Below are 67,752 nucleotides of genomic sequence, written 5' to 3'. Positions count from 1 at the left end.
TGGTCGACTTGATTGTTTCAGCATCATTCATTGCAAGGGCTCTAGGAGATGTTGCTCCTCTCTGCTGTGTAGCACTGAAATCTAGGGGGCTTGGAAGAAGGGATTTTCTGAGCCTGTCTGCTTGCTGCTTGTGCCCTGTTGGACATAACTGGGGTCACATGGGTACAGCAGGCCTATAGCACCTATGACTCTCTTCCTCAAGCATCTGTGGAGGATCCTAGTCTTGCCCATTGCATCCACTTAATCCTAGCAATGCTTCTGCCTGGGGCACTGCTGGCAAGCAGAGGGCTCTGAACCTCATGTCCCATGTTCACAAGACAGAGCTGCCTACCCGAGCCCTTCGAAAAGCACACGAGTGTGGACTCATCTGCTGCTTTGCACTGCCCAGGGGGCGGGACCATTGCATTTTCCATTCCCTGGCCTGCGGGCTAGATGGCAGGCCTGTTTCCTCAGGAGTGGTTCAGGGACCCATCCTCTCGCTCTCTCCCTCCTACATGCCCCAACTCCCGACGCCAAGGCACCCGATCTCTGTCTCTCAGCCCAAGAGCTGAACCGTCTTCAAGTTTCCCCATCTGCCCCTCCAACTCTGTGCTTCCCATTTCTGCCCTCCGCCACCCATTCTTGGCCCCGCCATTTCTACTTCCCCCGACCTTTCTATCTGCCCCCACCTTCTTACTCCCATTTTTTGCCCCACCTCAGTTTCCCTCCATTTTTCTGCCCTTCTTTTCACCTGCCTCCCAGCCCCAACAAGGGGGTAACCATTTCACTACAAGGCGGGAGAAGGGGCTCAGGGCTGCTGATCTTCCCCGTGGCAAATTGCTCTCTGCGGGGAAGTGCAAGAAGTCCTACTGCTACCCCCCTCCCTCACATCACCTTCATCCTCACTGCCTTCTCCCTGTCCTTTATCTCTCTGTGAGCTCATCCCCTTCCAGCACAACCCACCCAAACCTTTAAAGTTATTGGTGGCCCTACCTTGCCATTTGCCACTGGTCGCACTGCTTGGCATCTAGCCTTCTCCCCAGCTCGTGCCATGTGCCTGTTCCGATGGCTAGCTCTTTCTGTGCTGTGTGTGTGTGCAGAGCCCAGTGCAGTGGGGCCCTATCAGGGCTGATTCCCCACTCTGGCACTTCGAGTGCAGAAGGTGGGGGCTCGCAAGGATTCTAAAAATCAATACTGGCCATTCCAGGCTTGTATTAAACTTCCAAGGTTACAGCTTCTCTCTGACCTTAGATGGGTGGATGCTGCCACCACCCAAGTGCAAAAAAACCCACACCCTTTGGAACCCAGGAAGGCGCACCTGGGAATTCCTCCCTGTGGGGTACCCTCAAGCCCTTTCATATACCCTCCCCCCCCACCAAGGAATTGCTGAGAAAGAAAACAAAGGAAATCAGCTGTTGCCACCAGCATGTGATCAATGGCTCCATGTCTAGTTGGCAGCCAGTATCAAGCGGAGTGCCCCAAGGGTCGGTCCTGGGGCCGGTTTTGTTCAATATCTTCATTACTGATCTGGAGGATGGCGTGGACTGCACCCTCAGCAAGTTTGCAGATGACACTAAACTGGGAGGAGTGGTAGATAAGCTGGAGGGTAGGGATAGGATACAGAGGGACCTAGACAAATTAGAGGATTGGGACAAAAGAAATCTGATGAGGTTAAACAAGGACAAGTGCAGAGTCCTGCACTTAGGACGGAAGAATCCCATGCACTGCTACAGATTAGGGACCGAATGGCTAGGCAGCAGTTCTGCAGAAAAAGACCTAGGGGTTACAAAAAGAACAGGAGTACTTGTGGCACCTTAGAGACTAACACATTTATTTGAGCAAAAGCTTTCATGGGCTACAGCCCACTTCATCGGATGCATAGAATGGAACACACAGAAAGAAGATATTTATACATACAGAGAACATGAAAAGGTGGAAGTAGCCATACCAACTTCAAAGTTTTTTTTTCTCCTGCTGATGATAGCTCGTCTCAATTGACTGGCCTCTTACAGTTTGCAGGACAATTACTGATAACAAACGAGGCAGCTACACACTGCCATGGGAACAGACACTCTGGGTCACATCCAAAGCTGATGGCCTGGGAGCCCCAGTTGGCAGGTCACTGCGCAAGGGCCTTCTCGCACCAGCTGGGCCTTGCTTCTCTGCTGCATTACCCCAGTGTAATGCCAGTGACATCAGTCCCACTTACACAGGGGGGAAAGCATTGCCTGACAAGGCTGTATCTCCTCCTGCACTATGGTAGCCCATGCCACCTTGCTCCCCTGCGTGGGCACATGAGGCGGGTTGCTGTTGTGCCCTGTCTTTGTGTTGTGCTTTGGCTGTTTGTCTTTTAGATTCAGGATGAAACGTTACCAGTAAGAGTGGATGTTTTCGTATTGGCAGGAAAGGGCCACCTGAGGCTGTCTGTAGCTGCACCATGGTGAACCTTGTTTGTAAAAGCACTAAAAAGGGAATTATTCAGGGACAAAAATGTTCGGTGGCTTTCCATCTCCCTTGCAGCCCCTTTATTTCCAATCCATTAAGTCCAAAAGTGTCTCAACAGTTTAAGCGACAATTGGCTGGCTTCCAAACCCACTGCTCACTGTGCTGTGTCAGCTGGAGCAGGGTAGTACAGCGCATGGGGAGCGAGATTTCGGAGGAGTCACTAACTTGCTTTACTTGCTTTTCTTTTTTACAAAGGTCCTTTCAGAAACTCTCCCAAGAGAGAAATAGCAAAATCTCTTCTGAAGCGATTCATCAGGTAAGCACAGACAGAAGCGTCAATGCGCCCAGATAACTGTGCTTACCAATTGTGCCAGTAGTTGACACTACAGCACAGTGTAAATGTCTCTGTGCTGTCTTCCAGGTCCCTGGTGTATCAGAGTCTTCAAGTATGGAGAAACCGCTTTGGCTTAGAGACATGTATCTCCCACTGGATTCTATACGTAAAAAATCCATGGCCCAGAAATTATATGACAGAGAGTCTTCGGATGAGGAAGAAATTTTCAACAGGGCTGATGTAAGGTAAATCAGGGAATATTAGCAATGCCTAGCGTTATCACTGTGTTTCCTCTTGAGCTCCTGCTTTGGGGCCACATCATCCCCCACCCATGCAGGGACTAGGAGGCTCTGGGGCTTCCCCTTTGCTCACTTGCCATCAGATCATCCCTGGAGATGTCCCATGATGCACTGGGAGAGTGCCCATCTTGGGACAGCTCCATAGGGCAAGGGCAGTTGCCTTTGCCCATCCTCAAAGCCATATTGCAGTGCCCCTCTCCACATGTGATCCAGAGCCCCCATGGGCTTGAAGAGAGAACATGACACAGAACTGCCATCTCCTCAGGCCAACCCTTCATGCTCCTCATCAACCCCATGTGGTGGGACCAGAAGCGTCCCTGAGATCAGAGAAAAGGGAAGAGCATAATGCCGAGCTGCTGCTCCTCCCCTCTGCTCATGTGAGTGGGGACAGAGCACAGGGGCTTTAGTCCTTTTCAGAGGATAACCCATTTTCATCTAAAGGTTGTCATTACAACTGGCTCGTTGCCATGGCGCTCAGCTTCCATCTCCACTTCTCAGTAAACAGATAAGGGTTTTCATGGGACTTTCTCTTCTACAAAGATGAGAACAAGCCACTGAGCTGCTAGATGTATATGAGCAGTTGTTCAGTTACACCTGCTTTCGGCTGGCTAGGGCAGAGGCCTGCGAGATCTCTTGTTTACTCTCAATGGTGTACACAACTTGAGCTGTAGCTCTGATCCAGCAAAGCCCTTACGCAGCACTGCTGAGGGGAGCTGAACAGTTTCTAGTCTCCCGTAGTGGCAGCACCATGTCATACTCTGATATTTAGGTAATAGAAGGAAGAAAATATTGCTGTGCATTAAATGAAAATCCAGCTTTTCTTGTAGCTAGACAGAAACTTTTTTAATCTTTCCATGTTTGTCTTTTTCTATTTAGAAGACAATATGAGTGGTCGTCCAGCAAAGAAAGCTACTAACTTGTACTTTTGTGAATACTGCTGTATATCAAGAGTACTGTATAAAGTTATAATGTTGCTCTATGTTACATAGATAAAACGGGAAGCCATCCCTTCTGTCGCCTTCGGAACTGATGATTAAAATGCATACTTTTTCACAGAACAAGTGTGGGCTTAGTGCTAACCTTGCGAGCTGGGAGGGTCCCAGAGCTTGGGCTCCAGCCTGAACAAAGTCGACACAGCAATGAAACAGCTCTGTGAGCCCGAGTTGGCTGATGTGGGTCAGCCGCGGATTTTTCTTCCCTCTGTAGACATACCCTATGTGTCCCCCATCCCCCCCTTTTCCCCATACCAGGGTCCTGCATTCTCTTCCTCCATGCCAGAGCTCTGTGTACTGCCCCATTCCCCCTATGCCAGGGGCTCTGTGTGCCCCCCTACCAGGGTCACCCCTTCTCTCCCCCCATGCCAAAGACTCTCTGTGCTCCCCCATTCTCCCTTCCTCCCTACCAGGGTCTCCCTTTCTTCCCCCCCATGCCAGAGGCTCTCTGTATCCCCCTTCCCTGCCAGGCCTTTCCATTCCCCACTTCTCCCTCACCATTATTATTTCTTTTCTTCCTGCCTGGGAGATAAATTATTTAAGGTGTCACCACTTTTAACCCTACTGTGACAACTGAGATGGGGGGGCTCGGTTATGCTGGAAGGTGTTAATGGCTGCCATCAACCAGTTCTTTGATCTGTAGTGAATTACAGCCCTGGCTAAAGGCAATGGATCTGCTAATCCACTGCCAGGGGCCCCAAGTGTCCCCCCTTTCCCTCTGCTGTTTTCTAATTGTCACCAAAATGAATAGGATTCTGCCCATAGATACCCTGAAATATTGGAGTTGATCCTATGCTGCGTTCAAATGTGATTGTATTACATCCAAACAGTCAGAGAAATGCCATCAAATTGAGCACAGGCCTTGCTTCTGTCAGCCAGCTAGACAGAGAGCAGGTTCATTAATCCATGAGTGATGACTGAAATGTCTGGGAGGCTGCACTGGCTTGAAATTGGTCATTCACAAGAAGAAAGGTCTGGCCAAGAAGAAGAGAGGTCTGGCTAAGCTGAGATTGTTGGAGGCCCAGTCAAAACAGGTGTTTTGAGGAAACACTTACAAAGGGCAATTTAGAAACTAAGATCCTATAAAACTCCCTTAGCCTGGCTGTTGGTTCTCTACTGCTGCATAGTAGCATTGTAGTGCCAGAGGCCTCACAAGCATTAATGGATTGCTCGTCCCAAGGGCAGGAAGGTAACATTCTCGTCCTCGGTGCAGAGGGGGAGCTAGGGCTCGAGACAGGAAATGATTTCCCCAACGTAACACAAGGAGCCTGTGATGAAGCTGGGAACTGGACCCAGATCTCCTGTGTCCGTCACCACAAGGCGACACTTTCCTCCATGGAGCCCCTGCTGTTAAGGGGGGAATTAGCTAATGAACCTTACCGACCCAATCCTGATTGCTTTGGAAAAGCCATGGAGAATTCAATCCCTAGGAATGAGACCGAGGAACTGTACGGGGCCCGGCCCTGCCCCAGTGCACGGGGAAGGGAGCACAGTGCACTTGTGGTTGGGGGCCCAGGCGCTCTATTAAACTATCCTGCCAGTAGCTCCAGCCTCTTCTGATGGGGGCAGGGAAATACCTCTGCACTCCCCACCTCTGTCCTAGGCCGCTAACATGAGCACATGCTGTGCTCTGTGAAAGGGAAGCAGAGCTCCTATCCCAGCATGCGATCCCCCCAGCCCATGGCATTCCTCTGGAGGACCTGCCGCTGCGCTGCCCCTTCTTACATGCCCATCCCCTATACACAGGGGCTTACTAGCCATGAGAGAACAGGGCTTGATTCTCTCTTAGCACAGGGCTTGCAAATAGTGCCTCCATGTGACAGTGGAGGGAGTGAACGCGCTCAGCCCCTGGGACAAGCAGGCAGTTTGCAGGGGCTCAGCCTTGGAAGGGCAGCTTTAAAGTAGGAGCCCTCGCAGGGGATATGCTCCCTGGCCAGGCTCATGCCCTTTGAGCACTGCGTTGGCTAACTCCGAGGCCTGCCCATGAAGCAGGGGTTATGGCACCATGTGTCACTGCATGGAGATGTTCCAGGCAGATGTTCTGGGATGCACCGTGACCAGGGCTGAATGGAGTCCCAACCCTATAACATTCAAGGCTAATGGAGCAAGCAGCTGGGGGGGTTAAACAAGGTGAGTGACTGATAGGTGCCATCTCTAGGTTTTACTGCAACCATATGGTGACACTTTTGGGGATTACCCTAGGTGTCATGGGTGTATCACCACCACCTGCTCACAGCAGGAATGAGCCTGGTCTCTACCCCCTGGGGAGACCCTCCCCAACTACCACCTGCTGGAAACACAAGCCCCACCCTCTCCCAATGCCGGCTACACGTACCACTTTGCTACAGTCGAGTGCCCAGTCCCTTAGCTACTGGACACCTGCAATGTACACCGATCTGCTGGCTCCATGGAAGCAGTGCACCCCAGCTCACTGGTTTCACTTCACTTTAACACTCTTTAGCACAAGGCCCGTAGACACGTCTACAGAAAAAAACAAACTGAACTTTATTTTACAGTGTGGGGTTGAGATTCAAATAAAAGCAAATGTAAGGGTTTGGAAGGTGTAGTTACAGGTGAAAGCAAAACATACCATGCAATCTATAGCCTATACTTATTAAAAAGTTACTTTCCTGTCTAATAAGGTCTCTCTCTCTCACCCAATGGTCAGTCCTGGTTCAGTCTAGAATGCTGGCATCTACCTTTCATGAGACACTGCCGCTGGCAGAGTTTCTCCTCAGTAATGGATAATAATCTGTGTTCTTTCTTCATCTCTTATACAATTACAGACCACTGTCTCTTACCCAGCCAGAGGTCCCTGTTTCAGAGACGTTTCTTGGGGTTCTTTTGTCTTTGTAAATCCTCAAGCCTACACCTGGTTCAGATAGCAAACATGGCTGGCTCCATGGATGTCCATTCTTCTCAGCGTTGATTGAGTTAGCCCTGAGACTGCACCTTGCCTCTGGTGACAAGTCTCACTTTAATAGTTTTGAAACCTAATATTCTATATTTTACATATTTCTTAAATTATTTCCCATCAAAACCTCTCCCAATAACCACAACAATCAGCTCGTTCTTTGCTTTTGACAGAGCTACCATGGCCCCCTTTGGTGAAATACTGAGCAGATGGTTGGTCGCACACAGGACCATACCTGCCTGGGCACGTCTGCGTCACACATACCAATAGCTTCAGGGACAAGCAGTGACATTGGGTTTGACAACTGGCTGAACAACCACAACAAAGGGGAATGCGAAATGGCAATTTACTAAATAAAAATGTGGATGGAAAAGCCCCAGTTGATCACCACACCATTGTTAGTGCCGCTAGTTCTGAGTGCCTCCAAGACTGGATTTCCAACTTAAGTCACCTCCTCTGATTTTTCAAAGTAATTTAATATTTTGTGTAGTCCTTTCTATGGCAAAGCACAATGTTCGGGGCTGGGTCTCTCCCTCAGCCCTACCTTCTGCCCCCACGCGCCTCCCCCGGAGCGTCCCCCATCCCACCTCACCTCACCCCACCACCACTGGCAGCGCAGAGGGGCTAAAGCGGCTTCCTGCCCGCCCTCGCTGTATGCGGCATGTCACTCCCGGAAGCAGCTGGCACGCCCTAAGGTGTCTCTGCGTGCTGCCCCTGCCCCGAGCGCCAACTCTGCCACTGGAACTGTGGCCAATGGGAGCAGCAGGGGCAATGCCTGCAGGCAGTGGCACGCGGAGACTCTCTGCAACTCCCGCCTAGGAGACACTGCCAGAGGGGTGTGCGGGTCGCTTTCGGGACCTGCCCTAGGTAAGTGCCGCACCCCTCACCCCCTCCTGCACCCCAGCCCGAGCCCAGAGCCTGCACCCCACACCCAAACCCTCCCAGAGCCCGTACCTCCTCCTATACCCCCTGCCCCAGCCCAGAGTCCACCCCAAACTCCCTCCCAGAGCCCACCCCTGCACCCCTCCTACACCCCACCCCTCTGCCCCAGCCAATCCTCCTCCTGCACCCAAACCCTCCCAGAGCCCGCAGGCGGGGGGGGGGGGGGGGAAGGGAGGGATGCAGGACTTGGACCCGTTCTGGGCAGCACCAAAAATTATACAAACCTGCTGCCCCTGCACCCCTCAGCCCTGCCCCCAGCCAGCTCCCCCGCCATGTCTCTCGACACTCGCACCCCCGCACAGCTGCAGGCTCCCTCCGCCCATTTCCGGGTTGCAAAACTGAGATTTCGACGTAACAGCCCGGTGGGAAGAGTTTCCATTGCCGCCCAGACCGAGCCCTGCGCAACCCAGCGCAGCCCCAGCCGGAGCCACCGCCCCGCCCCGCCCCGCCCCGCCCCTCGGCCGACTCGGGTCACGCAGGCGGGGCGGGCGCGCGCTCCGCAGCGCTGCGCTTCCGGGTTCCCAGCCGGAGCCTTGGGGCCGCGGAGCAGGTGAGCGCGCGCCCCGCCCCTCGCAGTCCCCTGCCCCATAGACCCACTTCGCCCCCTTCTCGCTCAGCCCCCCGCCTCCTGCCTGGTCCCCGCCCCCCGCCTGCCCCCTTCGGCCCAGAGCCCCCCCCCGCTGCTCAGGATGTGGCCCGGGGTCTGTGTGAGGAGCTGGGGGCAGGTCCCCTGGCAGCGGGCGCTGGGGCAGCCCTACTGGGTCTGCTGGGGCCCACCCATGGGAGGCAGGGCAAGGCCGGACCCCCCGTGGAGCGGGGAGCTGGGCTCGGGGCTGCCCCGGACCCCCCCCCCCCGTGCTGCGGGGAGCTGGGCTCGGGGCTGCCCCGGACTCTCCCCCCACCCCCCTGCAGGGAGCTGGGCTCGGGGCTGCCCCGGACCCACCCCCCCCCCGTGCTGCGGGGAGCTGGGCTCGGGGCTGCCCCGGACCCACCCCCCCCCCGTGCTGCGGGGAGCTGGGCTCGGGGCTGCCCCGGACCCACCCCCCCCCGTGCTGCGGGGAGCTGGGCTCGGGGCTGCCCCGGACCCACCCCCCCCCGTGCTGCGGGGAGCTGGGCTCGGGGCTGCCCCGGACCCACCCCCCCCCGTGCTGCGGGGAGCTGGGCTCGGGGCTGCCCCGGACCCACCCCCCCCGTGCTGCGGGGAGCTGGGCTCGGGGCTGCCCCGGACCCACCCCCCCCGTGCTGCGGGGAGCTGGGCTCGGGGCTGCCCCGGACCCACCCCCCCCGTGCTGCGGGGAGCTGGGCTCGGGGCTGCCCCGGACCCCCCCACCCGTGCTGCGGGGAGCTGGGCTCGGGGCTGCCCCGGACCCCCCCACCCGTGCTGCGGGGAGCTGGGCTCGGGGCTGCCCCGGACCCCCCCACCCGTGCTGCGGGGAGCTGGGCTCGGGGCTGCCCCGGACTCTCCCCCCACCCGTGCTGCGGGGAGCTGGGCTCGGGGCTGCCCCGGACTCTCCCCCCACCCGTGCTGCGGGGAGCTGGGCTCGGGGCTGCCCCGGACTCTCCCCCCACCCCCCTGCCGGGAGCTGGGCTCGGGGCTGCCCCGGACTCTCCCCCCACCCCCCTGCAGGGAGCTGGGCTCGGGGCTGCCCCGGACTCTCCCCCCACCCCCCTGCAGGGAGCTGGACTCGGGGCTGCCCCGGACCCCCCCCACCCGTGCTGCGGGGAGCTGGGCTCGGGGCTGCCCCGGACCCCCCCACCCGTGCTGCGGGGAGCTGGGCTCGGGGCTGCCCCGGACCCCCCCACCCGTGCTGCGGGGAGCTGGGCTCGGGGCTGCCCCGGACCCCCCCACCCGTGCTGCGGGGAGCTGGGCTCGGGGCTGCCCCGGACCCCCCCACCCGTGCTGCGGGGAGCTGGGCTCGGGGCTGCCCCGGACTCTCCCCCCACCCCCCTGCGGGGAGCTGGGCTCGGGGCTGCCCCGGACTCTCCCCCCACCCCCCTGCAGGGAGCTGGGCTCGGGGCTGCCCCGGACTCTCCCCCCACCCGTGCTGCGGGGAGCTGGGCTCGGGGCTGCCCCGGACTCTCCCCCCACCCGTGCTGCGGGGAGCTGGGCTCGGGGCTGCCCCGGACTCTCCCCCCACCCGTGCTGCGGGGAGCTGGGCTCGGGGCTGCCCCGGACCCCCCCACCCGTGCTGCGGGGAGCTGGGCTCGGGGCTGCCCCGGACTCTCCCCCCACCCCCCTGCGGGGAGCTGGGCTCGGGGCTGCCCCGGACTCTCCCCCCACCCCCCTGCAGGGAGCTGGGCTCGGGGCTGCCCCGGACTCTCCCCCCACCCCCCTGCGGGGAGCTGGGCTCGGGGCTGCCCCGGACTCTCCCCCCACCCCCCTGCAGGGAGCTGGGCTCGGGGCTGCCCCGGACTCTCCCCCCACCCGTGCTGCGGGGAGCTGGGCTCGGGGCTGCCCCGGACTCTCCCCCCACCCGTGCTGCGGGGAGCTGGGCTCGGGGCTGCCCCGGACTCTCCCCCCACCCGTGCTGCGGGGAGCTGGGCTCGGGGCTGCCCCGGACCCCCCCACCCGTGCTGCGGGGAGCTGGGCTCGGGGCTGCCCCGGACTCTCCCCCCACCCCCCTGCGGGGAGCTGGGCTCGGGGCTGCCCCGGACTCTCCCCCCACCCCCCTGCAGGGAGCTGGGCTCGGGGCTGCCCCGGACTCTCCCCCCACCCGTGCTGCGGGGAGCTGGGCTCGGGGCTGCCCCGGACTCTCCCCCCACCCGTGCTGCGGGGAGCTGGGCTCGGGGCTGCCCCGGACCCCCCCACCCGTGCTGCGGGGAGCTGGGCTCGGGGCTGCCCCGGACTCTCCCCCCACCCGTGCTGCGGGGAGCTGGGCTCGGGGCTGCCCCGGACCCCCCCACCCGTGCTGCGGGGAGCTGGGCTCGGGGCTGCCTGGGCACCCCAGGGCCATCTGCTTCCTCATTAGCTAAGTCTCAGCTGTTTAGTTTTGGAACCACACTTTGAGTTGCCCCGGTAGCGTTTCTGCAGATCATTGGCCCTGTCAACAGACCTTAAGAACTCATGGCCCTCCCGCCCTTCCCAGCTTGTCCAAGGAGAGGTGGTGCTGCCTGGCTGTCAGTTAGATGTTGGCTGGTGTGGGGATCCAGCTGTGGAAAAGGAGAATCACTGCTTAAGAGTGCACCTGCTAATCACTCTGAATCCAATCCACCCTTACTTACCCCACCAACCACCTTGCAGACTTGCATCCAGTCTCAGGGCTTTGCTGGTACAGCTGGCCAAGAGCCCCAGGCAGATTCTTCTGCTGTGTTTGGTTTGCGTGGAGCTGGTATCTCCCTTGTGTAAACTTTTAGTCTGTTGGGTCCATCTGTTGTTGTTCATTACTTATATTGCAGTAATGCCCCATGGTCCAGCTCAGGATCAAGGTCCCATTGAGATAGGTGCTGTACGAACACAGAGACAGATATGGTCCCTGCTCTGAAGAGCTTAAAATTAGCAACTTAAGCTTGTTGACCGTCTTGATTAGACTAACTGTCCTGAATGCCACTGATACCCAGGTTTGTCCTCTGGGTGCCACTGACATCCGCTTTGAAACCTCCCCTAGCTCCTCTCCTCCAACTACTGTTGGATCTCCGGTCTCTCCTAGCTATTGTCACTGAATTCAGCTCCATGTCTCGTCTCGTCTCTCCCTGTATGGTTTGCAGATGCATAATTCAGAAATTTAGAAATTCATTCACTGCATCAAACCTGATAACTAGAGCATATCTTTTAGAAAAGCATCCAGCCTTGATTTAATGACTCCAAGTGATGGAGACTCTACCACATATCTCAGTAGTCTGTTCAAATGGTTAGTTACCCTCACTGTTAAAAATTATTTTTCTAACTCTTAGCCCACTAGAGCTTGTGACTTTGTTAAAGAACCTACAGGTCTGTCTCATCTTACGCGGGGGTTCCGTTCCGCGGTTAGCGCGTAAACCGAAAACCGCATATAGCCAAAACTCTATTGAGTTCAATGGCGGGCGAAATCGCCCGTACTACAGGTATAGTATTAAAACTGTTGTTTTTCTCTTTTTTTGTTTTGTTTTTGCCAACCGCGTAAAGTTGAAATCGCGCATGTTAAATGCGCGTAAGATGCGACAGACCTGTACTAGCATCAGAAAGCTCCCCATGTGGTACTTATAGACTGTGATCAAGTCCCCTCTTCATCTTCTCTTCAATAAGCTAAATAGACTTAGCCCTTGTCTACACTACAAACTTATGTCGGTATAGCTGAACTCAGGAGTGACATAGTTATACCAATCTAACCCTGGCATAGACAGCGCTCTGTCGACATAACTACCACCTTGGGGGGAGTACCTACACTGACAGGAGAAGCTCTCCTGTCAATGCAGGCAGCATCTTCACTAAGGTTTTGTCTGCACTGCACTTTTGTCGGTCAGGGGTATGAAAAAACACACACCAACCATCAAAAGTTTTGCTGATGAAAAGCACCAGTGTGGACAGCGCTTTGTCGGCAGGAAGACGCTCTCCCGTCTACAAAGCTACCGCCCCTTGTTGGGGGGGCTGCTGTAAGGTGCGCAGTGTAGACATAGCCTAAGTGCTGTAGTGGTGCAGCTGCAGCACTGTAAGACAAGGCTACACTACAAAATTTAGTTGACCTAAGTTACGTTGATGTACAGCCACTGCAGTAATTAAACTGCTTTTGCATGTTCACGCTATGCTCCTTGTGGCGGCAGTACATGTCCTCACCAGGAGCGCTTGTACCGCTTTAACTGTCGGTGTGGGGCATTGTGGGAGGGCTTCTGAAAGGCTGTCAATGTAAGCCATGCAGTTTCTACACTGTGGTGACCTAATTACATCGACTTGAGCACTACGCCTCTCGCGGAGGTGGAGTTAAATTGGTGTCGTGGGCAAGTTACATCGGTGGGAGCTGCATTTTAGTGTAAATGCTTACAGTGTTAGATCAATGTAAGCTGCCTTAGAATCATAGAAGATTAGGGTTGGAAGAGACCTCAGGAGGTCATCTAGTCCACCCCCCTGCTCAAAGCAGGACCAATCCCCAACTAAATCATCAGCCAGGGCTTTGTCAAGCCAGACCTTAAAAACCTCTAAGGAAGAAGATTCCACCACCTTCCTAGGTAACCCATTCCAGTGCTTCACCACCCTCCTAGTGAAAAAGTTTTTCCTAATATCCAACCTAAACACTGCAACTTGAGACCATTACTCCTTGTTCTGTCATCTGGTACCACTGAGAACAGTCTAGATCCATCCTCTTTGGAACCTCCTTTCAGGTAGTTGAAAGTAGCTATCAAATCTCCCCTCATTCTTCTCTTCTGCAGACTAAATAATCCCAGTTCCCTCAGCCTCTCCTCATAAAACATGTGCTCCAGCCCCCTAATCATTTTTGTTGTCCTCCGCTGGACTCTTTCCAATTTTTCCACATCCTTCTTGTAGTGTGGGGCCCAAAACTGGACACAGTACTCCAGATGAGGCCTCACCAATGCCAAATAGAGGGGAATGATCACGTCCCTCGATCTGCTGGCAATGCTCCTACTTATACAGCCCAAAATGCCATTAACCTTCTTGGCAACAAGGGCACACTGTCGACTCATATCCAGCTTCTTGTCCACTGTAACCCCTAGGTCCCTACGTGGACCTAACTGTGTAGCGTAGACCAGGTTAAGTGTAGACAAGCTCTGAGCATCCTGAGTCTCTCATTTAAAAAAAAAAAAAAGTTTTTCCAAACCTCAAATCATTCTCGTGGTTCTTAGAATCCTAGAACCATAGGGTTAGAAGGGACCACAAGGGCCATCAAGCCCCCTGCTAAGATACAGGATTTGTTGTGTCGAAAAGCTTCTTTGAAGTGTCTTCATTTTTTCAGCATCCTTTTAAAAATCAGAATAGGATTCAATATTTCTGTAGTGGTCTTACTAGTGCTGTATACAGATGTAAAATCGTCACCCTCCTCATGCTCAGTTATCCTCTGTTTATACACTTTTAGCCCTTTTTGGCACAGTATCACATTTGGACCTCGTGTTCTTGGTTAAATACAATGATCTCTAATTCCTTTACAGAGTCACTGCCTTCTTAGGTCCAGTCCCCATCCTGTAAGTTACACTGTTCCTAAGTGTATGACCTTGCATTTGGTCATATTAAAACATGTTGTTTGATTGCATCTGGCTTGCCCAGCGATGCAGATTGCTCTGTCTGTAACTTGTCTGTGTTGTTATTCACCACCTGACCAATCCTTTTGTTGTGCGCAAATGTCATCATCAAGGGATTTTATATTTTCTTCCAGATCATAGACCAGGGGTGGGCAAACTACGGCCCGCGGGCCGGATCCGGCCCGTCACAGCTTTGGATCTGGCCCACGGGATTGCCACCCTCGTGGCACTGCGGGGCTAAGGCGGGCTCCCTGCCTGCTCTGGCCCTGGCCCCGTGCCGCTTCCAGAAGCGGCCAGCACCACATCCCTGCGGCCCCTTGACGAGCGGGGGGGCAAGAGGGCTGCAGGCACCGCCTCCTGCAGCTCCCATTGGCCGGGAACAGGGAACCATGGCCAATGGGAGCTTCGGGGGAGGTACCCGCAGGCGAGGGCAGCACGCAGAGCCCTCTGCCCTCCCTCCCCCCCAGGGCCGCAGGGACATGGTGCCAGCTGCTTCTGGGAGTGGTGCGGGGCCAGGGCAGGTGGGCGCCCTCCTTAGCCCTGCTGTGCGCCGCTGTCACCCTGGAGCCACTCAAGGTAAGTGGCGCAGGGCCAGAGCCTGAACCCCTCCTGCACCCCAACCCCCTGCCCTGAGCCCCCTCCTGCACCCTAGCCCCTGTCCTGAGCCCCTTCCTGCACCACTCCTGCACCCCAACCCCCTGCCCTGAGCCCCTTCCTGCACTCTGCACCCCCTCCTGCACCCCATCCCCCTGCCCAAGCTCTACATTCATGGCCCTGCATGCAATTTCCCCATCCAGATGTGGCCCTCGGGCCAAAAAGTTTGCCCACCCCGTCATAGACTCTGGTATTGGAATCACATCTCCACCTCTTTTATGGAGTACTTTGCAGCATCTCCCAATGGCTGAATGAGAATGCAGTGTTTTCTTTTTACAAGTAGCATCTTATTAACAAACTGGAGTTATCAAGTTACAAACCCTGTGCTAACTGTGAATTTTTCCCTCAGGACAAAGTCATGAGATGAAAGTCTGAGTGACAGGATCAGTTTGTCTTGGTGTTGACTTCTCCTTTAGGTTGCTGATTCCTCTCCCCTTCCCCTGCTCCCTCCGCTTCCTCCGCACAGCCCCAAGCCAGAGTAAGTCCTCTCTTGTAGCTATAACAGGGCTTTGAAATGGTGTTTGATTGAAGATCATAGAATCATAGAATATCAGGGTTGGAAAGGACTTCAGGAGGTCATCTAGTCCAACCCCCTGCTCAAAGCAGGACCAATTCCCAACTAAATCATCCCAGCCAGGGCTTTGTCAAGCCTGACCTTAAAAACCTCAAGGGAAGGAGATTCCACCACCTCCCTAGATAACCCATTCCAGTGCTTCACCACCCTCCTAGTGAAATAGTGTTTCCTAATATCCAACCTAAACCTCCCCCACTGCAACTTGAGACCGTTATTCCTTGTTCTGTCCTCTGCTACCACTGAGAACAATCTAGGTCCACCCTCTTTGGAACCCCCTTTCAGGTAGTTGAAAGCAGCTATCAAATCCCACCTCATTCTTCTCTTCTGCAGACTAAATAATCCCAGTTCCCTCAGCCTCTCCTCATAAGTCATGTGCTCCAGCCCCCTAAACATTTTTGTTGCCCTCCGCTGGACTCTTTCCAATTTTTCCACATCCTTCTTGTAGTGTGGGACCCAAAACTGGACACAGTACTCCAGATGAGGCCTCACCAGTGTCAAATAGAGGGGAATGATCATGTCCCTTGATCTGCTGTCAATGCCCCTACTTATACAGCCCAAAATGCCGTTAGCCTTCTTGGCAACAAGGGCACACTGTCGACTCATATCCAGCTTCTCGTCCACTGTAACCCCTAGGTCCTTTTCTGCAGAACTGCTGCCTAGCCACTCGGTCCCTAGTCTGTAGCAGTGCATGGGATTCTTCCATCCTAAGTGCAGGACTCTGCACTTGTCCTTGTTGAACCTCATCAGATTTCTTTTGGTCCAATCCTCTAATTTGTTTAGTAGTAATGGGGGGTCTTCCATCCCCAGCTGCAGCTGTCCCTTTGGGTTTGAAAGGTGATGCTAAGAGAAGTGCTGAGCAGGTCAGGCAGTATCTCAGGAGAGGAGTAAATTTCCTTTGCAGGGAGGTGGTAGATTTCCCTAGGGCGTCAGTGGTGCAGCACCATTCTGCAAATGTACACAGTAATGTTTTGGGTGGGGTGCTGTTGCCAGTTGGAGCTGAGCTGGCTAGGGGATGTCAGTAGGCCATGCAGCACCCTGCAGTGCTGAGTGGGTGGAGCAGGGGAAGAGTCAGGTTCTCTGCCAGGAGTTGCTTCCTACCCCACTTGGCAGCTGCATTAGGTTTGACTCTGTGCTCTCCCAGCAGCTCCCCTCCCCACCCCTCCCAAGAGCAGGAGTCTGGCACAGCTAATTGGACTTTTTCTTCGCTATTGGCGCATTCAGTGGAGTGTGGCCTGCCACCTTCATATGGTGTTTCCTGCTGCTCCTTTGGCATGAGATCACAGATTGTTTCAAAAGTGACCACGCCTTGTGCTCTGTTTTCTGCTTCACCCATCTTGCAGCTGGAGCTTCAGCGTCACAGTTTAAGGTGCAGGATGCGTACTCCCCAAAGCACATAGCACATGATTGAGTAGCCTGTTGTTCTCTGTGGCCCCTACACAGCTCTGTTCTGACTGCAAATCATGGAGCCCACTAGCTCAGAGATGCTGCCACTTGCAGGGGACAGTCTTGGAGGGGAACCTTTCTAGGGCAGACCTGAATGGGCACAGAGGTGGGGTTCATGAAATTCTCTTCCTGCAGAAGAATTGGATTATAGTGAATTGTGGGCCTCACTGAGACTCCTGCTCACCTGGATAAGTGCTTCAGTGGGGATAGTTGCCTGCATAAGTGCTCGTGAATGTGAGGGCCCTTTAAGTGGAGTGTGCCAGTAACTGGACCTTTTTGGTGGTCCTGGTCTTTAATCCTGCCCCCTCCCAACCCACCTAGTGCTGCAGGGAGACTCTGAGGCTGCCTCTTCATTCTCCGGGGAACTTGGGTCAGCAGGAGAATCACGATGGGCTTGCTGCTGTTCCGGGAGTCCCCAGGGAGTGAAGATGAGTGCCCCTGGTCTGGTGGAGCAGACTGCACTCTTCACTCTCTGGCTAAGAAGAGTTCAGTCACTGCCCTTGCTGCCATTCTTTTGTTGTGGCTGGACAGAGGAAGAGGAGGAGGAGATCATCCCCTTGGAATGCAGGAATGCTCACCTGCCAGGCAGGTGACGCTGCTGCATTCCAGGGGGATTAGTACCTGGAAGTGACGGGGAGGAGGATGCAGCGCCACTGAAATGGATCCCAGCAGATTGGACAAGTCATTCCATTTCTGCAGAGGTGGAGTTTCACCTCGTCTGAGTTCACTCTAAGGCCTGGTCCACACTAACCCCCCACTTCAAACTAAGGTACACAACTTCAGCTACGTTAATAACGTAGCTGAAGTCGGCTACGTTAATAACGTAGCTGAAGTCGAAGTACCTTAGTTCGAACTTACCGCGGGTCCAGACGCGGCAGGCAGGCTCCCCCGTCGATGCCGCGTACTCCTCTCGCCGAGCTGGAGTACCGGCGTCGACGGCGAGCACTTCCGGGATCGATCCGGGATCGATTTATCGCGTCTAGACAAGACGCGATAAATCGATCCCAGAAGATCGATTGCTTACCGCCGGACCCGGAGGTAAGTATAGACCTACCCTAAGGCTGAGTCTGTACTTGGAGCTAGGGGTGTGATTCCCAGCTCTCATGTTAGCTCTTATCGAGCTAGTGCGCTAAAAATAGTGGGGTAGCAGCGTGCTGAGTCCAGACCTGCCTGGGCCTCCTGGGCGCTGTCTGTGGGACCCCAGCTACGCTGCTGTTCTAGCATGCTAGCTCGACGAGAGCTAGCACACGTATGTCGACGGTGCTTGCTGGCAGGCTTCCTGTTTCACTCAGGCACGTTGGCATGGTGTTTTATTTGGAGAGGGTGAAGCCAGCTCAATGATTTAGGTTCTGTGAAATTCTTGTGAAGGCTTAGCTCAGGGGTAGGCAACCTATGGCACGCGTGCCGAAGGCGGCACGCGAGCTGATTTTCAGTGGCACTCTCACTGCCTGGATCCTGGCCACCGGTCCGGGGGGCTCTGCATTTTAATTTAATTTTAAATGAAGCTTCTTAAACATTTAAAAATCCTTATTTACTTTACATAGAACAATAGTTTAGTTATATATTATAGACTTATAGAAAGAGACCTTCTAAAAACGTTAAAATGTATAACTGGCACGTGAAACCTTAAATTAGAGTGAATAAATGAAGACTCGGCACACCACTTCTGAAAGGTTGCCGACCCCTGGCTTAGCTCATACTGTAATGATGTGCAGACACAGAGAGGCAGAGGTGGGATTGAATGTACCTAATGTGGGGTCCATGTCTGAGTTACGCTTTGTCTGTCCGTCTCTCGTAGGTAGTTGCGTAATGCTTGTCACTGCAGTATGCAGGCTCAGAGAGATTGGGTAATGTGCAAGAGGCAGAGGGCAAAGACTATACACACAGGCAAACCTCCACGTGATACTCCACGTGATATCTCAGCTAGACACTCCCTCTGAGGCACATTACACCAACTTCAGAGGCCAAATCCTAGATAAGGACCAGACGCAGATGCATACATGCACTACAGAACCTCTCAATCAGACATACTCCATAAACACCACCGTGCCCCAGGCATGGACCCAACATACACACACACTCAGTGTTTTTGTAACTTCCTTTGTTTATTTGTACTGCTCATTTTTTTAAACGAGGAAATTCTATGGTTAAAATTGTGTTTGCCATGGCAAAGCTGAGTAATTTCATAGGCAAGCCAGGAAATGCAGAGATAGGATTAAACCATCAACCCTAACTGTCTCCTTGTGCCATGTGCATTACAGCGCACTCTCAAATTATGTGATCATTTAATAGTCTCAGATAATCCAATTGAACTTCTCTAGGATATTAGATAACATGTAACATCATAGAAGAAAATCCACATCCCAATAGCTGTGAGTTGCACAACGTATTTTTGTCTACAACTCCACCTCACTCTCCAGATAGAGGAAAACTTAATTGAAACGCTATGGAATTTCCCAATTTTATCTGATTTCTCCATATTAGATTCTTTTATTGGCTCCACAATATCATAGTAAGGGTATGTCTACACTGCAAAGTTTTTGCACAACAAGTTATATCATTTTTATTAAAGCGCTGGAATTAAACCGCTGTTGCGTGTGCACACTGTGCTCCTTGTGACGGTGGAGCGCATCCACATTAGCAACTCTTGCAACGGCAAAGAGAGCAGTGCACTGTGGTAGCTATCCTACTGTGCAACTGGCCACAGGGTGCTTTGGGAAGGGTTTGCAATGCCTCAAGGGGCAGGCACAGCATCACATGATGCAGGTTTCTCAGTCCCATTGTTCCATGGGCATCCTACTACATTGCTAGCTGCTTTTCAACTGAAGTGGATGGGCGAGAGTGTTTGACAAGGAGTGTGTGTGTGTGTATGGGGGGAGAGACAGTGTGTTTTGGGGGACAGAGAGTGTGTCAGCATGCTGTCTTGTAACACACACACACACACACACGCCTGCCTCTGTGTTCAACAGCAGGAGCATTCCACAGTAATGGTTTGCTTTGTGTCCCAGAGCAGATCAGCACAGCACCCAAGGGCTGTCAGAAAGGGAGCTTTGAAAGGAGAGAGCGCATGTCTCCAGGACAGCTGAGTTCAAAACAATAAGCAGAGCGGCCACTTGAGGGATTATGGGACGCTTCCGGGGGCCAATTACAGCGCTGAAAGCAATTGATATGTTTACACTGGCAATGCAGCGCAGGTGGTTTTTTTGCAACGCTGCAACTGAGGAGTTTCTGCACACTAAGTTGCTTGGCAGTGTGTACACCTCGGGAGTTACACCGCAGAAAGCTGCTTTACTGGGCAGAAACTTGCCAGTGTAGACAAAGCCTAAGAACACAGGAACTCTGAGTTCATAGATTCATAGGTTCCAAGGTAAGAAGGAACCATCGTCATTGTCTAGTCTGAGCTCCTGTATAACACAGGCCACAGAACTTCCCCTTATCTCCAGCACTTGCGAATTACATGTTACGTGTGTATGCAGGTGAAAACTCTCCTTTTGCTGCATTTGAGAGATACTGTTATGTGATCACATAATTAAGGCACAGTTGAGCATTCATCCTCAACTCTGCATGTCCTGTCTTTTGTGTGCTTCACTGTGCTGTCCTGAATGAGGAGCGTATGGAGTGCATTGAGCATTTGTGCAAGTAGGTGGGCTCCCTGACTTGGGGTGTAGCTGTGGCGTCAGCATTTTAAGCTGAAAATGCTGGTTTCGTTAGCAGCTGGAAGTGATTCTTTGTTCACCACCACGCTTGTTGGTCAAGTGCAGTCTGTGTTTTCTGGCCTGTGGTGGCCAAATTGACCTCAGAGGTATGGTGCAAGCATCGGTCACTCAGCTCATGTTCAGTCACTAGCTAGTTCCAGGGTGGGCTTTCTCATGCTATGGCTTTCCCCCCTCTTCCATTTTTGGTGGGACAGCCTGTGAATCGAAAGGACTGTCCTGTAGCCCTCAGTGTTGTACCTCAGGATTGCTCAGGGAGATGGGGTGGGGGGGAAAGAGAGACTTCCCTCACAATACCTTTTAGCCAAGGCTGTGCTGGGAGCCAGGAGGCCACAAGTTAGAGTTTTGCTTCTTCCGCTGACGAGTGTTGATATTTCTGTGCACTTCACAACCTTTGCTGTTGAGGAAAGTCTTGTACTCCCAGCTGTAGGAGGCAGGCAAGTGTCACTTACAAATTCTAGAAATAAGTTAGAAGTGGGTTTGCACTTCTGGCAAAGCTTGGAATAGAAGTTTCAGCGGCTTAGCCACGGGTGCTGATAAGAACAGATTTAAACATTTTATTAAAGCTAATGTTAAAAAAATTATATAATACATAGGTTGGGAAAAGAGTGTCTGCACATCTGGGTATAGTTTGTTTTTAAAAGTTATATGATACATAGAGTACATAATCAGCAATAACCCAAATTTAGGTAAATAGATTTAACAATACAGTTTAGATATTAGAATCCGAGTACTCGGTTACATCCCTTATGAAAAGTTGTACAGAGATTTGGTTGTGGAAAGCAAAATGTATCAATGAGTGGAGATTGTCCCTCAGTAATTGTGTATTAGGTAGGTCATCCATTTAGAAAATACAATCCATGAGGAAAGTATTTCAGTTACTTTCCTGACTGCGCCTCTCATCAGCCTCCAACTCATTCCTCCTGGTATTGCCCATGTCCGGTGATGTGTTCTATGTAGATGTCCCTTGACCACCTGATTGTGTCTGACACCATGAGTTGCCGCATCACCTGAGCGTAGTGCTGACCGATTCCACATTCTCTCAGCACTCATTCGTTACTGGGGTCCCATGCGCCTAAGGCTCCGACGATCAGTGCGTGTGTCTGGACCTGGAACCCTTAGCTCTCAAGGTTTCGGCCAGAGGGGCGTATTTCTCTACCTTTCAAGCTCGGGCATTGTGGAAGGCCGGGGTCCTGTTCTCTAATGGCACTGTGACGTCCACCATGACGATCTTCTTCCAGACTTTGTTGGTGATGACGATGTCCGGTCGCAGTTGGCTGTCGGTTCCAGGAATGGCGGAGTTCATGGAAACCTTCCCCACAGGTGGTGGAATGGCTCTGGCCAGGAGATCTTGGATGGCGTTGTGTCACAGCTGCCAAGCTCTCGAATGGGTCTTGCAGCTACACAGGATGTGGGGTAGTGTCTCGTTGGCGTAGCCGCACTTCCTACATTGCTTGTCCCGATTCCAGTGGCAGACGGCTCTGTTCAGTGGGATGCAGTTGAGCCGGGCCCTGTGGATGAACCTTCAGTCGGCAAATCGGGTGAAGCTGCCCCCAGGGAGGAAGTGATTGCTGGCGTTCCACTTGCACGTCACCTCGAACGCCTTGCCCTGGTCCGGCTTCCATTTCAGGTTTTCCACATATTGGCAGTGGATGGCATCCTTCAGGGTCCTCTCCAGCATGGTTCTAGCTCTCGGAGTGATGATAGTGTGATCTGTATTCTTCACCTGTGGCACCAGGACTCCCAGCTCCTGGCATTCCTCGCACCACATCAGTGGCAGCTGATACGCTTCTCCAGTCGTCATGTAGCATTGGTGGCACGAGTCCAGAGAGAAGCAAAGTCTCCCCTGTCTCTTCCAAATTCACTTTCCAGCGAGCCGCTCAGGTAGGTGGCGACATCTTGGTTGGAGGGGGTCCTGATTAGCTTCTTGACGGCATCCTGCAGAGCGCTCTCCACGATGTTCCTCACCATGGTGTCCGGGCACGGCGGAAGGCGTGAGTGATCATGGCAACATCGCACTGATCACCCATTCAAGGGATGTTGGTGCCGCCCTGCCTGTGCAAGATGCACACCAGTTCATTGCTGGCCCTTTAGGGAAGAAACATCCACTGCTTCACCAGCTGCCGGTGGTGTTGTCTGCCTTGTTCAGAGGTACCTTCGCCATGGCAGATCCCCTCAGGACAAATGAGATATGGGGGATCAGAAAGGTGTTCAAGGCATTGATCTTCTGCCACGGTGCCAGTAGGGAAGAGTCGATCCTGGCCACATCTCGTAGGATCTCAGTGATGGTATCCTCAGGTGTCTGCTGGATGTGGAAACACGTCGGCATGCTGAGATGTTGGTACACTTGTCCGTCCTCGAGGAAGATCATGGGTTCACCCTGGATCTGAAAAGACGTAGCCCGGACCGAATCCCTTCTTCTGCCATCGATATGCAGGAATGCACATTTCCTAGCATTGAAGCGGAGTCCCATCCAGTTGACAGTCTGGCTGGTGATGTCAAGCATTTGTTGGAGACTCTCGGGGCTGTCTGCAATCAGGACCAGATCATCTGCGTAGGCCAGGATATTCCCTCTCTTGTATCTACATGCTTGTCTGTCCTCTCTGTAATCACTGCTGTAACCATTAGTCAGTGCTCCCTCTCCCAGAATGTTGATTCCCAACACTGTGCTGCTGTTTAGCAGATTGTTGTGTGCTGCCACCCATCCTTGTAATACAGTACCTGAGCACTAAAATAGGTTGGCAATAGCCAGTACCTAGTGGGCTTCATGAATCCCTGACCTTTTCGGGATACAGAAATCTCTGCTGGAGGTAGGATTTGGAGGTGGATGTCATTCTGGTTTTGATGGAAAAGCTTCCTGGTGATGGTGCTGACAACTGCTTATTCCTTGTCATACTGTGGGCGGAGAAGAGGGCTGCATTGACAGCAGGAAAGAGCTGTTTGGTCTGGCTGGTGTGCAAGCGCCTTAATCTTCTCTGGGTGGAGGATAACTTCCAAGGTCCTCATACTTGGAAAATGACTGGCTCTGTTTCCAGGCTTTGAGTCACTGGGTAATGCTGTCATCGTCGGTTATTGTTTTCCATCCAAACCGTGTGAGCAGCTACTTGTCATCAATGAGGTTTAAAACAGGGAAGCCAGTCTGTGAGAGTTCATCCAGGATCCCGTCTCCAAGAAGGAAATCTGTTGGGAAGAGTCTGGCCTCTTTTTTGATACTATTGTTATTAACAAGTAATTAATTTCTGAAGGATATACGTGGTCAGATATGCCCATACTTTAGAATTTGGAAACCCATTTGGCTTGGTTAATCAATATATACGTGGCTTGTCTGTCTCTCTGAATAGCAATCTCCACATCCTAAGGTAAGAGGACTCCATAGGGTTGATCTTAATTCTACTTTCCTTATGTGTTCCTAGTTGTGCTCTGCCTGAGCAGTGTTTGAGTGTTGATTGTTAACAAGGAAACCATGTGCCAATTTCCTGTACAGATTTGTTAAGTTGGGGTGCACCTGTAGTTCGTCCATTCTGAATCTTATTCTTTTAAATCAGTTCCAAAGTCAAAGTTGTGGATTTCCAGGGAATGAACTGAATCACTTCTGTATGGTTTTAATTGTTTTCCAAACTGCCTTGCAAAGTGCTGTTGCCTGTGTTGGCAACAGGTTTTTTAAAATGTTTTCTCTGTGTTTGTTTGAAGAGTTCTACAAAATGAATCTGTGCATCTGTGTTGCTGATCTGCCACATGTCCTGTCGTTTGTGTAGGGAGGAAAAAGCTGCAGCAGCAGCGTAGTTTGGTTTGGAGTATTGAGGTGATCCGATTTGTCTACAGAGCCCATCATTATTCATAGATGATAAGGCCAAAAGGGACCACAGTGATCATCCTCTCCACCTGTCTGAGTAACACAGACCCTTATACAGTGTGTCGCCATGTGAGAAGATGGTGAGGGGAGGGTTTGTATTTTTGAAGAATGGCTCAGTTTTGTAACCAGATGCCCTCTGAATGGGCAGGGGGGCCCTGCTGTTTCTTACCCAGAGCTGACATACAGCATTAGCCTGGCGCTCGTGAGACTGACGGAGCTGCTCTCTGTCAAATATTTCAGCCCTTTGCAAATCTGAGTGTTTCGAAAAGTCCATTCAAATGACAGTTATTAAAACAGAAGAAGGTGGGAGACCCCGGGTGACTCTCATCTGAATGGGATGGAGAAGCTCCTCCGTTGGGAGGAGGGGAGAGATAAGCCCTGAGGCTCAGATCCATAAAAGACTTTTACTGTAGGTACCGAACTCTCAATTGATTTCAATGGGCATTAGGTGCCTGAATACTTCTGAGGATGTGGGTATCAGTGTCCCATAGTGGGGAATGGAGCAGGGGCTGCTCTGGGAGGCTGCAAGGCCTTTGTGACCAGATTTTCCCAGTACTCAGCATCCAGCAGCTCCCACTGAGAGCAATGGGAGCTGCTCAGTGCTGAGCTTGGTTGAGAATCTGGCCTCTGGTGTTCCACACGGGGTAGAGTTGCTCTTTGCCAGCAGATCGAGGGACGTGATCGTTCCCCTCTATTTGACACTGGTGAGGCCTCACCTGGAGTACTGTGTCCAGGTTTGGGCCCCACACAATAAGAAGGATGTGGAAAAATTGGAAAGAGTCCAGCGGAGGGCAACAAAAATGATTAGGGGGCTGGAGCACATGACTTATGAGGAGAGGCTGAGGGAACTGGGATTGTTTAGTCTGCAGAAGAGAAGAGTGAGGGGGGATTTGATAGCTGCTTTCAACTACCTGAAAGGAGGTTCCAAAGAGGATGGATCTAGACTGTTCTCTGTGGTAGCAGGTGACAGAACAAGGAGTAATGGTCTCAAGTTGCAGTGGGGGAGGTTTAGGTTGGATATTAGGAAAAACGTTTTCACTAGGAGGGTGGTGAAGCCCTGGAATGGGTTACCTAGGGAGGTGGTGGAATCTCCATCCTTAGAGGTTTTTAAGACCCGGCGTGACAAAGCCCTGTCTGGGATGATTTAGTTGGGAATTGGTCCTGCTTTGAGCAGGGGTTTGGACTAGATGACCTCCTGAGGTCCCTTCCAACCCTGATATTCTGTGATTCTATGATGATTCTAAAGCTTTTTTAAAGCCTCAAAAATGGGACTATTTGAATTTTCTCCCTCTCTGCTTGGATGGCACTGACCTACATGGGACGGACCCTACTAATCGTTCTTCAAAAATACATTCATTAATATCAACTTCCCCTTACTTCCATTTGTTATACATGGGTTTTTTTTTTTCATTTTTTATAGCTGCCTTCACTTCTATACACTCTCCGTGGTGTGTAATGGAGACCCGGCTGGCTTGGTCTGTATTAGCATAGCTTTCTGAAGATGGATACCAGGTTTAGCATGACCTGAGGGAAGTTTGGCAAGTGGCTTAGTCGGGCTGTTTGCATGTAGGAGGTGCTCGATTCCAAAAGTTGATTCCCTTGAGTTTGTCCACTCTGTTTGACAGGAGAAGCATTGCCAACCACAAGCATTCAGAAATCGTGAGTCTGGCCCTTCCAATCAATGAGATTAAAAAATAATACATTTTGAGTTCTTTTTACTTGCCTTCTGTTTTTGTGCCTTTAGCATACATGTCTCCAACTTTTCTCTGCTACTGTAAAAACGAGAAATGTTTTGGGTTTTTTTAAGTTGATTCTCATGTGATTCCAGGAGCCAGACCTTAAGTGTGAATAATGATACTGTCATGAGAAGTAGCAACCCTGAGATGGGGTTAAACTGGAAATAATTGTGCTGTATAAGTCACTTGGCTGCATCTCTGATTTCCATCAGTGTTGACGGAAGTGCCATCTGGCTTGTATGGAAGTAGCCCAGGCTTATTGTAATGAGTGACTTCAAGGTCCATGCAGTTGGGTCTTCTGGGTTAACCCAGGATTTTATGGCTGCCATGAAAGCCATAGGATTACTCCAGATTGCCTTCAATCTGCACTCACATAAGTGGCCATACACTGGATTTTGGGGATGACGATTGTAGGGTAGGGTTACATCACCTCTCTCACTTTGAATTTGTGGCTGGTGGCACTAGTCCCTGCAAGGGAGGAGACTGGTGGCCCAGTGGCACGTTCACGTGTTGGGACAGGGAAAGTGTCAGTTTGTGCAGGGCCTAGCACAGTGCGGCTCAGATCCTGATTGAATCTTCTCAGCACTAGTGCAGTGCGTATAACAGTGACAGGTATCTCCAGGCCACTACTATTGTTACTGTCCTCTAGGCATTGTCTCCATGTGCTTCTCCTCACAGGTCACAAATAATCAACAGATTGAACATATGGGGCAGAGGTTAAAGCACCACTTGTGGTCACCACACTCAGCATTTTTTATTGCAATGCAAAGAGTTTAAGAAACCTTGTGACAAAGCTGCAGTGGACACCACGAGTTTTCTTTTCTACTAGAATCTCTCTGAAGTTCTGACCAGCTGGGAATCAGGCTAGAGTTTCCTGCTGCAGAGTTTTCTGTTCGCTTGTTCAGATCCAGATTGTAGTGGCAGGTTGTCATGGTTGTCTGTATTCTCTGTTTGAATTTTGGTCAGTTTCACTCGAAGCGTACATCTACACTGCAGCTGCAGTGTGATTTGCAGCTTGTATAGACAGACGCACGCTAGCTGTAACCTAGTCAGATCACTGAAAATAGAAATGAGGCAATGATCTTCAGTGTGGGCTGCACAAGCGAGTACATCTGCAGGGGGACGGGTGCTTGTGCAGTCTGCACTGACGTTGGCGCGGCCACATCCTCACCTCCACAGTGGCTGAGATTGTCAACTTTATATCACCAGCTATTGCCCTGTTTGTACCCAAGGCCTTGTGCACTCTGCAACAAGTTGGGCTAAGTTGGACGGCCAGTCTCCTGGTTTGTGTGGCACTCAGGTGCAGCAAGTTGAAATTTCAGTAGCAGACCTGGCTGTGAAGTGTTCTTCGATGTGAACCCAGACTACTCCACACTCTTGGAGAGCCTGCTTTTCCCTGGAGCTGCTTTTTCCGGGATTCAAGTGTCTGTTCAGGCTTTGGATCCAGCAGGGCCGATGATCTCAAAGCAGAAGGCTGTGTCCCCCCAGGGGATCTTTCTGTGCTTGGGGCTCCTTTTGCACAGAATGTAAAACTTCTCCTGCCTTCTTCTGCCTTCACCCACAGAGCAGAATAGACTAGCTGGGGCTCTTTTGTTAACATTGCTATTAATTATTTGTGTTGCGGTAATCCCTAGGGTCCTTGTCCATGGCTGGGGCTCTCGTGCAAGGCACTACAAGAAGAGAACACAAAGGCAGTCCTACTTCAAGGACTGTAAAGTAAATTCCTAGATTTGCCCCTTTGAGACATGGCAGGTCCTCATCTCTACAGCCTGCTTCCCTGTTCTTTTTTATAATTATAATTAATGGAGATATCCCATCTCCTAGAACTGGAAGGGACCTTGAAAGGTCATCGAGTCCAGCCCCCTGCCTTCACTAGCAGGACCAAGTACTGATTTTGCCCCAGATCCCCAAGTGGCCCCTTCAAGGATTGAACTCACAACCCTGGGTTTAGCAGGCCAATGCTCAAACCACTGAGCTATCCCTCCCCCCTGATAGAGTCTGATAGAACCTGAGCCCAACCGTCAGCCCATCTACTACTTCAGGCTTGTGCTTGGGTGGTAAATGCGTGGGGAATATTTACATTGTCCCAGGGGAGCGTATTGGGACTGGCATCAGTCAGCATGTTCTGAGTTTTGTTTGAAATTGCGTGACTGTGTGCAGAGCGCATTGGGTGAATCTAACAATGTCAAGGTCAGTCCTGACCTGATTGGGAGCAGTGATCTGGCTGTGAAGACTTTCAAACAGACTATGAATGTGATCTGCACATCCTGTTGAATCCGTGTTGCATGGCAGGTGAATTTAATACTTTAGCTTGTTCACTTATAAGTTAAAATCTTCCCCCTTTGTCTTCCTACAGGTGTCATGTAATCAGAGTTAGGTGGCAGCAGGAGTTGAAATGCATTCCAGTCACACAACTGAAAATGGACCTGACCCCAAGGTAGTAATACAGGTGAGTGAGTCCAGTTGATTTTCTCAGGGCCTGTCTGATGAGAGTTTTTGATTATGACGTAACTCAAGTTAACTGACTGACAGGTAACTGGAGATTACTAACATGACTGTAAGTGCTAGGCCAGCTCTACACTAGAAACTTTTGCCAATACAACAATGCAGATTAGGGGTGAGAGTCTTTTTTTTTTTTTTAATGACATTTCAGTACAGGCAAAAGCCCTGCTCTAGACACAGACAAACAAGACAAATCAGTATAAACTGTACCGGCAACGTTTTTGGTTTTGTTTTGGTTTTGTTGCCGATATGAACAGTCTCCACTAGGAGGGGTTGCTGGCATTGCTATGTATAGTTGCCCTAGTCTAGGCTCTCAACAATCTACAAACATTGTTCCCAATGGCAGAGATGTGTGTCATGGAAAAAAAATATCTGTGGAGTGTCTAAACTAGCACGCCCAAGGATGTTAGTTAACACCAGTGAATTGGCAATTGGTTAACTTGAGCTATATCACAACCAAAAACTCTAGTGTAGTCAGGCTCTCAGATTGAAAGGCACTATACAGTGTGGAGAAGTTGTAAAGTGTTAGATTGGTGCCAAGGAACATCATTACAGAAATGTTAGTAGCTGGTGTATTTTTCTTTACACAACCTTTGGAATCTGTACATGTTTAGAAACAACATTTTAGTAAATTAGCTACAAGCATAAGGATTACAATGTTGTGCTTAATTTAGTCCTAGAACAGAATTAGACATATAGAATGTGTGTATAAAATATATATTATTTTATGGCAGTAATGCCCAAGGTGCCAATCAAGGACTAGGGCTCCTTGTGCTGGGTGTTGTACAGTCAGGCAGTGAAATGACAGTCCGTACCCCAAAGAGCTCACGAGATAGGTACTTACAAGATGTGACAGAAGGATGAGACAGGCAAACAGGGGGAGGGGCATGTGGGGCAAGAGGTTGGACAAGGTAACAGTACAAGAAGCAAGTACAAGAAGCAGAGGTCTCAGCTCCTCACCTGCCTGGCCATTGTCCCCCAAATCACTCCACACCAAATGCCTCAGGAAACACTGTCTTTAACTAGGCTGAATTCTTGTAGTAAACTTTGACTGCCAAATAAATACATCTGGGATCTTGGCCCTGTAAGTGGAGTAAAATGGGCTGTGGAAGTCTTGGAGAAAGTGACTAGTGATTTTAGGATGCCTCAATTTTCAGGTGCCCAACTTGAGACCCCGGGAAGGGGTCATTTTGCGGAGGGTGAATATTATGCCCTTTTTAGAAATCAGGCACCCGAATCACTATTCACTGCTGAAGATCCTGGCTAAAGACCTTGAGGAGCAAAACACCACAAACTAGATAAACAAATAAAGAAAATTAGGGACTGCTTCTCCCAACCATCACCAAATATCAGGCAGCCTGCTCTAAACAATTGCAGCAATTTTAAGCCTTATTTGGACGCCATGTATCTTCTTAAAATAAACCTTCCACCTGAAATTTGGTCTGAAATCTGTCTGTAATCATGGACAGAGGGACCTAGACAAATTGGAGGATTAGGCGAAAATAAATCTGATGAGGTTCAACAAGGACAAGTGCAGAGTCCTGCATTTAGGATGGAAGAATCCCATGCACCGCTACAGGCTGGGGACCGACTGGCTAAGCAGCAGTTCTGCAGAAAAGGACCTGGGGATTACAGTGGATGAGAAGCTGGATATGAGTCAGCAGTGTGCCCTTGTTGCCAAGAAGGCTAACGGCATATTGTGCTGCATTAGTAGGAGCATTACCAGCAGATGAGTGATTATTCCCCTCTATTTGGCACTGGTGAGGCCACGGTGGATCTGGAGTACTGCGTCCAGTTTTGGGGCCCCCACTACAGAAAGGATGTGGACAAATTGGAGAGAGTGCAGCGGAGGGTGTCGAAAATGATTAGGGGGCTGGGGCACGTGACTTATGAGGCAAGGCTGAGGGAACTGGGCTTATTTAGTCTGCAGAAGAGAAGAGTGAGGGGGGATTTGATAGCAGCCTTCAACTACCTGGAAGGGGGTTCCAAACAGGATGGAGCTCGGCTGTTCTCAGTGGTGGCAGATGAAAGAACAAGGAGCAATTGTCTCAAGTTGCAGTGGGGGAGGTCTCAGGTGGATATTAGGAACAACTATTTCACTAGGAGGGTGATGAAGCGCTGGAATGGGTTCCCTAGAGCAGCGGTCTCCAAACTTTTTTGATCGTGCACCCCTATCCGTAAAAAAATTTTGAGCACGCACCCCATGCTGTGCTGGCTCGACCATTTTTGCTGAAGCAAAAAAAAAAAAAAAAAAAAAAGCCGCTTGGACTCCCGCCTGATGAAGAAAAAAGAAAAAAAAAACACTCCTCCTGCCGCGCACCCCCAAGGATGCTCTTGCGCACCCCACTTCGGAGAGCACTTCCCTAGGGAGGTAGTGGAATCTCCATCCTTAGAGGTTTTTAAGGCCCAGCTTGACAAAGCCCTGGCTGGGATGATTTAGCTGGGGTTGGTCCTGCTTCGAGCAGGGCTTTGGACTAGATGACCTCCTGAGGTCTCTTCCAACCCTAATCTTCTATGATTCTATGATAAGAATGTCTTTTGGAAGACAGTACTGAAATATGGGATAAAGAGAGAGAAGGGGCATATTCCCTTTTTCTATGTAGGATGTTAAAAAACAATTCTATCTTAAAAACACACCTCGTCTTCAGTTTCTCCGCCTTTTATCTTTGGTTAGATGATCAATTTTTAAGCTAGAAATGTTTGCAAGCTCTGCTGGGGCCTTATCAAAGTTAGCTGAAGCTCCCGTGGGTGAGTTAAGCTTTCATTTTAAATATAAACCTGATTAAGGCCTCTGGGCTCAGTAGTGGTCTATGTGAAGATGATTTACACCAATGTAAATCTGTTGGCCTCATTGAAGTTGCTCCTTATTTACACAGTGTAAGTAAGAATAAAATCGAACCCTTGGTGTGCAGAATTCTTATGGTATCACTGTAATGCCTGCTTAAAAGCTCCGAGGGGAATAGCACGCACCAGAACCCACCTTCCAAAAAACAGCTGCTAGGTCACATTCTTGGGTGACTACCTGATGTGTCCCTTTAACTGTTTAACACAGCCAAGCCTTGTTAACACCACACACAACATGATGAACTAGGCTTGATTTCTGATAGCGGGATAAGTTCTAATTGATCAACTGTTGTGGTTGATTCTTCTGTGTGAGTCCAGTAGTTATTTCACATTCTGTTTTTAAGCATTTTCCTGTTTGTGCAGTGTTTCTCATACTCACTCCTGTAATCCTCTGTTTATCCCAAACAAGTGTCTACACTAAAAAGTTAGAGAGAGTCCTGTGGCACCTTTAAGACTAACAGATGTATTGGAGCATAAGCTTTCGTGGGTGAATGCCCACGTGCATCCAACGAAGTGGGTATTCACCCACGAAAGCTTATGCCCCAATACATGTTAGTCTTAAAGGTGCCACAGGACTCTCTGTTGCTTTTTACAGATCCAGACTAACACGGCTACCCCTCTGATACTTGACTAAAAAGTTAGGTTGACCCAGCTATGTTGCTCGGGGGTGTGATTGATGTAGTTAAGCTAACCTAACCTCTGTAGACAGCATTAGGTCAACAGAAGAATTCTTCCGTCGACCTAGCTAGCGCCTCACAGGAAGGTGAGTTAACTAGAGCCATAGGTGCTGGAAATGGCGGTGTGGCAGCACCCCCGGGCTTGAGGAGGTTTCCATCATATGCAGGGTTTACAGTTTGGTTCAATGGCTCTCAGCACCCCCCACTGTACACATTGTGCCAGCACCCCTGACTGCAGCAATGGGAGAACCCCTCCCGTCGCTGTAATAAGTGTCTACACTGAAGTACTACAGCGGCACAGCTGCAACGTTTCTAGTGAAGACACAGCCTGGGAAAGAAATGATTTTTCTTTCAAGCAAATTGACTACAGCTAGGAAAGCACTAAAGGGAGTGTGCTGCAGGCTGTCTGCAAAACAATGGGTCACTGGGGGTGGACAAAAGGAAAACCTGAGACACGAGAGCCTCACAAAAATAATATGGAGTCTGTTTTCTTTAGTGTGCGGGAGCTATATTACAAGGGCTCCTTTTTGAAGCGAGCTGTTCTTATAACACAAATCCACATGCTTTATCCTGTAGTTGATCAAGAAGCAGTTGGTGAGTTCCATCAAGGGATTGCAGAAACAGTATGTAACCTCCGATGCCGTTGTAACCAGTGACACTGACGATGCTAATGCCCTGTGCTGTGCATTAGAGGCTGTGTTTGTGCATGGACTGAAGGCGAAGTACATAAAAACAGAGGCTGGAGGAAAAGGGAAAAAAACATGTGGCCGTGTACCTCTTCCCCAGCCCGTCTTCTGGGGCTTGCTGAAAACCATCACGCACAGGTGAGGAGCTTCCATCTTACAGTCACTTACAGCCTGTTGATTCCTTGGTACATTTACGTATGTTAAAAGCCACGCAGTTTATGGAGCAGTCAATGGACACATGGCCAACTCAAAAGGACTAACTGCCCCTCATCCCACCCTCTCTCCGAATACTTCGCCCCCTCTGCCAGAAGCTTGAGGGAACATGGACCATGGAAGGGGTCTGGAAGATCAGCAGATTTGGGCTGTGTGGGACCAATGGGGGAAGCAAGTGCCAGAGTAAAGGGATCCTTGGGACCATACCCTCTTCTCAGCTCCCAGATCTTAATCACTGAGCGCATCGCAGTTGTTGGGATGGGTCATAGGGAAGGAAGTGGCCCCTAAGGGTACGTCTACACTGCGATCAAAAACATGAGACTCAAAACCCAGGTCAGTTGACTCAGGCTGCAGGGCTAAAAATTGCAGTGTAGACGTTTGGGCAGGAGAAACTCACCCATGCGGGGTCTCAAAACCCCGGCTCCAGCCTGAGCCTGAACTTCTACACTGCAATTTAATAGCCCTGAAATCTGAGCCCAGCGAGCCCAAGTCAGCTGGCCTGGGCCCACCGTGTATGTGCTTGAGAGTCTGATATCGCAGTGTAGACATCCCCTCAGGCTCAGTCTTCAATAAAAACAGTTCTGAGTCAGGAGAAACGCCAATGGCTTTAGCCCACTTTGCTCCATGGTTAAGGTCAGGGCCGGCCTCGCTCAGGGGTGCCATGGTCAAGGGGGTGCCATGCAGCAGCACAGAGGAGCGTGCTGCTGGTGTAGAGTCAGAAACCGCTCCCGGCTGGCAAGGGAGCACTGCATTGGGGAGGTGGGGGGTGTTCCAGATTTCTTCCTGCTTCCTACAGGCAGAGAGACTTGGAGGTTTGGGGGGTGGCAGCGAGCGGTGCATCCAGGCACCCCCTGCCAAGCGCTCTATGCATCCAGGTCACTTCCCCCAGCTGGGCTCTGCTCTCCTGTCCTTCCCTTACGCAGTCCAGGTGGGGAAAGTGACCTGGATGCAGTGAGCCCTGACACCGCTCCTCACTCCCCTGCTCACAGCCCCTTAGGGGTGCACAGAGGAGCAGCGTTTGGGGTGGGGGAGTGAGCAGCAATGCCAGCTGCTCTGTGCATCCAGGTCAGTTTCCCCACATGGGCACAGGAGAGGGGCGAAGGGGGCACCCATGGGGGCCAGGGTCAATGGGGGGGCACCACACCCACGTGGGCCGGGGCACCAAGATACAAGTTCGCCTAGGGCACCATTTTCCCTCAGGCCAGTCCTGGTTAAGGGTTTGTCTACAGTACTACAAGCAGGAACTGTGTTGTAACCAGGTCAAGGGACATCCTATGATAAGCAGGCTCCTTGACTCCATTGTTGTAGAGTAGATGGGCCAGCAGATAACCAGAAACCCGCACATTTATTGGGACTTTATAGATCAAAATCAGTAGCTCAAATTGCACCCAAATGAGGATCCACTGTCCTCCATTGCTCTATTCAAGAAGCACCGCTAAATAAGGAGAGTGACATGGTGTGCTACCTGCAGTTTCCGAGTATATGTGGGAAGCATATAAGACAGCCCACTGAGAAAGTTGGCCATTGTATTTCTAGGGAGTTTATTGCAATGTAGTGAACCCTGTAGTCAAGGTTGTAAAATTGTTGTGGCCTGGGCAGGGACTCAGGAGGCCTGGATTCCATTCCCTGCTTGGTGACCTTGGTCAGGTTGTATCCCCCTTTCTGTGCCTCAGTTTTCCTATCTGTAAAATGAGTATAATGGTACTGATTTCCTCCATAAAGCGCTTTGAGATCTCTTGATGAAAAGCACTAGATAAGAGCTAGCTGTTCTTATTTGCTATTTTTGTATGCTAATGAGTTTTTGAAACATTTACCTTCTGGACAGAATCTTAGCCCAAAAGCATATGTTTTTGGAAAGTTTCATCCAGATTCCCTTAGCTGTTTATGAGTTATGAAAGAGTCAAAGACATCCACTTTTCACACACTCTGGGAGACATTTTTGTGCCTTTGAACATTTACGCCTTTGTTTTTAAAAATGAACAAAAAGACCCACGCTCTTTTGCCAGGACTTTTAATATGGCTTCGGTACCACCAACTGAAATGTGAGCTGGGACCAAGGACTAGTGTCATCATTAGATTTTGGGGGGGAAATATTTGAAATCTGTTGGTTTTGATTAATCAGTGAGGGGAAGAAAGAAGCTCTGCCACTTTGTGGCTTCCCTGCATCTTTCCCTGCCTAGAGAAGGTGCTGGGCACGCATAGGAGCTGCTGGTGGAACAATGTGCATGAAGGAGCTTGTCATTGAAATACCACCTCCCTCCTTGTACCTAGTTCAGAAATGCCTTCACCTTTGAAAAAGAACCAGTCGTGGAGCCAGCTGGTTTTGTGTCTCAGCAAGTTTTGCTGCATTTCACAGTATTCTGCACATTTTACTTTTTAATTCCTTTCAGAATAATTAAGTTTGCCGTTGCCATTGTGAATATCCAGTTGGGACAACAGAAAATGGTCTCCAGACAAAGGAGCAGCAAAGATGGGAGCTCCTCCCCCATTCTTGGAGAGGAGAGGCAGTGCCTCATGGGAGATGTAGTCCAGCCAGGGAGCCCGTCCCATAGAGCAGGGGTTCTCAACCTTTTTCTTTGAGGCCCTCCCCCTCAACATGCTATAAAAACTCCACAGCCCAGCTGTCCCACAACAGCTGTTTTTCTGCATATAAAAGCCAGGGCCGGTGTTGGGGGAAGCAAGGAGGGCAATGCCTGCGGTCCCACACCATAGGGGGCCCCGCGAAGCTAAGTTGATCAGGTGGGTGGTAGGACTTGGAGACCTGGGCTGCAGTCCCGCGTGGCAGGACTTCGGCTATCTGCCTGGGCCGTAGCGAGTCTAATGCCAGAGGTGCTTGATGGAACCCCTGAAATCTGCTTGTGGCCCCTCGGGGGCCCCCGGACCCAGGGCCGTCCTTAAGCATATGCAGCATACACAGCTGCATAGGGCACCCGAAAATTTGAGGCATTCCTGGTGTCCACCCACCCGCCTCTTCCTATCCCTGTTCTGACCCTTCCTGCAAGCACCCACCACAGCTGGCTGCTGCAGCCTGGTGAATCTCCTCAGGAGGGGATCTAGTACTTAAAAGCTAAATAGCCTTCCAGCCTGCCAGACATATTAGCACAACATTGAAACTGTTAAAGAGCCATTCAAGTGGTAATGAAGCCATTTAACTGGCATTTGCCAACCCCTAGGTATATACTGACAGTTTCTGAATTTCCTAACAAAAACAGTTGTGAATTACTGTAATATTTACTCAGAACATGTTAGTCTACAGGACCTTAGTTTAAAATTTGCTTTAAAAATATGTCATTAGTGTGTTGCTGAAGATTATAAAATCACATCTCTAAAAAATCCTTGCATAGATTTTTAGATGCACAATCTGAGTATTCATCTTTAGCCTTAAATGCTTGGATCTTCAGACATACAATTTTTTTAATAAATCCTTCAAAAGACCCCCCTTCTCTAAAATACACATGGGAGCCCAGGCTGCTGTCAGGCATAGGGGCACCAGTTTAATAGTACTGCATAGGGCCCATAAATCCTAAGGACGGCCCTACCCAGACCACTGCCATAGAGGTGCTCTGGCAGCATTTCCAAATCAAAATATTTTGATTTTCAAGAGTTTGGGCTTTTGATGCAAATCAGTATTTCCCACAGAAAACAGATGCTCTTTGCGCAAAACCAGAAATCATCCAACCCCCGTTTTCCGTAGAAAAACAGTTTTGACTGAAAACTTCCAACAAGCCCTATTTTTTATCATTTTAGAAAGAGACATGAGATGCAGTCGATGGCTAGGAATGCGATGTCTCACTGCGCAGGTCAAATGACAATACTGGGAAATGCAAGAGTTAAGGTTCCCTTCCGTGCATGCCTATCTCAGCTTCTGCCCCATCCTGGGGCTGCCTCCTTCCTCCCTGGTGTGCTGCATCTCCTGACCCTTCCTCTGGCAGTCTGTGCTTTCGTGAAGTGCATCTGCCCCCCTCCACAGTCTGTACATTGCAATGCTCTCACAATGCAGTTGTTAACATGTTCTGTTCTTTCCTCCCCTAGAAACATCATTTTAGAGCTGGAACAGTTAAATTTTATCAGCACTGACGTGGGGCGCTGCCGTGCCTGGTTAAGGCTTGCCTTGAATGATGGCCTCATGGAGTGTTATTTGAAGTTACTGCTACAAGAGAAGTCCAGGCTGCCTGAGTATTATCAGACATCAGCCCTGCTGCTGGATGCAGAGGAATGTGAATTTCTGCTTAGCTTCTTGCAGGGGTTAACTTCCCTGACCTTCGAACTGTCCTATAAATCAGCAGTTTTAAATGAATGGACTATAACTCCCTTGTCCCTGTCTGGTCTGTGTCCTGTTTCGGAGCTTCTGGAGCATCTAACATCCTCTAGTTCTGAATCCCAAAGAAAGGAGTCCCTGGGTTTGGTCTCACGTTCTTCGGGATCTGATGATATTGAAGTTCAACCCAGCATATTGCCCCTCAGTAAAAATGAGGACCAAAGTAAACTTACATGCTCCACGCTAAGCCTTAACACTACGAGTTCATCCCAGCTGTCCTCCAGCCTGGGCTCTGATGGCCTCCTGCAGGCCAACTGCACTAGAAGTCCTGATAGGTGTGAGGAACCGCTGTCGTATGACTCTGATTTAGGGGCAGCAAACGCAGAGGATTTAGACAGATCTCTGCAAGAGTAAGTATCTGAGAATGCTCTTTGCTGAGGGTTTCTTAACCCTCCTCTTTACCCCTGCGTTTCATCCTCTCTCTCAAAAGCAGAAAACCTACCATTCTCCCCTTCACATGTGTCTCCCCAAACCACTATCTTTTCCCTCATGGGGTGTGGAAAGGCAAAAGGAAAGCATGTTACAAGGCTTGGCTGGAGTCTTCCTGCTAAATAAAGTGACTGCAGCCCAGATCAACTGAAATCTATGGAAGGTAGGTGCCTAAATATCTTTGAGGATGTAGGCCTGCCTGGTTAGTCAGCTGTCTTTCAGAACACTCCTGCTGGGTGATTGACTCCTGGCTGGTACCCTTGTCTCCTCATAGACTTTAAGGTCAGAAGGGACCATTATGATCATCTAGTCTGACCTCCTTCACAACGCAGGCCACAGAATCTCACCCACCCACTCCTGTAACAAACCCCTAACCTATGTCTGAGTTATTGAAGTCCTCAAATCGTGATTTAAAGATCTCAAGGTGCAGAGAATCCTCCAGCAAGTGACCCATGCCCCACGCTGCAGAGGAAGGCGAAAAACCTCCAGGGCCTCTGCCAATCTGCCCTGGAGGAAAATTCCTTCCCGACCCCAAATATGGCGATCAGTTAAACCCTGAGCATGTGAGCAAGACTCACCAGCCAGCACCCAGGAAAGAATTCTCTGTAGTAACTCAGATCCCACCCCATCTAACATCCCATCACAGACCATTGGGCATATTTACCTGCTAATAATCAAAGATCAATTAACTGCCAAAATTAGGCTATCCCATCATACCATCCCCTCCATAAACTTATCAAGCTTAGTCTTGAAGCTAGATATGTCTTTTGCCCCCACTACTCCCCTTGGAAGGCTGTTCCAGAACTTCACTCCTCTAATGGTTAGAAACCTTCGTCTAATTTCAAGTCTAAACTTCCTAATGTGCAGTTTATATCCATTTGTTCTTGTGTCCACATTGGTTCTAAGCTTAAATAATTCCTCTCCCTCCCTGATATTTATCCCTCTGATATATTTATAAAGAGCAATCATATCTCCCCTCAGCCTTCTTTTGGTTAGGCTAAACAAGCCAAGCTCTTTGAGTCTCCTTTCATAAGACAGGTTTTCCATTCCGATCTGGGGCAAAATCAGTACTTGGTCCTGCTAGTGAAGGCAGGGGGCTGGACTCAATGACCTTTCAGGGTTCCTTCTAGTTCTATGAGATAGGTATATCTCCATATATATATTCCTCGGATCATCCTAGTAGCCCTTCTCTGTACCTGTTCCAGTTTGAATTCATCCTTCTTAAACATGGGAGACCAGAACTGCACACAATATTCCAGATGAGGTCTCACCAGTGCCTTGTATAATGGTACTAACACCTCCTTATCTTTACTGGAAATACCTCGCCTGATGCATCCCAAGACCGCATTAGCTTTTTTAACGGCCATATTACATTGGCGGCTCATAGTCATCCTGTGATCAACCAATACTCCGAGGTCCTTCTCCTCCTCTGTTACTTCCAACTGATGTGTCCCCAATTTATAACCAAAATTCTTGTTATTAATCCCTAAATGCATGACCTTGCACTTTTCACTATTAAATTTCATCCTATTACTATTACTCCAGTTTACAAGGTCATCCAGATCTTCCTGTATGATATATCCCGGTCCTTCTCTGTATTAGCAATACCTCCCAGCTTTGTGTCATCCGCAAACTTTATTAGCACATTCCCACTTTTTGTGCTAAGGGCAGTAATAAAAAGATTAAATAAGATTGGTCCCAAAACCGATCCCTGAGGAACTCCACTAGTAACCTCCTTCCAGCCTGACAGTTCATCTTTCAGTACGACCCGTTGTAGTCTCCCCTTTAACCAGTTCCTTATTCACCTTTCCATTTTCATATTGATCCCCATCTTTTCCAATTTAGCTAATAATTCCCCATGTGGAACCGTATCAAATGCCTTACTGAAATCGAGGTAAATTAGATCCACTGCGTTTCCTTTGTCTAAAAAATCTATTACCTTCTCAAAGAAGGAGATCAGGTTGGTTTGGCATGATCTACCTTTTGTAAAACTATGTTGTATTTTGTCTCAATTACCATTAACCTTGATGTCCTTAACTACTTTCCTTCAAAAAATTTTCCAAGACCTTGCATACTACAGATGTCAAACTAACAGGCCTATAGTTACTCGGATCACTTTTTTTCCTTTCTTAAAAATAGGAACTATGTTAGCAATTCTCCAGTCGTACGGTACAACCCCTGAGTTTACTGATTCATTAAAAATTCTTGCTAATGGGCTTGCAATTTCATGTGCCAGTTCCTTTAACATTCTTGGATGAAGATTATCTGGGCCCCCCGATTTAGTCCCATTAAGCTGTTCGAGTTTGGCTTCTACCTCAGATGTGGTAATATCTACCTCCATATCCTCATTCCCATTTGTCATCCTACCATTATCCCTAAGCTCCTCATTAAAGACTGAGGCAAAGTATTTGTTTAGATATTGGGCCATGCCGAGGTTATCTTTAACCTCCACTCCATCCTCAGTGTTTAGCGGTCCCACTTCTTCTTTCTTTGTTTTCTTCTTATTTATATCGCTATAGAACCTTTTACTATTGGTTTTAATTCCCTTTGCAAGGTCCAACTCTACATGGCTTTTGGCCTTTCTCACTTTATCCCTACATGTTCTGACCTCAATAAGGTAGCTTTCCTTGCTAATCCCTCCCATCTTCCACTCCTTGTAGGCTTTCTGCTTTTTCTTAGTCACCTCTCTGAGATGCTTGCTCATCCAGCTTGGTCTACAACTCCTGCCTATGAATTTTTTCCCCTTTCTTGGGATGCAGGCTTCTGATAGTTTCTGCAACTTTGACTTGAAGTAATTCCAGGCCTCCTCCGCCTTTAGATCCCCAAGTTCTTCAGTCCAATCCACTTCCCTAACTAATTTCCTTAATTCTTTAAAGTTAGCCCTTTTGAAATCAAAAACCCTAGTCCCAGATCTATTTTTGTTTATCCTTCCATCTAGTTTGAACTGAATTAGCTCGTGATCACTCGAACCAAGGTTGTCCCCTACAACCATTTCTTCTATGAGGTCCTCACTACTCACCAAAACCAAATCTAAAATGGTATTCTCTCTTGTTGGTTCTTCAACTACTTGGTGAAGGAATCCATCAGCTACCGCATCCAGGAAGATCTGAGCCCTATTATTATTACTAGCACTTGTCCTCCAGTCTATATCTGGGAAGTTAGTCTCCCATGATCACACAATTCCCATTAGTGTTTACTTCATTAAAAACATTAGAGGTCTCTATCCATATCCAAATCGGATCCCAGCGGTCTGTAGCACACCCCAAGCACTATCTCAGGGGAGGCTCTAGTAGCTTTCTTTCCCAGTGATTTTTGCCCAGAGAGACTCTGTCTTATCCATTCCATCACTTCTTATTTCTTTATAGTCTACCTCATCATTGATATACAATGCTACTCCACCACCTTTGCCTTTATTTCTATCTTTCCTAAACAGCACATACCCTTCAATACCTGTACTCCAGTCATGACTACTATTCCACCATGTTTCTGTTATCCCTATAATATCTGGTTTCACTTCCTGCACCAGTAGCTCTAGTTCCTCCATTTTGTTACCTAGGCTCCTCGCATTAGTGTACAAACATATTAATTTTTTCTGTTTGGCTTCACTAACATTCTTTACCCGATTAGGCAGACATTCTACCGCCTGTGTCACCTATTAGACTGGTATCTACACAACCCTTCCTCCTTATGTCCATTCTCATACCCACGGCTGCATCCTTTCTTACTTCGTTTTCTTCCCTCTCAATGTTAAATTCCGGCGTGGAGATTACCTGGACATCTCCCAACCATCTCCCCCAAATTCCTAGTTTAAAGCTCTCTTAATCAGTTGTGCCAGCCTCCATCCTAGAAGTCTATTTCCCTCCTTACTCAGGTGAAGTCCATCCCAAGAGAATAGTCCTCTGTCCATGAATGCTTCCCAGTGGCCATACATCCCAAATCCCTCCTTCTAGCACCACTGCCTGAGCCATCTGTTGATCGCCATAATCTTGTCACACCTTTGTTGTCCTTCTCTAGGAACAGGCAGAATCCCACTGAAGATCACCTGAGCCTTGATTTCCTTAAGCGTCTTCCCCAGCGTGGCATAGTCTCCCTTAATACATTCCAGCGAGAATCTAGCCGTATCATTCATGAAGGACAATCAGCGGATTCTTTCCCGCTCCCGTTGGAATCCTTTTCAGCCTCAGGTCCACATCCCGTATTTTAGCACCTGGCAGACAGCACACCCTTCTGTTCTCCGGATCAGCTCTAGTTACAGGCCTGTCTATTCTTCTCAGTAAGGAGTCCCCAATCACGTAGACCTGCCTTTTCCTGGTGATGGTGTGATTCTCTGGTCTATCCCCTGTTCTCTCTGGGTGCAAGTCCTCTCGATTTCTATTATCCCTTGCAATCCTCCGCAACCCATCCTGTATCCTCCTGGGGCTCATATTTGGTGTTATCTCCATTGACTCTTCCCCTCTTCCTATAGGACAGGCCTGCACAACATACGGCCCACGTGGGCTCACTGTGTGGCCCATGGGGGGGTGAGTAGGCAAGCAGTGGGTGAGGGAGGGGTGCTGAAGAGGCGAGCGGGCAGGCAGTGGTGGGGGGGCAGGTGAGCCGGTGGCAGGGGAGGGGGGCTGAGGAAGCGAGCGGGGGGGCAGGTGAGCCGGCGGCTGGCCCCAGCTCACCTCTGCTCCGCCTCTTCCCCTGAACGCTCTCCCCGGCTTCCCACGAATCAGCTGTTCACGCGGGAAGCCTGGGAGGGCAGAGAAGCGGTGCAGCGGCTTCGCGCTCAGGCCGAGGGAGGCGGAGACGGAGCAGAGGTGAGCTGCTGGGTCGGGGCGGTCAGAGGGTGGGAAACGGGGGGTTGAATGGCCCGCTATAACACATTACCAAGGTTCAATACCGCTGTTTTCGCAGGGCGGGCGGTGCTGGGGGGGGGGTTGTGTTTCGGGGGGGCTGGGTGGCGCATTGGGGGGGTTGTGTTTTGGGGGGGCTGGGTGGCGCGCTGGGGGGGTTGTGTTTCGGGGGGGCTGCGTGGCGCACTGGGGGGGTTGTGTTTCGGGGGGCCTGGGGGGGGTCGGCCCTCAGCTGTTTTCTTTGGAGTAATATGGCCCTCGCCACTTTACGAGTTGTGCAGGCCTGCTATAGGACTAGCTGCTCTTCTCTTCTTCCTTGCCCTCTCACCTTCAGCGACCACCTGCTGTGCCCCTTCTTCATTTTCCAACTCCGCAAACCTGTTCCTGAGCTCTATTTCTCCTTCACTAGCCTGTCTTTTCCTCTGCCTGATTCTCTTAGTCACATGCTTCCACTGTCCACTTTCCTCACCCAGCAGTCTCCCCTCAGAGTTCTTTGGTCCTGCTTCCATCTGCGAGTCTGAGTTTTTCCCTTCAGCCTCCTCATGTCTTTGCTCCATCATCTGCTCGAACCCCCTTCTAAACTCAACCAGAGTTTCCACCTGCATCTCCAATCCTCGGATCTTTTCTTCCATCAGCTCTATCAGGCGGCACTTCATGCAGACGAAACTCTTTTCAGGTACCCCCTCCAGGATTATGTACATGCCGCAGCGTCCACATCCAGTCATCCTCATTGTGTCTTCCACTGCTGCCTCTGTATTGGTCGTAGCCTTCCCACCTAAAACCTGTTAGTCCGGGAAACACAAACCAAAACAAACCCCCAACGGGTACCAGAACACTGGCAGAACACCACCCACTCCCTTCACTAGCCTGTCTATTCCTCTGCCTGGCTCTCTTAGGCCTGGTCTACACTACCCGCCTGAATCGGCGGGTAGAAATCGACCTCTCGGGGATCGATTTATCGCGTCCCGTCAGGACGTGACAATCGATCCCCGAATCAACGCTCTTACTCCACCAGCGAAGGTGGGAGTAAGAGCCGTCGACGGGAAGCCGCGGAGGTCGATTTTGCCGCCGTCCTCACAGCGGGGTAAGTCGGCTGCGATACGTCGAATTCAGCTACGCTATTCGCATAGCTGAATTTGCGTATCTTAAATCAACCCCCCCCTGTAGTGTAGATGTAGCCTCTGTCTCCCCCGCAAACTCCCACTGAAACTCCCCTGTTTACATCTGTTTGCTGGCTCCTGTGCCGCTGCAGCTGTCTGTGTCGCTGCCTGACTGGCTGGCTACCTTTATAGGACCCCTAAGCAGAGAAGCCCCGCCCCCAATCAGGGCTCAGCTTCTCTCCCAGCACACTGCCCCTACCAGCCTCCACACATATAACTACAAAATACAATACACAAAATACAAAAACCTCCTCCAACAGAACTCCCCTGTTTACAGGCTCTATGAGAAAAACAGATTTCTAATTTCTCCAATAACTTAGAGGAGCTGCAGTGTTTGCAGCCTGTAAACAGTTTGTTTGACTCCTTCTTTTGATTTAGCTATGTAGAACCCCTTGCATGTCAGGACAGAGACGAAACCAGAAACAGCTGGACCGCAAATGTTTTCACTATCACCATAAAAATTAAAAGGGCGTTGTCTCACCTAGAACTAAACAGTCTGTCTTTGTCTTGGCAAACACCCTCTTGTTGAGTTTGGTTTTAAAATGGGGCTGTGGTCAGAAAAGTCACGCTGTGACTATTGTCTTGTCAGCTATGTTTAGATTACTGACAAAAGGCAACAGCCCTGCAGAGCCAGCATGACTACAGCAGACCATAGTTTGATTCAGTTCTACCTCATGTATCGCCCTGATTAACAACATTGTCACCCAGTTTTAGATTCCAAAAAAACCTTTCATTTCTTGAGATTATGAGAACCCATTTTGATTTGATTAGGTTAATGATGGAAAGATTTTTGGTTTGAGATTATGCTGAGATCAAAATGGAGAGCAAAGGAGCATGAAACAGTCTCTTGACTGACCAGAGCACTGCTGCTAATTGCTTTTTACAGCTATGAATACTTATTTTTATTGGAAATTTGACACACAAACCATAGCTAGGCACATGCTTCATGATCAAAGCAGTCATGCAAAATTGCAATATGTAATTCTAATACATGTACAAAGCTCTCTTCTGGTAGGGTGACCAGATGTCCCGTTTTTATAGGGACAGTCCCGTTTTTTGGGACTTTTTCTTATATAGGCACCTGTTACTCCCCACCCCCTGTCCCATTTTTTCACAATTGCTATCTGGGGGACCTACAATAAATAGCAGTTAAAAGTAATGACTCAGGAGTGGTTTAAAAGCAAACTCCCAAGTATATTCAGGATATGAATAGTTTGAAGGAAGTATCCCAACTCTCTAGCTGGGCTGGCTTTGAACACTTTGGTATAGAAAGCAAATTATTTTTACCTGAACATTTATTTTTCTTATAAACGTGGTGATTCCCATGAGTGAATGAGGAGCTCTCACATTTTGACTTGGAGAGGCCATTCCATGACTGTGCAGAATACCTCTTTTTCCAGTCCTCAAGCTTGACACAGAAGCGGTACATCATGCCTCATCTCCAGTAAATTCTAACATGTATGTGCAGGGCTAACACACAGCAGTTTATCATAATTGGCAACCATAGACAACCAAGATGCTGTGATGTCACAGGGTTTGGATACACAGTACCTTCTAAAGAGGAAAATCAAGTAAGGTTAGGGAAAATTTCTGCTGCTGCTTGGGACTCCAGGTTTCTGAGGCCATGGAGGGCAGACAGCTTGAAGAGTTGATGTCCTGGCTCCACCACTTCATCCACCCCAGTGGTTTGGTAGCTGGTATCTATCCCCAGCTTTGTGATTTGGTAGCTCTGCTTCACCCTTCCAGGAGCTCTGGCAACTTTTAAATCAGGATAGGTTGCTTGTCTAAAATAAATGCTCTAGTTCAAACAGAAAGTAAGGGAAGTCCTGGGGCCTGTGCTGAGCAGGAGATCCGAGTAGATGATCACGATGGTCCCTTCTGGCCTTAGAATCTATGAAACAAGTATAGTGGATTTATTAGAACCTAGACAAATGGTATGGGGTAGATCATTTCAAGCTGTACAGTACTTCAGAGGCTGAAACCCTGAGGGGACTTATTTTTATAATCACATGACCTCTGGGAACCAATGATGTCTTGTAGCAGACTTTGTTCGGTCTATTCACTTTTTTTTTTATTTGCCTAAACTTTGTTTTAAGGGTATTGTCTGAATTCAGCAAAGTACAGCAAGTCTCTGAACCTACAGAAGAACCGCACCTTCCTAATCTATTGGCGCCTGCCCCATTGCAGCCCGCACTTCCTCCTGCTGTCTCCAGAGCCTCTCACCTGCATTTAAATGTAACAGCGGAGAGCACTCTTTGTTCTGCACCGCTTCCTGACACAGATAACCCACAGTCCATCTGTGTGGACGATCTAGCTAAAGCCAGAAAGATATCAGATCCTCCTTCACATGTTACAGGAATCCAGTTGTTGTCTCAGCCAATCATAACACACAGTGGTGCAGCAGACAAAGATTCATCCCAACAGCTTTACATTATTAACCCAGAAGATAAAGATGGAACCAGTAAGATAAATGGTCATAAGGAAAGCCAAGAGGATCTCAGCCCAGTGACAGAATTCTTTCTTTCACCAGCAACAGCTTGTCCAGTAGGTGTTACAATTATTTTTCCATGTTCTTCGCAGCTAATCAAGTGGGGGAAGTGGTTAGGAAGCATAAAAAGAATGTTATGTAGAAGGCAATGGGGACTTCCAGGTTGCTGTTCATTTTAAGTTAAGCCCCATATACAGTGGGTTTTGGTCTCCTTGTCACTCTGATACTAATCAAGAATACTGCTACATGTGGTACATATGCACAGGTTCACTACAGAGTTGAAATGAAAAATGTTCCTTGCTCCATACGTACTTTGCTGTAGCTGAAAGTCACACTGCTGCACTAGGCTTTGGAGAAATCAGTACTAATTAAATCACCTGGCAAATGCATCACCAAAAGCTGTCAGAGCTAGGCAGTCAGGTAAGAGCCCAGCACGCATAACACTTACATGAAAGGGTGGCTGGATTTTCCAAAGGGCTCCTCACACAGTAGCTTCCATTGTTCTTGGTGAAGGGGGATATTCTCAATGGAAGCTGCTGAGCCCTGCTGAAAATCTGGCCCTAGATCCTTTGCAGTTTGAAAGAACAGTCTGAGAATTGGCATTTCACAATGGTAAGTGACAAGAGAGTTTCTCTTGATTTGTGGTCCTAAGGGAGAAAGCCAAGCAATGACTGGCCACAGAAATAAATCCCCACTTTCCAATGGAAAAGATCTGCTAGGTGTTGCTACATGCAACGTCAAACATCTGATCACAGGGGCCAGTGCAGGCTTGTTCTCTCCAATGCTCAGTCTAGTTTAAATGTCTCGAGTGAAGGGGTCCCACTACTTCTGTTGGCTGACTGGAATAATCAGCTAGATTTCACTGCTTGGAAATGTTTCCTGATATTCAGGCCAAATTGTGCTTTGCTTAATTCCATCTCATGACTCATCATTATATCCTAATGCTATTACCATATATCCTTAAACCATCCTAAACAATTTCGTTTGTTGATATCTACTCCTTTAATATGCTCAGTGACCATATTACCTATTCTGCCACTTGGCTGTAGTTTGGTTGATCTATTCGTAACCTCTGGATATCAACAGGAAATTCCATCGTGCTTAAATACCTGTTATTGTCCTGCATGAGTCATTCCTGATTCTAGAGTAAACATAATCTTCCTGTTCATTGTATATCTTGGGGCTGGCTGCCTTGTGTTTGGGGACTGTCCCTTTACCAAACAGAAGGGACAGTGTTTTTTCCCAAAAAAATAAGTGAATAAGATTTAGCTCACGGTCAAATCATAAGAATGCTTGAAAATTAGATGGAACAAATTAGCAGTGATCATTATATTAGAACAGCTGTTAAAGTGTGACTAAGGAATTGGTGGAAGATATCACCCAGTTGAACAGCTCAGAGATAATCAGTGTTTCTTATCATGAATTGAAGAGTCTGTGTATGAAATGGAGAAGTACCTAATCTAAGGGAATAGGCTTAAACTAGTCTGGAGCAGGTGTCTGGGGTTATTGTTCTAGGGTGCCTATACCTGCTTGCAGAACTCCAAGAGCGGTAGGTGCCACTCCACAGTACTGATAGAAGTTTGCTTCAGGATGCATAGCTATGCATCCGAAGAAGTGAGGTTTTTACCCACGAAAGTTTATGCCCAAATAAATCTGTTAGTCTTTAAGGTGCCACCAGACTCCTTGTTGTTTTTGTAGATACAGACTAACACGGCTACCCCCTGATACTTGCTTCAGGATGGGTTCAAAGTTAATGAGAAAACAACATATATATCTTTTTCCCCAAAAAATATAGTTTTCTTAGTTCATATAAAGATTCAGAAGACCAGACATCAGACTAGCAGTGCATGCTCTTTTGTCCCCTTTTTGGCTGAGTCCTTTTCCTTCTCATTCACTTTTAACAGTAGCAAAAGTCCTCTTTGCCAGATGCATTAAAATAGGAGGTGCTGGAACAAATTGGTCAATTAAAGAGCAACACATTACTAGGACCAGATAGTAGAGCCCCGAGTTCTGAAGGAACTTGAAAGCAGAGCTGCTGACCAAAATGTGCATCTTAAATTTACCTATGATACTGGAAGGTAGCAAATATGCTACCTGCCTCTTTAAAAAAACATGCGAACGGTGATCCTGGGCATTACAGTGATTAAAAATAGAATTTTCAAATGCCTAGATTGATATGATAGGACAGGGACAAACAAACATGGCTTCTGTTACTGGAAATTGTCCTTCTCTAATCCACTACAGTTTGAGGGCATCCACAAAATAGAAGATAAAGGAGAACTGGACAAATTCAGACTGGAAATAAGATGTAAATGTTGAACAGGGTGGGTTAATCATTGGAAGAATTTACCAAAGGTTATGGTGAATTCTCCCTCACTGGGAATTTTTACATCAAGATTGAATGTAGGAATTATTTTTTCACACAACGCACAGTCAGCCTGTGGAACTCCTTGCCAGAGGATATTGTGAAGGCCAAGACTATAACAGGGTTCAAAAAAGAGCTAGATAAGTTTATGGAGGATAGGTCCATCAATGGCTATTAGCCAGAATGGGCAGGGATGGTGTCCCTAGCCTCTCTTTGCCAGGAGCTGGGCATGGGCGACTTGATGATTACCTGTTCTGTTCATTCCCTCTGGGGCACCTGGCATTGGCCACTGTCGGAAGACAGGACACTGGGCTAGATGGACTATTGGTCTGACTCAGTGTGGCCATTCTTCTGTTCTTATTATGTTCTTATTTCTTTTTTTTAAAGATCTGGTCTAGTTTAAACAGGAATTATGTTGGGGAATTCTACAGCCTGTGTTATACAGGAGATCAGATTAGAGGATCAAGTGGTCCCTTTTGGCCTTGGAATCTAGGGATCTATGTAATTTTTTTGGACTTCAAAAATCCACTTGGGCTGCATGGGTTTAACTGAGGGCAGTATTTGATCTTGCAGTTGTAGTTAGAAGACACAGTCAACTAGAAGTGTTTTACATGATTTAGATAAAGTACAAGAGCAGAAAAGTAGCTCAACTGAGGAGCAAGTATGTAGAAGCAGCTCAGCTTGGATGCAAACTTAATGCAAACACCTGTTCTAAGAGCTCTGCAGCGCAGCACTAAGGGAATGGGGTGGGGGGGAAAGGTTGCCTAGTGTTGCTCATTTAGAAGCAGCAATGGCCAGATGTAGATGGCGTCTCATTCAGTGCTTTGTGATGGTGGAAATGGCAGCTACAAAATTAGGTCTCTTTGATCATGGTGGGATAAATGGTGGATCCCTTGGGGTGTTTAGGAGGATGCTGAAAACTTCCCACCCTGGCCTCCTGGTGAAGAATCTTGTTCAGTTAACTACAGTGACCAAGGAGAGAGAACTTGTCTTGGCCATGCACTGGGGTAGGACTGACTAACTGACCAGTAATTAGATACAGAGAGCTGCTAGTGCAGCTTAAAAACATTTGTAACTCATTAAAAGGTAAATATTCTTGATTTTGTAGGCAGTTAAACTCTGACCCTTTATGTATTTATGTACCTGCTTCGTTTTATACATGTGAGCGGTCCCACTGCAGTTAATGGTTCCACTCATGTGTCAATTTAAGCGTGGATATGTTTACAGGATTCTGGCCAAAGTTCAGTAATATTTCAGTTCTTTTTTTAAATAGAAAAGAAGGAGCTGGATATCAGAAGACGATTTCTACAGGCCTTCTCCAGAAGGGAGCAGTAAAGGCCTAACTGATTCTTATGGGTCCTCTCTTGAGGGGGCCAGAGAAGGCCGGTCCACAGAACTGATCAGTGCACTCGATTTGGAGGGACCCTTCTTATCCTCTTCAAAGACTGGGAAGCCCAAGCCATCCCCTGACCAGGAACAAAAGGGCTTCCATGTTGTTCATCGCAGGCAGATCGGTATGTGCATTCCAACCAAGAATGGACCAGTTGGGAAATGGGATGAAAAGTCATCTCATTGAAGAGTCGATGCCCTTTTTTAGCCTTCCTTTCTGCTGTGGGTGCCTATATACTGGGGAGAGCTGGAAGTCAGCTTGTTCTTTCTAGAAACTACCTGGCAAATCCTCACTGTGAAAGAAGTGGTTTACACCACATTATTCTGATCAGACCAGTTCTGAGCAGGTTTAGATGACACTGTTAATAACAGGGCCAATAGTGGCAGCTATGTTTGGGCTCCCAGTGTTGCTGAGCCCACCTTAACAGTGACTGGAAATATTTAGAAAATTTCTCTAGTGTAGACAAGCCCTAAGGATGCCTTTCTCCCCCGTGGCTCAGATGACACCAATGCAAAGTGCAGGCAGAGTTACAATTCTCACTGGGGAGTTTTTACACACTCGTTTTGCACTGGTGTCATTGCAAGGTGCTTCGCAGCAGAGAGTAATGGAAAATCAGGCCATTATCTAACAGATTCAGCTGTGTCTATTGAATATTTTTAATGCTGTTTATTTGCATGCTAGTGTGAATTGTTTATTGGCTTTTCTCTGCTTTGTCTATCATATTCTTCCCGGTTTCATGGAAATGCCTTGTCTTCCCAAAGGTCTTTCCAATCCGTTCCGAGGCCTCCTGAAGCTGGGCAGTCTGGAGAGGAGGGGAGCAATGGGCCTCTGGAAAGAGTTCTTCTGTGAGTTATCCCCACTGGAGTTCCGCCTCTTCCTGGACCACGAAGAGCGGATTTACAGTGAGAATTACTCTCTGCTGCGATGCGAGTCGCTGGGGCTGGTTCACAGTGATGGCCGGTTTGAGCTGGTGTTCTCTGGTAAGAAACTGTGCTTACGAGCTCCTTCCCGAGATGAAGCTGAGGACTGGCTAGACAGGATACATGAGGCTCTACACAAGTGTCGGCCTCAGCAAGAGGAGGAATGGGAGACGCTTGACTGTCCAGAAGACGACCTTGAAGGACACACAGTTGGAGTGTTGCTCAGTGACTCAGCTGCTTTGCTCCAGTACAACACCACAGCTGGAAATGCCTATGATTGGACGTCTTCTCTTGCACCAGAATTAGATGCCATTAAAGAATCGGTTCTTTATATGGATGTAGATAAAGCTTGGGCTCCTTTTATTTTTTCCTTGTCGTTAGAAGCTCTAAAATGCTTTAAAGTAAAAAACCATGAAAAAATATTAAGCAACAGCTATGGAATAGAGACAATCCAAGACATTCTTCCCGACACAAGTCTTGGTGGGCCTGCGTTTTTCAAGGTGATAACCTCTAAAGCCATCTTGAAGCTGCAAGCTGAGAATGCTGATGCTGCCGCAGCATGGAGGGGGCTTGTTCGTAGAGTATTAACCTCATATCTCGAAACTGCAGAGGAAGCGCTGACACTTGGTGGCAATTTGGATGGGAATTCTCAGGCAATCTTGAAAAACACTGTAAAGGAAAATGGCCTTTTCTTACAATATCTGGTGGCCATCCCCATGGAGAAAGGACTGGACTCCCAGAGCTTCATATGTGCAGGTAGGTACATGTTGGCTTTGATTTGCTCACTTACTTCAGCCTCTGCTGGAGAGGCCAAGACTGGGTTAATGGGGCATCACAGCTGAAAGTCATGGCTATGACCTGTGGGATAAACATGGGTAAATCATGAGGAATAAGTGCATGTTCTAAAGGCTCAATATTCCAGTGACAAATAATTTAACTTTAACAGCTTTATAGTACAAGTGTGACAACCTTCTTATGTAAAACATTCATTTAACCACAAACAAATACCTCCTAATATACGAGGTTATTTTGATTTAATAGGATAACAATCATTGATTTCTACATAAAGCTTAATTTGCTTTTTCTTTAATATGGTAAGTTGATTAAACTTGAAAAATCCCCTTCAGACTTCTCTGTCACTCCTATAAAGTTTCCTGTGCCCTATGTGTTTTTCAGCACTTTCTTTTTACTCCCGTTTTATCTTTCCCACTCAGTCTCTAACTATCTCGGGTGCGTCTATTCATTTCTGAAACTTCAGTTCCTTCTGTCCTAATAACGGATATTCTGCTCTTGATAGATGGAAGCCGCAGACTGAGTGTTTTGCAGTGCCAGCCCAACTTCCTGTCTCTGCCAGGTGGAACAGCTTCTGTCTGAGCTTTGCTTTCCTCTGTCTTCAGTCATTTTATAACCCTTTAAACTGGCCTGATTGGGAATCTAGATTTTTCCATCCAGACTTCTCTTTGCTGTCCGCCACTTGCGCTCTCTCAGGAGCAGCTTGTAGCCCCTTTGTCCTACCACGGGTTGGAAGAGAAGGACAGGAGTTTAGAGAGAGACCCTGGCTCCAAGCCGTCTGTAGCTTTAGACTCTGCACATACAGTCCATGGCTCTTGCTCGTCTTGCAATGCACTCTTCTCTCCACCTGCTGAGAGCTGTACACAGCAGCCTGCTCAGTCAGGTTCTGCTCCCATGTTCGCTGACTCTAGCAAGGGTGAATTGTTCCCCATTTGACACACACAGCCACTTACGTGGGATGTGACTAGCAAGAAGAAATCATTACCCAAGGTCTCACCAAAATGAACCCACAGGGGAAAGCTAGATCCAAGAATCCAGTTTATTTGGTTTCCATCAGCTCTTTCTAAGTGTTTCTACTTCCCTAGGTGAGCCTGGACATTTTTTTTTTATCTAGCCACAGAGGAGACTGTGTGTCAGCTTTACTAGCTGGTCACATCTATGGAAATAAGTCACACATTTTTAACAGCTTTCAGAGGGGTAGCCGTGTTAGTCTGTATCAGCAAAAAGAACGAGGAGTCCTTGTGGCACCTTAGAGACTAACACATTTATTTGAGCATAAGCTTTCATGGGCTAAAACCCACTTCATCGGATGCATGCAGTGGAAAATACAGGCGGAAGATGTATATACACAGAGAACGTGAAAAAATGGGTGTTGCCATACCAATTGTAACGAGAGTAATCAATTGAGGTGGGCTATTATCAGCAGGAGAACAAAAAACTTTTGTAGTGATAATCAGGATGGCCTGTTGAAAATGAGCCATCCTGATTACCATTAAATGGGTTATAGCCCACGAAAGCTTATGCCCAAATACATTTGTTAGTCTCTAAGGTGCCACAAGGACTCCTCGTTCTTTTTACATTTTTAACAGTGAGAGTAATTACCCATTGGAACAACTTATCAAAGGTCATGGTGGATTCTCCATCGCAGACGTTGCATCAGCAAGGAAAGATTCTGGTCCCTGTTGCTGCGTTGGCTCTGCAGGGCTAAGAGGAGTAAGACATAGTCAGATCATATTCGGATACAGACAAGGAACAGATCTGCTGAGTTAGAAGCAGTTATTGTTTACATAGTCACTTTTCAGAGTAGAACCACAGTTCAGGGTGGCACTAAAACACCAAGTGTTACCAAATACAAATGTTGCCACCTTTAGTTTAATTCTGTTTCACTCTCACCTGATCTAGTTCATTCTCCATCAGAACGTTCAAGCCCAGCAACAGGCAGCTACTTGGTTGGATACAAATTGAATGGATTCCGTTTAATATCTCAGCCTCCATTGATTCTAGTGAAGACAATGCCAGGGCACTCCTGTTAGATTGCTTCTTAGGCCTGTGTCAGGAAGGTGCAGGAGGGAGAAGAGGTGACACTGGAGACACCTGACTGCTGGGCCGCTCTCTCACACACCATCCCCCGCTTGCTGAGGAGCTGGCTGCAAAGGCAAACAGTAAGAATTGGGGGCCCACAGCTCAAGTAGACAGGTCCTTGGGAGCCATGGCCTGTCTGCTTTCCCCCAGGGCTTCCCAGGGAACAGCTTTCTCGCTAAGCAGATTTTTCTTTGTCCCTAGCTGGCCATGCCAGACTAAGGCTATGTGTACACTGCACTTTCATCAGTAAAACTTCTGTTTTGTTTTTGTGAAAAAACACCCCTGACCGACAAAAGTTTTACCGACAAAAAGTGCCGTGGATAGCGCTTTGTTGGCAGGAGATGCTCTCCTGCTGACAAAGCTACCGCCTTGGGGGTGGTCAGGGGCGGCTCTAGGCACCAGCAAAGCAAGCAGGTGCTTGGGTCAGCCCATTTGCAGGGGCAGCAGGGATCCAGCCTGGGAGCTGAGAACCAACAGGGGGCCCTGGGAGCTGTAGTTCCTTGGTTAGCTCCCTGCCTATAGAGCCAGCCCTGGAGCAGGGAAAGAACTACATTTCCCAGCATTCCCTTGGCCACTACCAACAGGAAAGAGGGGGAGGGAGGGAGGTAGCCGAGACCTCATGCTGCAGCCTGCTGTGAATGGAGAGCTGCGCTGGGAAGGGCAGGGATACCATATTTTAACATTCCAAAAATAGGACACTCCACAGGGAGGGAGGGTAGCCCCACCCTGCCACCATCCACCCCCTCCGACTGCCCCCCACAGAAACCCCAACCCATCCAACCCCCCTGCTCCCTGTCCCCTGTTCACCCCCTCCCGGGACCCCTGCCCCAACTGCCCCCCAGGACCCCACCCGCTATCTAAGCGCCACTGCTCCTTGTCCCCTGATTGCCCCCTCCCAGGACCCCACCCCCTATCTAAGCCTCCCTTCTCCTTGTTCCCAACTGCCCCCTCCTGAGACCCCCCCAACTTCCCCCCTAGGACCCCACCCCCTACCTGTCCCCTGACAAACCCCCGGGACTCCCATGCCTATCCAACCACTGCCTGTCCCCTGACTGCCCCCCCTAACCCCCTGACCCATCTAACCCCCCCTTCTCCCTGCCCCTGACTGCCCCCCCGAACTTCCGCCCCATCCAACCCCCCAGCCCCATTACCGTGCCACTCAGACCAGCGTGTCTGGCTCCGCACAGCGCCAGACACACTGCTGCATACATGCTGCCGTGCTCCCCCGCAGAGCCACAGCCCCCCCCCCCCCCCCCCCCCAGCACCTGCCTTCCAGATTTGAACACCTCAAAATTCAGGAGTGCTCAAGCTCAGTTTGGGCAGCTGTTACTTCATTTCTCCCAAATCAAATATACTGATCCACTGTAACTTGCTGTAGAAAAAGTAGGATAAAATTGAGCAAGAAATGCTTCCCAGTGGTTATTAGGACTGGAATTGCTATTTTCAACAGCCATTGCCTTTTTGTTTGTTTGTTTGTTTAAAAGGAAGACAGTGATATTGCATTGGCAAATTCCCCTTAGAAAGAAAGAGTGGAACAAAAGAATAATAAAGGCACCTCAACTTTTCCTCATTTATGAAGGACAGTCTTATAATATGCATCCAGATATCCTCCAATCACACAAGCTGAAAATTGTTCCACTTTACTGCAGTTCTGTAACCATATGGGAACCAATCCTGTCTGTGTTCTGTGCACATCTAAAATTCCTGCTGAATGACCTGCTGTGGGAGCGAGTTACCAGTGACCCAGGGCTGCGGCGGAAGGAGGGTGCAGGTGGGGGGGGGGAGAGAGAGCCTAGGGCTGGGGTGGCAGGAGGTGTGTGTGGGGGGCAATGGTGGGGAGGAATGAGGGAGCCCAGAGCTGGGGCGGCAGGGGGTGTGGGTGGGGGGGAGAGCCCAGGACTGGGGCAGCAGGGGGGTGCGGCGAGGAGCCCAGGGCTGGGACGGGGGGGGCAGCCAAATTTTTTTTTTGCTTGGGGCGGCAAAAAACCTAGAGCCGGCCCTGGGGTTGGTGTCATTTTGTCAGCAGGAGAGCTCTCTGTAGACATAGCCTGAGACTCTGCCCCTATCTTTCTCTTCCCAGGAAGTAGTCTCACTACAATAGTATGCATGCCTCAGTAGTTGGAATCAGTCATTTTCCTTATTGTCTTGCTGCTCACTATTTGATTTTATTTATTTTAGTTTTCCACGTTTTTGTTTTTTCTGTAACTGCTTTAGTCAGCTGAAAAACTTTGTGGAAAACATCATAGAACTTTGATTTCTTATCTCCATCATCTGGACAGGATATACATTACCTACTGTTTGCTCTGCCCCACTATAGAGCAGAAAAAAATCTAATCCACTGGGAAGTACACGCTTCTTCCTTTAGCAGATCAATTGTCACTATTTCTGGATGCTCCCTCTTTAAATCTCCCTCTACTGGATTTTCCTTTATTACTTTTTCTGGTTTCATCATCTCATTTTCTCCTGACCTTTCTTTAGCCCTGAAGCACTGTGCTGCCCTGTAATAATTAGAGATGTGCTCTGCAACGTGTGGTTCCATACACAGCCAAAGTTCCCAAGGGCTGTGCTGTTTGGACCCATCTTCAGAAGTGAATGGGGGGGGTGAGTTTGTTACTCTCTCACTGTTCAATCTCTCTTCTTTTAAGGTTGCTCCAGACAGATCGGACTCAATTTTGTGAAACCCAAACTTTGTGCATTCTCTGGCCTCTATTACTGTGACAGCTGCCATCAGGACGACGAGTCTGTGATTCCATCGCGCCTTATCCACAACTGGGACTTGACTAAAAGAGTAGTAAGTCTATGGATGGTCCAGGCAGGGGATACCTAATTCTTTAAAGATCCCCCCTACTCAGCAGAAAGGCTGATATAATCCTGCGGGGTAAAAATGGGGCAGTAGTGAGTAGAAGCAAAAGGTGATTTTACCCTGGTATATGGCATTGGTGAGACCAGTACTCGAATATTGTGTGCAGTTCTGGCATCCATGCTTGAAAAAGGATGTTGAGAAATTGAAGAGGGTGCAGAAAAGAACCGCAAAAATAATTTGAGGGCTGGACACTACAACACTGGGGGAGCTCCGTCTGTTTAATTTTCAAAAAGATCAGGAGGTGAATTTATTACACTGAATCATAGTATATCATAGAATATCAGGGTTGGAAGGGACCTCCGGAGGTCATCTAGTCCAACCCCATTAAGTATCTTCACAGGGAGAAAATACCAAGCACTGAAAGGCTCTTCAGTGTAGATGGGAAAGGCAGAACAAGAACCAATGGCAGGAAATTCAAGCCAGACCAATTCAAATTAGAAATAAGACACATTTTTTAACAGGGAAGGTGATTAACCTTTGGAACAAGCTGCTACAGGAGTGGTGGATTCTCCATCTTTTGGAGTCTTCAGCTCAAGACTGGATAACTTTCTGGAAGATGTACTTGAGTCATGATGAAATTCTCTGGCCTGTGTTATGTGGAAGGTGCAACAATCTTATGGTCCCTTCTGGCCTTAAAATCTATGAATCAGCACTTTTGGTGCCCAGTCAGTGACTGTTTCTTCCTCCTCTGTGTTTTCCTTTTAAACTTCCTTTGCAGATAGGCAGTGCTCCAACACCCATTGGAGTAACTGGGAACTCTTTCATCGATTTCAGAGTGCTTTGAATTGAGCCCCTATCAATGCTTGTTTTTTCTATATTTTAGGTTTGTCGACAAGCTTTAAAATTTCTGAATCAAATCCGCAATCAACCTTTAATTAATCTGAAATTGGTGAATGAAAGCCTGTATGCTCACGTGGAGAGGATGAGTCGAATCTGTAGAAGCAGAGAACAGCTGAAACTACTTGGCGATTACCTTATAATGTGTCGCAGTGGGGCCCTGAAGGAGCTTAGCAAACGGTGAGGCCCCTCTCTAAGAATTCCCAGGCATCCTAACCTTACGGCAAGGCAGTGATCAATCCTGAACCCCAAATTGCCTTCCTCCCAACCTTTGCTTGATTCATCTCTCTCTCCTCCCTCTCTTCTGTCCTTTCCCCAAACTGAGAGAGGCAGCACCTTCAGTGCAAATCTTCCGGTTGATCTGCAAAGGACATGAGGTGCTAGATAGTCCATAGCACCAAGTGATCCAGCCCTGGGTCCAAGGAGAGGGTCTGTCTAGTTCTGGAGCTCAGTAACACTCTGGAGGAGACTGAATTAAATGAACTCATGGGAGCTAGAAACTGCTGGGTTTTAATCCTGACTCTATCACCTGCCTGACTGTGTGATTTGAGCAAGTAACTCATCCTCTTCCTTACTCCCTTATAAAATGGAGATGATATTTACCTACATCATGGGAGTTCGGGAGGATTTGCTAATGCCTTTATAGTCCTTGGAAAGCATGAAGTGCCAGATAAGTGCTAGCCATTGTCCTGCTAGCCACACTCTGCCTTCCAGCCAGGCCCATTTCATCAAAACAGTGGGTCAGAAATCACCTCCCTTCTCGAACTGAATAAGACAGAAAGCTGCGGGTCCATACATACCTTTAACACCTTGGCTTACCCTGTGCTCCTGCCTTCATTAGATAGGGTCCTGTGCATTGTTCTCTGCCAGCTTTTGCTTTCTTAGTACCCACCCTGTGGCTGTCCTGGAGATGGGTCCTGCTGTTGCAGGTGCTACTGGGGCCTGCCATATAGGGCGTGTGTGATATTCAAACTCAGCCCCCATCCAAAGCTCTGGGCACCCTTGAGCATACATTTAAAAAATTCCTGAATCAAATCTGCAATCAACTTTTACTCAGTCTGAAATGGGTGAACAAAAGCCTGTATGCTCACATGGAGAGGATGAGTCGAATCTGTAGAATCAGAGAACAGCTGAAACTACTTGGCAGGAGATGCAAAGTAAAAATGAAACAGAGCAGCACCTTCTCTCCCCTCCCCTCCACACACCCCATCTGTTCCCCAGTCCTGTGACCAATGCAGCTTAGAATCCCTCTGTGCACTTCCCCACTAGACAGCAGGCCCACCCTTGGTGTTTGTCACCTCTGGCAATCTGATCACATCTCATCAGAGTTGGCATTTTCCTTAAAGCCCTGGCTCTTGGAATCCTGTGATTACATGAGTATCTCAGCTTTAGTGTTTAAAGTTTCTAGCCCACCTGGTGAGGAAAAAGCTGGAAAACATGACCCTGAAACACTCAAGCTAGAAGACAAATTAAAAAGATCCCAAATTATTTTTGTTTAAATCTTCTGATTTTTAAACCAAGCTGATGATTTTAAGCAGCCTGAACCATGACTTTTGGATGCTTGTGACTGGCAACACTCCCTCAGCATCCTCAAGCCTTTGCCAGTGCCTGCCCAAACAGATGGGCTTTCCAGTGATCCCAAAGGACAATAAACGGGAGCCATGCTGACCCACTGGGAGCAGACCACTCCAGAGGAAAGGGACCCTCACTGAGTGCTCTGCCAATAGCCCTCCTCACAGTTCTACCGAGGCCTCTCCTGATCACAGCTATGGCAGGTCGGGAGGGCCCAGGCCGTTGGATGTCAGAGAATGGTCATTTCTCACTGGTTAACTGGGTTTCTTCAACTCCCACTAACCCAGAAATCCCCCTGGTTTGTGCTGGGGTCCTTGGGACTGTTTTCCTCTGACTTCTCCTTTGGAATTGAATGGGACGTTCTTGTAGCTTTTGTTCTTGTGACTCAGCAAGTCTCTGAGCCAGCTTGCTCTGTGGTAGAGTGGTGCTGGAAGGGCTTTGTGGTTTTCCCTGTTTCCATCTGCTGTTAGGAGTTGTTCTACATCAGTTCTGGGCCCGCGTGTTAAGAGATGGAGGGAAAGAAATCATAAGAAAATACCATCCTGAATCAAGGCAATCTCCTAGCTTGAGAGGAAACAGCTGGGTAAAATTATATAATAAATATACTCTCTCACCATCTCTCAGACCATTTTTAATGTAGAGGTAATGGGAACAAAATCTGTGATCAATAATAGTGAAGTCAGATTTGCAGTAGTTTTCTTCAGAGTCTACGTCATCTGTTTCGTGTCCACCTCGAAGTCTGTTACAGCCCTGGTGAAATGTGTCTGACATTTTTTGTTTTGTGTTTGTTTGAAGACTTGATCATCGGGACTATCTATTGGAATCGCCCCATAAATACAGTGTAACTGATCTGAGACAGGTAAGAGCTTTGACTTATATTTTTACTGTGTCACTGATGAAAATGTCTTTGCATGGAAAGGAAGCTGAAACTGACACTTTTTGCTACTTATAAAGGATCAAATAACTCACTTTGTACCTTTAATTCCTTTGCTCAGAGTATCTCTCTCACTGTGTGAATCTGTGCCTGTATATAGGGTACAGGCATATGGTGTTCAGTTCTGTGTATAATATGTAAGGCAACAATTTAGTCGTGCCAATTTTTAGTAAAAGTCATGGACAAGTCACAGGCAATTTTGTACTATATAAATACCCCTGACTAAACCTTAGGTGCTCTGTGGGGTGCCGCTGCTGCTGGGGGGTGGGGCTGCAGCTCGGGGCCCCGCTACTGCTGCTCCGGGGCCGGCCGCCCAAGCAGTGGCCGGTGTGGCTGGCCACCTCAGCTGCTCAGACGGCCCTGGGGTCAGCCGCACTGGCTGCTGCAGAAGTCAGGGAGGTCCCGGAAAGTCACAGAATTGGTGACTTCCATGACAGGCTCGCAGCCTTATTAATATGCACCTAACCTGAGCTCTAGTTGCATGTAATATTGATCCAGGGTTAACATATAAATTACACAGTCACAGGGTATTCACCCACGGAAGCTTATGCTCCAATACATCTGTTAGTCTATAAGGTGCCACAGGACTCTTTGTTGCTTTTTACAGATCCAGACTAACACGGCTACCCCTCTGATACAGTCACAGGGTTCACTCACTGCTTGCGGTGCCTCCTGCTGGCCATCCTGGGGATTAGCTCCATGCATGCTCCCTCCGCTGGTGTATTCCCCTGTTTTGTCTTGTCTCATCCTGCTACCCAACTCACTGCTGGACCTGCAGCTTCCTCTTCATGGCTTGGCCCTCTAGCCTGGACACAAAAATCCTCCCCTTCCAAGGAATCCAGAGGCCTTCCAGACCCTGCTGTCAGGGTGGCGTCTCCAATGCCTGTGCCACTATCCAGTGGCTGGTAGGGGAACCCAGGCCCGCCCTCTACACGGGTTCCAGCCTAGGGACCCTAGAACAAGGAGTCATAGCCTATATTGCCTTAGTCCTCACTGCTGTTTCCCTGGGCTTCTTCCTACTCTACTGGTTTTCCCCCTCTCTAGATTTACCAGGTTCTTGACTCCCTCCACTCAGAGAGTGACTGCAGCCTGCCTTCCTGCAGCCAGCTATATGCTGGCTCTGCCTGTTCTGCACAGCTGAGCCTACTCCTAATTAGTGGCCAACTCCCTGGTTCCTCCTCCAGGTGCACCCAGGGGAGTTAATTGGCCTGCCTAGCCACCTTAACTCCTTCCAAGCCAGTGTGGGCAGACACCCCACCACATACACCCAACCTCAATCCAAACCCTGCACTTCTCCCACCCCTCCCGTACAAAGAAAGGATGGATAGGCTTCAGAGCGTGCCCAGACGGGCAACAGACACTGGGTCTGTCGGCCCAAAGAGTAAGGAGAAAGTTCCAGAATTTGGGACCCTCTGTTTGGAATGCCCTGGCTGCAGCCCCGACTTGACCAGATCTGGGGAGTTCATGGGCAAAATGCAAGGAGGGATGGGGTGTCTCTAAGGTGCACAGGACTCAAACCATAACACGTTTCTTCCACCCAACTGCACTCAGTGATGGTAGGTGTCTGGGTGAATATGAGAGGCCCTGCTACAGCCTCTGGGGCTAAGTCACCAGCCGGATTTTCTCATTTCAAAACTGGCCCTTTGCTGTGCCCTGCATCCCAACAGATGCTGGGAGTCAACCTCTGTTATTCCTATGGTCAAATCTTGGGATTGTAGCAAGCACCTAGATGATGATGTGTGCCATGGGACAGACTGCGAGAGAGGGAGTCTGCTTGGTAGCCAGGAACCAAACTAGATAAATCTGTATCGTTCTGTGTCAGCAGCTGGAATCGCATCCAGAGCCAGTACAGCCTTTGGGGTAGTGATGCCTGTGACTCTCTCAGCTACATCTTGCACTAAAAGACTAGCTCCTCGGAGAGCACAGCCGGGATCGCCCACATCCAAAGCCTTATCCCAGCAAGGTGCTGGGGGTGCAGTTCAGCCAGCACACAGCTCTGCAGCAGTTAAATCCCACTTCTGCCTCGACTCACAGCTGAAGTGGGACGTAGCTGGCATATAGTCCCTCGGCCCAGGAGTGCATTTCTCACGGGGAGAGTAAAGACACTGCACCTTCAGAGTGTTTTGGAACCCACATATCAGTTGTATGCAGCCCGCATCACAATCTCCCCCAGCAGCCTCACATATGCATGGAACAGGAGAGGTGATAGAACGGATCTCTGCACATCCGCAGACCAGAGCAGTCTTGGGAAAAGGAGAGACGCACACCAGAGAAAACTCAGGCTATGTCTACACTACGGACCTTACAGCGGCATACCTGTACTGCTACAGCTGTGCCACTGTGAGATCTCCCGTGTAGCCGCTTCGCCAGCAGGAGAGAACTCTCCTGCCGGCATAATTAAACCACGCCCAACAAGCAACGTTAGCTGTATCGGCAGGAGAGCCTCTCCTGCCGACACAGTGCTGTCCACACCAGCACTTTTGTCAGTGAAACTTATGTCCGTTAGGGGGTTGTTTTCACACCCCCGGCCAACACCAGTTTTGCGGACAAAAGTGCTAGTGTAGCTAAAGCCTTAGTTTGACTCTGCTCCTAGCTGAATTTGCAGGCCTGGCAGTTAGTAAAACACCTTTTCACTTGCAAATTGAGCAGAAGTGCTCTGGAGTCCCCCAGACCTGGTATGGCTGGAAGCAGTCACAGTATTAGTCTCTTTCTGAGTACGGCCATATTTTCAAACAGCATTAACCACCAGTGTGTGTGAAGCAGTAGCTCGAGGTTGCACAACGAAGCTGCACAGCAAGAACCCACACAGACAAACTTCCCCAATGTTATTTTAAGTTTTCTCTGTTCTGCAGATAGCTGATGGCATATTTGAAGTGTACCTGCAATCTCTGATCCAGTTTGCTTCCCACCACGTCTATAACTGTGACCTCTGTACCCAGCGGGGCTTTATCTGTCAGATTTGTAACCACAGCAGCATCATTTTCCCCTTTGAGTTCGACACAACCACCCGGTGAGTGAAGCTTTCCATTGTAACTTCCTGTCATGGGACGTTTCGCGTGGAAGGCCCAGGAAACTCCTGACTGACTTTGTCAACTCTTCCTCCTGCAAGGGAAGGCTGTTCGGAGATTTGATGGGAAGCAGGTTTTGATGTAGCCTGTCTGTCTGTCTTAGGTACTTTTCTGATCCCCAGAACTGTAGTATTCGAGTGCTTCATAATCTTCAATGCATGTACCCTCACGTACCCCTGGGAGGCAGGGCAGGGCTAGTATCTCTATTTTACAGGTGGGGGACTGAGCTTGAGCCCTGGGCTATGCTAAAAAATTAGACCAACAGAGCTACCTCACTCAGGGGTGTGAAAAATCCACACCCCAGTGGCATAGTTAAGCCGACCTAACCCCAGGTGTAGACAGTGTTAGGCCGACGGAAGAATTCTTTCATTGACTTAGCTACTGCCTCTCGGGGACGTGGAGTAACTACGCCGGTGGGAGAACCCTTCCTGTCGGCACAGGTCATGTTTACACTGCAGCACTGCCCCTGTTCCCTTTCAAGTGTAGACAAGCCCAAAGGGACTCACCCAAGGTCATACAGGGAGGCTGTGAAGGAGCAGGGACTTGAACCCAGGTCGCCTAAGTCCTAGGCTAGTGCCCAAAGTACTGGGCCATCCTGTCCTCTCCTGGGTGTGTTGGGAAAGAAGATGGTGACTAGACAGCTGCCTGTTGCCTGTGCTGAGAACACAGGCCTAGTATTGGGCTCCTGAGGCCACACCTAGGCTCCTAAACAAGTGGCCTGGCTCTCAAAAGTGCTGAGCCACCCAGCAGCTCCTATTGGGTCCAGAGGGAATTTGACTCCAACAGGAGTCCTTCTGGAAAAGGCAGTGCCAGCCCTAGGGAAGCTAATAGAAGTGGTGGGAGGGGAAATCAGGATGGTTGAGAGAGAATTTCCAGAGCGAGTAGCAAAAGAAATGTGCTAACTCTGTCAGCAGCATTGAAACCTGCAAGAGACTCCGTGAACAGAGCTCCAGGGTGCACAGGGAGCTATAAAGGAGTCAGTGCCCTAAATTCCCAGACATGGGGTTCAATCCTGCAAAGTGCCCTGCAGAGCTCTGGCCCTGATCCACTTAAGCACATGCTTAATTTTAAGCATGAGTTATTCCATTGATGCACTTTTGAAGGTTACAAATGGGCTCAAAAATAATACTGCAAAGATTGGAATGTCTTTTTATAAATTGGTGGGACGCCCTCGCCAGGGACACCGTGTTCAGTTCCGATCACCCTGTTAGAACCAGCGATAGCAGGAACAGGAGCTCAGAGGCAGGGGATTCGAGGTCCCAAGAGATTTCCAAATGGTGAGCGTGAAAAGACTGGTGGTCTAGTAAATGGACAAAGAAAATAGTGAGTGGTCTGAAATGCTTCCCTGTGAAGAGAGAGTGAAACTGTTGAGAGCAGAGATGACTAAGGGGACAAAATCCTGACTGGAGCCGAGACGGGAGACAGCACGCTCCTGTTTACCCTTTCCTACAACACAGGAATAAGGGACAGTCAGTGAAAACGAAAGGTAAAAAATTTAAAATGGTTAAAAGGAAGCATTTGTTTACACTATGCAAAATTAACCTGTGGGACTCAGTGCCACTGGATATCATCAAGGCCCAACACCTGCGCAGGTTTTGGAAAAGGATACACTTACATTAACAGCGCATCTGCAGCTCTGTTAGCTAGCATTTCATGTGTTTTAAAGTATACGTACCCTCCTTCGAGGCCTGATCTAACTGCCCAGGACCAGGGGGAGAGGTTTTCCCCCATGGGCAGGTTATTCTGTAATTGACCAGTGCAGGATTTCTTGTGCCTTCCTCCTAAGCAGCTGGGGCAGCATTTGGAGATGGGACACTAGCCTGGCCATTGATACGCTCTGGCAATGCCTGTATTACTATACTGAGCCTAGTAGCCAGTCCGGAAGTTCTGCAAGAGATTTGTGGGACCATGTGGGCCTAACTCATCAGGACTAAGGAGTGTTTCCAGTCTGGATGTGCCTAGCAGAATGGCTTGTGATTTCTGCCCCCTCAGCCTAGGGCAGGAACTGCTCCACATTCAGTATCTAACATGAGAGCCCCAGCTGACTTTTTTCCCCATATCTTCTGACTAAGCCAGACCCACAACCAGAACATGTTGGTCCCAGGCGTCCAAGAGGAGGTGCGCCACCCAGCCAGCCCTGGGGTCAGAGTGGCACATCCTGTTGACTGTGATCTAGGTCTGTTAACCTCATCCCATTGAAGCAGGCTGCTGTTGCTCTTTGCCATGTGTAACAGCTGGCTGCCGGGATCATGTTATATATGACTCACAGCAGGATATGTCTGAAATGCCTCCGAACAATGTGTGAACAACATTGTCATTTTCACATGAGCGGCAGACATTTCCTGAAGCCGTTCTCCTGGCAGGTGGAGGGTGCAGTCATTTCCTTTTGGCAACAACTCACTGGGTATTTCTACACTGCAATTAAATACCCCCGGCTGGCCCACGCCAGCTGACTTGGGCTCGTGGGGCTCAGGCTGTAGGGCTGTACGATTGCTGTGTGGAAGTTCGGGCTCAGTCTGGAGCCCAGGTTCTGCAACCCCATGAGCGGGGGAGGGTTGAAAAGTGGCACATTGGCCACGCCAACAGTGTAAGTCTGTGCTGCTGGCAATGGGCTGTGGAGCTACAAAACTGCACAGCACTCTTGCAGCTTCTCAGCAGGTGCCTGCTGTATCGGGGAGCTTTCATCCTTTAGTAATGGGACGCCGCAATCCACTGGATTATACTTAAAGGTCCAGTTCTTGTGAGTTACACAGGTGTGAATCCACAGAAGCCAGTGGAATTACTCTGGATGTACACCAGCATGACCCAGAGCAGAATTTTGCCCTAGCTCTTTCAGATAAGAACAGTGCTGTGTGTTTTTGTGGCTTCCCCACTTTGTTAACATCAGTGCAAACGCTGTTTTTCTCCACTTCCTTTGGCTTTCCCTCTGCTCTCAACACCTGGGCCGCCTGTTGTTTCTTTGGTGTGTGGAACTTGTCTATTGTATACAGAGCAGCCCCAGATTTACAGCATCAAAGTGCTTGTCTCAAGTGTGATATCTGTTGTGTGTGAGACATTTGCATTTCACCATAATTGGTGTCATTTAAATCTAGCTTGGGTTGCCTGAGTTTGCCCTTTCAGCAAGCAAGATTTGGACATGTAAGTGGATTAGATAGGGGGAACAAAGCTAAAACAAGAAATATAGTACTTCTTGTATCACTGGCAGTCCCTGAACTTTCCCTCACTCTGCCTAAAATAATCAGTTAACCAGACTTTACTACAGAGCCTGTTTTGAATAGCTTGATGCAATGTGTAATTTGCTGCTCTTTACATTCCATGTTCATTGCAGGCTCTGCCTCAGAATAGGGATGCCTCCCAGGAATATTCATGCCTATGCAGTGAGCCGTCCATGATCACCGCCTAGCTAATCTGGCTTCTGCCATCCCCGCAGCTTAGCAAAATCAAAACCTAGTTTGTGTTTTCTGCTCAGTCACAGAAATCAGAAGGTTTTTCCTTCCCAAGGCGTCCCCTTCTGCACATCTCGAGGGTGCCTGCAGACGCTTCTAGTGTCTCCTCCCAAGCAATGTCTGCCTCTAGCTGTCTGGCAGCACTTCCTGCTCTGTCAGATATGAGCACAGTCTGGTCCCAAAATGGGGCAGGGAGGATGTTGGGGGAGGCCATGGCTGGGCCCTTGACGCAGGGAATAGAGGCAGAGTCTTCATTGTTACAGTCGTTCTGAAATTGCTGTTTGCCCTTTGTCTGTGCTGACTTGCATTTAAAAATGAACCTTTCCTCATCGCACAGCAACATCATTAGCTAGTTAAAATCGTTCAGCACCCCCCCCCCCAAGATTTTAGCAATTCATCCTTCAATATTTTCATTTTATTTTCCACTTCTTACGAGCTTTTTTCTGCTCTGACATTTATGTGCATGCAAAACCCTCTTCTTTCGTAGTGTTTCCCCTAATGTTCTTTTATGTGGAAACAGTAAATAACGTTCCAACACCGAACTGACATGGAGGCGCAAGGCTCTCCTCCGGTTTTCCAACTGTATTTGGTGGTTGATGGAGGTAAATTATCTCCATTTCTTTGATTGATTTTTGCTGCTGGCTGGCAGAGTTAGTTTATTTGTATGTTAATATTTATGCTGCTGGCTGGTGATTGATAAGTCTAATCATTGTCAGAGCTTTTGTATGGATGGGGTGGGAGTTATGTTGAATCTGAAGAAATAGAAATAAACTCTCAAGTTACATTCTCGCGATGTGGGGAATCTGTATTCTCTGCCCTAGGCCCAGTGATCCATGTGTTGCTGAAGAGATGATTTTGCTTTTGCTTTTCTTGTAGATGCAGAGATTGCAAAACTGTCTTCCACAGGTGCTGCCAAGACAGCATGAAATCTTGCCCCCGCTGTGAACGCCGGCAGAAATACCAGCAACAATTGCAAGCGGACGTCCTCGTGAAACCAAATATGTAGTGAGCAGCTTCTCACAGATGGACTCTACACAGGGCTTTGCTCATCTGCAAACTCGTGACCTGGACACTGTGCAGAGGAAGGGAAAAGGAGCGTATGCCAAGTGCCATTCAGTCCTAGAAAATACATTCCTACCACTGGTTGAAGCAGCTCCTGTGTGCAGATGTTCACCAGGGTAGGAGTAGCCTAAACCATACAGTGCTGTGAGGATGCCGAGGACAGGTGCAGCTCCTCATGTACAAGCAGAGGCTACTGCTCCTGTGAGTGCTGAAAAGAGAGCCA

General features: G+C 49.1%; 1 protein-coding gene across 1 annotated transcript; it reads left to right on the top strand.

The window, feature by feature from the left end:
* The first annotated feature begins 8,398 nt into the window (after positions 1-8,398).
* PLEKHM1 (pleckstrin homology and RUN domain containing M1) lies at positions 8,399-67,538 on the top strand. The gene is made up of 13 exons (XM_065422699.1): positions 8,399-8,455; positions 28,400-28,492; positions 32,643-32,890; positions 36,998-37,141; positions 37,337-37,633; positions 45,807-46,254; positions 49,837-50,077; positions 50,715-51,629; positions 56,393-56,538; positions 57,434-57,627; positions 59,815-59,878; positions 62,806-62,963; positions 67,344-67,538. Exons 2-13 carry the CDS (start codon positions 28,439-28,441, stop codon positions 67,471-67,473), a joined length of 3,039 nt encoding a protein of 1,012 aa, XP_065278771.1. The 5' UTR covers positions 8,399-8,455; positions 28,400-28,438; the 3' UTR covers positions 67,474-67,538.
* The last annotated feature ends 214 nt before the right edge of the window (positions 67,539-67,752 follow it).

This window comes from Emys orbicularis, chromosome 25, assembly GCF_028017835.1.
Source record: "Emys orbicularis isolate rEmyOrb1 chromosome 25, rEmyOrb1.hap1, whole genome shotgun sequence".
Classification (NCBI taxonomy): Eukaryota; Metazoa; Chordata; order Testudines; family Emydidae; genus Emys; species Emys orbicularis.
The sequence above is the reverse complement of the archived record's forward strand: the minus strand, read 5'-3'. Positions and strand labels throughout refer to the sequence as shown.

Coding starts and splice junctions, on each gene's coding strand:
- PLEKHM1 (XM_065422699.1), top strand. CDS start 28,439: ATGCATTCCAGTCACACAACTGAAAATGGACCTGACCCCAAGGTAGTA. Junction 32,891..36,997: donor CTGAAAACCATCACGCACAG/GTGAGGAGCTTC, acceptor TTCCTCCCCTAG/AAACATCATTTTAGAGCTGG. Junction 46,255..49,836: donor CACCAGCAACAGCTTGTCCA/GTAGGTGTTACA, acceptor TTTTTTAAATAG/AAAAGAAGGAGCTGGATATC.